Source organism: Carcharodon carcharias, chromosome X (genome assembly GCF_017639515.1).
Source record: "Carcharodon carcharias isolate sCarCar2 chromosome X, sCarCar2.pri, whole genome shotgun sequence".
NCBI classification, from domain to species: Eukaryota; Metazoa; Chordata; class Chondrichthyes; order Lamniformes; family Lamnidae; genus Carcharodon; species Carcharodon carcharias.
In genome coordinates this window covers 24,624,747-24,696,835 of record NC_054507.1, presented here as the reverse complement: position 1 = coordinate 24,696,835, position 72,089 = coordinate 24,624,747, and the positions used below count along the sequence as shown (strand labels likewise).

General features: G+C 41.7%; 2 protein-coding genes across 18 annotated transcripts in view; both read left to right on the top strand.

The window, feature by feature from the left end:
• Positions 1-5,915, top strand: part of naca (nascent polypeptide associated complex subunit alpha) — a 20,862-nt gene extending 14,947 nt beyond the window's left edge. For 15 of the 16 annotated variants that reach the window (XM_041180217.1, XM_041180215.1, XM_041180220.1 and 12 more), the window contains 6 exons: positions 111-196; positions 2,903-2,980; positions 3,558-3,704; positions 4,094-4,222; positions 5,451-5,573; positions 5,792-5,915. In XM_041180217.1, the coding sequence (XP_041036151.1) occupies positions 111-196; positions 2,903-2,980; positions 3,558-3,704; positions 4,094-4,222; positions 5,451-5,573; positions 5,792-5,806 (578 nt within the window). In that variant the 3' untranslated portion in view covers positions 5,807-5,915. The remainder of the gene's footprint in view (positions 1-110; positions 197-2,902; positions 2,981-3,557; positions 3,705-4,093; positions 4,223-5,450; positions 5,574-5,791) is intronic. The other variant, XM_041180229.1, reaches the window with a different exon arrangement.
• A 19,661-nt stretch (positions 5,916-25,576) lies between these two features.
• LOC121273265 (prostaglandin E synthase 3-like) lies at positions 25,577-55,208 on the top strand. 2 transcript variants are annotated; one of them, XM_041180298.1, is made up of 8 exons: positions 25,578-25,733; positions 44,726-44,839; positions 49,266-49,335; positions 49,916-50,014; positions 50,255-50,347; positions 51,429-51,491; positions 54,348-54,375; positions 54,456-55,208. In XM_041180298.1, coding segments are annotated over exons 1-8 (489 nt in total). In that variant the 5' UTR covers positions 25,578-25,731; the 3' UTR covers positions 54,476-55,208. The 2 variants fall into 2 exon arrangements, with proteins under 2 accessions (XP_041036233.1, XP_041036232.1); XM_041180299.1 differs by lacking the exon at positions 51,429-51,491 and having other exon boundaries at positions 25,577-25,733.
• Positions 55,209-72,089: the final 16,881 nt, after the last annotated feature.

The window sequence follows — 72,089 nt, the reverse complement described above, 5'->3', positions numbered from 1 at the left end:
TGTTCCTCACATTTTTCCAGACAAGTATCACGCTTTCTTTGAAACCCACTAAAGTGCCACAAACCTAGGAAATGTGCAGAGTTCTGTATTAAATATATGACGTTTTGTAGGGTCTGGGACAGAATCGGACAGCGATGAGTCGGTACCAGAACTGGAAGAACAGGATACAGCGCAGTCAGCGACACAGCAAGCTCAGGTGTGTCTGCAAATGTATGAATATAAACACCCTGTAACCCTGTTTCAAAAGGCAAAAAGTCTTTACTATATACAGTCCTATCTACTGTCCTCACTCCTCCAGTTTTCACATTTTTGTTTAGGTACATTTCCACAAACATTTTCCATGGGATGTGAGCATCACTGGCATTTGTTGCTCATCCCTAATTACCCTTGAGAAGGTGCTGATGAGCTGCTGCCTTGAACCACTGCAGTCCATCTGGCATAGGTTTTTGACCCAGTGATGCTGTAACAGTGATATATTTCCAAGTCAGGATGGTGAGTGGGTTGGAGGGGAACTTCCAGGTGGTGGCATTCCCATGTGTCTGCTGCCCTTGTCCTTCTAGATGGTAGGGGTCGTGGGTTTGGGAGGTACTGTTAAAGGATCTTTGAGTTACTATAGTGCATCTTTTAGTGATCATACACTGTTGCCACTGTGTGGCAGTGGTGGATGAGTTGTCAATCAAGTGGGCTCTTTGCCCTTGATTGTGTCAAGCTTCTTGAGTGTTGGAAGCACACTCATCCAGGAAAGTGCCGAGTATTCCATCTCGCTCCTGACTTGTGCTTTGTTGACGGTGGACAGGCTTTGGGGAGTTGGGAGGTGAGTTACTTGCCCAGAATTCCTTGCTTCTGACCTGCTCGTATAGTCACAGTATTTATATGGCTGATTTAATTCAGTTTCTGGTCAGTGGTGACCAAACCCCCCCCCTCCCCCCGCAAAAGGATGTTATGGGTGGCGGGGGAGGGGAGGCAGCGGTAACGGCATTGAATGTCACAGGGGGATGGTTGGATTCTCTTGCTGGAGGTGGACATCAGCCCAAACCAGAATGTTGTCCAGGTCTTGCTGCATGCATGAATGGATTGCTTCGTTATCTGAGGAGCCACTGCAATTGTTAGTGAACATCGCCACTTCTGACCTTATGTTGGAGGGAAGGCCATTGATGAAACAGCTGAAGATGGTTGAGCCTAGGACACTACCATAAGGAACTCCTGCACCGATGGTCTCCAGCAACCACAACCATCTTTCTTTGTGCTAGGTATGACTCTGACCAGTGGTGTGTTTCCCCCCACCTCCCCCATAAATTGCATCAGTTTTACTAGGGTTCCTTGATGGCACACTTGGTTAAATGCTACCTTGATGTCATGGGTAATCACTCTCTCCTTACCTCTTGTTCAGCTCTTTTGTTCATGTTTGGACCATTTTGGCATATGGATTTTGTGTTGCTGAACTAAATACAAGAGGAGGTCATGAATAATATATCTAATTCCACTCATGGTCATTTATTTGCCACTTGTTGCCGCACTCGTCCATTCGGCTCCAGTTATTTGCTTTCTCGTGACATTGCCTTCCTAACTGAAAGGGGATCTGCATGTGTATTGAGCAAAAACTGCTACGTAGTGTAATTTAAATGTTGAATCATTTTGTGTGAAGGGGCTGAAGTTACACACTGCACCTTTGCACTAACGTTTACTGCACTAATCCTTTCATGTATATTGCTGAATAATAAAGGTTGAAAGTTTTTTGAGACAATTGTGTAATTTTCTTTTTGTGAGTGGAATAAAAATTGAAGTTATTTTACCGCTTTCAAGAGGGGAAAGAGGTATGTGCTGAGGGTGTGATTGATATTGACTATGCCCAGCTGGCAAGGCTTCATGGCTTGGCATATCCTCTGCCTTTGTGCCTAGACACACCCAAGATCTGGTGTCAACCAATTGTGGCTTAGAAGTTTGAGCACAAATTGCGCGCATAACTGCAATATGTTCAAGTCTCCAAGCTTTCTTGCATCTGTCCATTGAATCCTCTGTCCGAATCTTTGCCCACAAAACTGACTACACCCCCTCGACTCTCATGATTATTGTACAATTGTGCCTATTTGTAGAGCGGTGGGGTGGGCCATCTTAGCATTGTGACCAGATTTTCGGGCACAGTAAGGAAATTGGGAGTAATCTATCCTTGCTGTAACCAGCTCTATTTTCTGTTTGCTTCGATCTATTGTTATGGCATAAGTTACATTATATACAAGACCTATTTAAAAATTGAAAAGCTTCCTCAGTTACTGGTTCTTGAAATGTTTTTGGTTAATGTTTGGAACATTTATTTAACTCCATGTTAAAAGTCCAATTAGTTATCTAAGTTGACATTTTAAACTCAACAAATAAATGTATACTGGCATGGGTTTTGCATTTCCTTGGGCCACAGCTATTCATGCTAATTTCTGATTCATGTCCATGTTAAATTCAAACATGGTCTAATCGAACCGGGAGGGTACTTTGTCTAATTTGCCACTGTCAAATTATGCCCCTGCTTTGGGTGCAAGTTCCTGCTTGCACCCATGGAGGCAACTTCAAGCTGCGTGTGTTTTGAATGTGGGCTGTTTGGCTGGAGACACGGACAGCACCATCATCCTGTTGATAGTGCGCTCTTTCTGGCACTAGATAACAACCAGGGATAGGAATTTTTATTGCTGCCTTAAATGAGAGCTAGCTTCACCGCTCAAGTCAAACTTGGGACCCTTGTGGTTTGTATGACCCCATACCAGTACATGTGCACTTAACCATAGCTATAGAGATGTCCTTGTGTGATATAATTAATAGAAACAGGTATGCTTAGATTGAAGTTAGTCTTGTGTGGAAAATTTCTTTACTGTATGTGACAATGATTTAATTACTTTTTCCCCTTGTTTCAAAGCTTGCAGCTGCAGCTGAAATAGATGAAGAGCCAGTCAGCAAAGCAAAACAGAGCAGAAGTGAAAAGAAGGCAAGGAAAGTGAGTAAATATTTCTTGCAGTTTATGCAAGCATAAAGATGTTCATGTTCTCTGCTTACTGGAAAGTTGACACCTGTCTGTACTATGTTTTGTGCAAGATATAATGGGTTTCTAGCAAGAAAGTAGTGGTTTCGCCATTATTTTTGGTTAATGCTTGGAGCATTTATTTAACCCCATGAGATTATTGTACGTCTATATTAGGATAGTTAGCTGGTGCACGGATTTTCTATTACAATTTCTTAAGAGTTCGTGATATTGGTTTGTTCACCAGTTGGGCTCTTGAACCGAGGCTGAGCTTCCCATAAGAAAGCCCAGAGTCAGCTTCTGTCTGTCCTGTAACCAGCCACTGCACAATGTTACTTTTAAATTTTCACTTTGTTTCTGGTGAGGAGTTGGGGAGCAAGAGTGTGATTCAGGTGTTCTGCTAAGCAGCTCCTCCAACTAAATTAAAACTCTTTGCAACCAGTGCTTTATCCAGACATGCAAGATTTTTTTAAAAACAATTGAACAATAACCTCATTAGGAAATGTGAAATTCTGGTGTAATTGGAACTTCCTTAAGTCCTTTTTTTTTGCAGGCGATGTCAAAGTTAGGGCTTCGCCAAGTTACTGGGGTAACCAGAGTCACGATAAGAAAATCTAAAAACATCTTGTTTGTCATCACAAAACCAGATGTCTACAAGAGCCCTGCATCAGATACCTACATTGTTTTTGGTGAAGCCAAGGTAAACTAACGTGAACGTCTGTAATATTGTGGCTTTTACTGAACTTCAAGTCTCTTTCCAGCAAAATGAATAGCAATGAAGGTCCTATAGTGAAGCTGAGATCTTATTGACGCTCATTGCAGACATGGCCAATTTCTCCCTTTTCCTTATACTGATGTTCAGAGATATCTGAAATAATCAGTGAAGCTACACTTTACATAGTTGGGCAGCCCTACAACAAACAGCTTTTTAGTGTTCTTTCCTCCCTTGATACACTCTTGAGTCTATTGATTTTCTAATTCTGCTCATCCTATCTAAGGCTGTTGCTTTTAAAGGGTGTTTTCTTGCAATGTCAAAGTGATGGTTTTTCTGCAATAAAAGTAACTTGATGTTTATGCATATCTGCCTAGATTGAAGATTTATCTCAGCAAGCTCAACTGGCTGCTGCAGAGAAATTCAAGGTACAGGGAGAATCTGTGGCCAATATCCAAGAAAACACACAGACTCCAACTGTACAGGAGGAGAGCGAAGAAGAGGAGGTATGTTTATCTGCTACTATTGTCATGAGTTTTCTGTTTAGACTACATGCTACTACCCATATCTGGTATCACTTCATTCTTGATCCAACCAAACAGATGTACATGCCAGCAACGATCACAGGTGCGCCTTGAACCAGGAACAGCAGGAGGCCATTGAACGCCTAGAGTCTGTCCAGTCATTCAATAGGATTGTGGCTGATCTGTATTTAACTCCCATTTACCTGCCTTGGTTCTGTAATTCTTAATTCCCCTACTTAACAATCTTATCAATCTCAGTTTTGAAATTTTATATTGACCCTCAACCTGAACAGCTTGTTTTTGGGCAAGGAGTGGAAACATGGGGTTTGTGGGGAAGAGTTCCAGATTTCCAGTTTCCTGCAGAAAATATACTTGATTTAACATCAGCCCTCACCCTGTCTTTCTTCTTCACCCTCCCTCCCTCTACTTGGAAGGATTGCAAGCATAATCTATGAAACCCCATATAATTTAACCCTTTAGTTCTGCTCACTGCACCCCTCATAGCTGGTATATTATTCCTGAGGCGAGGTGCTCCTAAACATTTGCTGCTTTAAATATCAAATAGCCTGGTTTTCATATTTTGGCAATTTTATCCTCTTCCCCCCCCCCCCCAAAGGCACATGGGTTCTTTGGCATTATCATCCTTTAAGTGACTGGCTGTCTGTTCATCTGTACTCCTTAACTGAGCATTGGCAGACTACGTGGAGGGCAACACAACTCAGTCTAATGCTGTCAAAAGTGGACAGTGATCGAAAATGTTTGGGCCCGGGCACAATTTGTCTAACTCAGCTGAGACAAAGCTAAAGCCTACCTGTTGTGCATGACCCACCAACATTAATAAATGATGTTGGCTATTGATGGGGGGTGGGGGAAAAAGAGACCCAATGGATGTTTTAAGCTGCAGTAAAGGAGCACGATTGCAGTTGAGAATTTTGAGCCGTGCATTGACAGATTAAATTTAGTTTGAATTGAAGCACCGAAACATAGTTTGTAAAGCTCCCACATATGTCCAGAAATCTTGTGTTATTTGCATATTTTTATTTGAAATAACTTGTGAATGCTGTGATGTGCTATTGTAAACATATTGTGCTATTTATAAAGGTGTAAATTTACCTTGTGCTTTCTCGTGGGAATGGTGTGCGGCCTGTTTGTCTAAACAGGAAAAAGAAAATTGGAGGAAATGGGAAATTATTATTTTTAATTTCTTTAGGTTGATGAAACTGGTGTGGAGGTCAAGGACATAGAATTAGTCATGTCCCAAGCCAATGTGTCTAGGGCTAAGGCTGTCCGAGCATTGAAAAATAACAACAACGATATTGTAAACGCTATCATGGTAAGTTCTGTTGTTTGCCTTTTTTTAATGTGTTCTGGGGGGGAAGAGAAAGTTGTAATAATTTGACTTTACTCCAATCCTGTCAGTATATTAATTTTACTGTTGGAATTGACAATCAAAAATAGCTGTTTCCAAATTTATTCTGCTATTGTAACTTTAAATGGTTGAATGTGAGGCTGATTATTGTATGATTTTTGATAACTCTTTTATTTTTGCAGGAGTTGACAATGTAAGCGTCGGAAAATGCAGGAGTGGGTACCAGTCCCATTGGTGCAGCTTCAGTACATTTGTACCATTTATATTGAAAAACTTCAAATAAAAATGTGGCTTGAAATAGTTAAATGTATTCAGACTGGTGTGTCTACTCCTTGTGAAAATTTAAGTACTGAAAAGTGTTCCTTTTGTAAGTAGGTGCAACATAAAGATTGGAATAAAGCTTGGGGTTTGCACTTCTGCAAACTGGTAGAGTCTGTAAATGTTTTGATGCAGGTAAAACATTGCATGACTGCAGCATTAAGATCATTTTCTGGTGTTATGACCATGTAATTCAAATGAAATTAACACTGGATACATGTATGTTAATTCTCATGGGACACTGACTGCAACCTTTAATGCAGATTTGTGCAATTTTAAGAATAGATTAATCAGGGCTTCTGGTTTTGATTACTTCACTCTGATGTCCTAAAGCTTAGTTCTTGTCATACATATTTCTTAATTTATCTGGGCATTGAGTTTATCTTGTTATAAAGGTAATGTAAGTATAAAACATGGAGTGAACAAGAGACTGTTTGTTTGCCATCTTCCAAAGCAAGAACTTGAAGATATATAGTGGAACTTGTCCTAGAGCAGCAACAATATTAACGAGTGGTGCTTGTGAAATGATTTTTACCGTTGCAATCTAGTTACTTGAGTATTATGTTGTCTTGTAGATTACTAACCTGTCTTCAGCCAATTCGATTCACTCCACGTGATATCAAGAAACGGCTCAAGGCACTGAATACTGCAAAGGCTATATGAGCCCTGACAATCCGGCAATAGTACTGAAGACTCGTGCTCCAGAACTTGCTGAGCCCCTAGCCAAGCTGTTCCAATACAGCTACAAAGCAGGCATCTACCTGGCTATATGGAAAATTACCCAGGGATGTCCTATACACAAAAAGCAGGACAAATCCAACCCAGCCAATTACCACCCCATCAGTCTACTCTCCATCAGTAAAGTGATGGAAGAGGCCATCAACAGTGCTATCAAGTGGCACTTGCTTAGCAATAACCTCCTCACTGACACTCAGTGTGGGTTCCGCCAGGGTCATTCAGCTCCTGACCTCATTACAGCTTTGGTTCAAACATGGACGAGAGAATTGAACTCCAGAGGTGAGCTGCCCTTGAGAAGGCAGCATTTGACCAAGTGTGGCATCAAGGAGCCTTAGCAAAACTGGAGTCAATGGGAACCAGGGAAAACTCTGCTGATTGGAGTCATACCTAGCACAAAGGAAGGTGGTTATGGTTGTTGGAGGTCAGTTATGTCTATTCCAGGATATCACTACAGGAGTTCCTCAGGGTAGTGTCCTAGGCCCAACCATCTTCAGCTGCTTCATCAGTGACCTTCCTCCCATCCAGGGTCAGAAGGTCAATAAGTGCTGGCCTAGCCAATGATGCCCACATCCCATGAATAAAAAAAATGCAGGCTTTCAAATGCTGTTTAAATAGATTAATTTCACCATCAGTGCAGGTACTGCATGATGTGCTTCATTTTTAGTGTATTGGAAAAGCCGAGTCTTGTCTAAATGAGCTTTTGGTTTCTGGATTGGGAACGGATAACTGTGTTGTCAAACCTATTGTCCTACCTGCTTTTGTCGAGTGCCAATTGTGCTCACTGCGATGATTCTATTATGAAAGCTAGGCAGTCAGAACCAAATGAGCCGTGCTGGCATTGCTGTAGTCAATTGATGACAGTTTGGACAACTTTGCCAACTATTATTGAGGAAAATTTGTAGGTACAAGTTTGTACTCTTGGTGAAAGTGTGGCATTCTCTAAAACCAGACAATTTTGTTTCTTGCATTAGTGTTGTTTAAATTTGCCAAATAAACAAAATGCTTATAGATTTCATTGGTTGCACATTCAGTGAAAAGATTCAAGTTACTGAACTGCACTTCACATCTCTAATACTGAGTTTTCAACATTACTGCACTGGCACAAAGAATATCTCGCAGCTCTCCATTCTTATGCGTTCTGTGGCAGTTGACTTGCAAGCATCAAGGAATGAAAAGAGATCCACGATTTTAACCAGTGCTGTGAAGTTTTCAGTCAAATATTGGTGTTGCTCCTTCACCTCCAATTCAGAGGTTCATGGTTTAAACCGCACTTCAAACTTGCAAAATCAATGCAAAAATCAAGGCTGACAGTACATTTATGAATGTTGCCTTGATGGGGAAGCTGATCTTCAGATGAGATGTTATCCTGAGGTTCCATCTGTTTGTTTAGGTGGCATAACGGCTTCTATCATTCCATTTGAAAAGGAGCAGGAAGCTCTTGGTATTTTGACCAATGCTTCTCCATTAACCAGTGGCTAAACAATTTCGCAGCCTGTTAACTTGTGCGCAAAATGGTTGCTTATACTGCATAACAATGACTACACTTCAAAAAGTAACTCATTATGTGTGAAGCACTTTGATGTTTGGGAGGTGCTCAAGTTCATTAACTGGCCGAAACATGGCTATAACTAGAACAGTCAGATTTGCATTCAACAGTATTGCACTAACACTGGATGCTATGAATAGGTCTAAAATGGAAGCTCAATATGGAGCTACCTGATTCAAAAGGTCCTTTAATTGGGGGGTTTAATCAATTTCATTACCTGTTTTTAAATTTTAAAAATTCATGCAGTTTAAGTATCTTTCTCTCCCAAATTGTGCGCTCTTTTTCTCCTTGCCTTGCGAAAAAAATAAACTGACCAGACTAGTTTGAAACGGGGGTTGATGACAACCAATTTACACTTGAGACTCCTCTCCACTTCCAATAATCCTGTACTTTAGTGTGAACCCTCTTGTATTGTAACCCTTAAACCTCCATGAGGCATGTCCAATAAAGGTTCTATTTGCGTTCATGCTGTTTTTATTTGCTGTTGTGCTTTTATTTTTTGTTGCTGTGAATGAGAGGTGAGTTTGAATAGATTCTAATACTGTCTACATCAGAAGTTATGGCAAATAACTTACATATGAAATGAGAATTTAGGTTTAGTTGCCTAAGATTTGGTTACTTTTGCATTAGACCATGTATCGTGGATCAATAATGCATTGGGCCTTGACCAAAGTTGTTTAGAATTGGCTGCTAGAAGGTAAACAGTGGGTTTAAGATTAATTTCCTGGGAAGATGTGACCGTAACAGAAATTAGCTCATGTTGGTTTGGATTAAGGGCAGTTAATAACAACTTAGTTCAATTCTTAACTCAATGATCAGCATTCCTCATCACTAGTCTTAAGAGTAGTGATAGAGATGCAACTTAAAATGTTAATCTTGAATTTTGCACTACTTTGTAATGGTTTTGGTGTCAAAAAACTTTTGAAAAGGAAACTCTTGATTTTTCAGTAACTCTGCTTTCTGTAAACCTTTGTTAATGGGTGTGGTTTCTATAGCCCCCTCCTCAAACCATTGTGCTGAGTTGTACAATCTGATCACAGCTGAAATGGTGTTGGTGCTACGTTATTTTCCCTTTGTCTAGAGGCAGATTCTGGACACACTATAAATTGACTCCTGTTGGAAGCTGTCTGGGTGTTAGATGAAGACATTTTTTAAAGCTGTGAATAACTCTTCTGCCACCCCATGGCTTAATAATATGAGGTAATGAAGAATGGCCACTTGGCACTTGTGGAGCTATCCACTGGCATGAATCACCAGCTTTAGGAGGGCAAGGGGTGTAACTAAATTTATATTTGAAAAATCCTATTCTGGATCATAGTTTGGAGTGAAAATACTGATTGCTTTTCGTTTAAAATTTACTTTGTGACAGAAAATGAAATGAGGTTTGGAATTGTTTCAGAAATGTGTAAATTTTTATTAATTTTATCAACACTGCTAGCTATGAAGGAGGGATGCTTTGGCTACTTGACTTAAACTAGCATATGAAACTGAGGGAGGCCAGTTGGTGTATATGGTTTGGACTTATGTAGAGGGGGGTGTAATTTCAAATTTTGCACATGAGCCAAAGCTTGGAAATGTGAACAGAGAAGGACTTCTAAAGATCAGGAGAATGGTGAAATGGGCAGATACATAGACAAAATTTAACATGCATGAAATCCATTTTTGGAAGGAGTGGTGATGAACAAAATGGTACCATTTTAAAGGTGGTTCAGGAATGGAGACCTAGAGGTTCACATACAAATCTTTGAAGGTGACAAGATAAAGCTGTTTTGAAGTATACAGGAACAGTGGTGTTATAAAAAGCATTGAATGCAAAAGCAAGGATGTTATGATATCAAGCGCCCATTTAGGCCTTAGTTGGAATATTGTATCCAGGCATTGGAGGAGGTATAGAGATTTACCAGAATGATGCCAGGAATGAGGAACTGAATTATGTGGAGAGATGAGAAAAGCTGCGATCATCCTTGAGGTAGAGAAATTCTCAAGCTAAACTGCATAAGCTCAAAATGCAAAGAAGTGATTTATAACTTACCTCAACAGTCCTGCAGCAAAATATCAAGCTAAACTGGCCTAGGCTTTTTAAACACAGGGTTGTCTTGTGCCTTTAAGTGAAAATAGTGAAGGTTCATGTGAAATGTTACTTTTTTTAAACATTTTTTAGAAATTAGAAATGTTATTGAGGAATGTGATTTGGTTCACCCTTCTATTGGTAGGTTCTGAGGATTGACTATTTTTATGTTAATATTTTGTTTTCCAGTCCCTTTCTTCATTTCTGATCTGTTCCTTTACTTTTTTGAAAAGGTTACTAAAGTAGTAAAACAGTGGAATGTTTATGGACGTTTATGTTGATTTCTAAAGTACCTCATGAGAAACCAAGTTGAAACTCTGAATTGAAGGCAAATCATTGACCTGTTAGGAAATTGTCTCCTGCCACTGAGTAGACAAACTGGGCAGATGCCCTAATAGGTAGGATGTGCCTAGTGCCCAGCAAGGATCTGTGGGCTTCAACTTACCTTCAGGCAGAGCACATGAAGATAAGATCCTTGGCTCATAGTCATTTCAGAATAATTGATCCTGTGTCACTCTTTTCATTTGCCAATAATCCAAGTTTCAAGCTCTGAAGTTTACTGATGACCCAGAGATAAGTGGCATTGCCAAGAGAATAGATGAAAGCTTAAAATTACAAAGATATGAAATGGAATGAATAAAACTCTGACAAATGGATTTCAATATAGGCAAATGTAAGGTAATCCACTTTGGGCCTAAAAGGATAGAACTGTACTTTCTAAATGGTGAAAAGCTGGGAACTGTGAAGGTCCAGGTGCTTAAATCATTAAAATGTTATGAACTGATATAGAAAATATAAACTAATGGAGTTATGGTCTTTATATTTAGAGAACTAGAATACAAGCAGATAGAAATTATGCTATAGTGATGCAAAGCTCTGGTTAGACCACACCTGGGGTACTGTGAGCAGTTCATCTGGTGCGATGCCCAGGATATGTTGACCTTGGAAAGTGTATCATAGATTTACTAGAATGAAACCTGGACACTCAGGGTTAAATTATGAGGTGAGATTGTACAAATTAGGGTTGTATTTCCTGGAACTGACAAGATTAGGAACAGAGAGGAACTATTGGTTAGGGAGTCTAGGATGAGGTGGAATGGTCTAAAAAAAAATTGGAGCCAGACCTTTCAAGATTGAACTTAACACTTTGTACATGCAAAGGATGGTAGAAGTTTGGAACACTCTTCAAGACAATTGATACTAGATTAGTTTGTTAAATTTATCAATTTCAGATTTTAAAATTGTCAAAAGTATTAAGACAACGTTGGGTACATGGAATTGGGTCACATGATTTAACTAAATGGTGGAACAGACTTGAAGGATTGAATAGCCTACTCATGTTTATGTGCTCCCAGGCCTGTTACTGTTCTCTCTGTAATTAGGTCACCAGGAGGTGTCAGTGACAGCCTGGTAATCTCACCTCCCTGACTTTTCTAGAAATTGACAGGAGAACTACAACCTTCACTTGATCAAGCTTGGATTAGGAATTGAGTGGAGTAAGACTTGAGCTTGCATTGCTCCCTCCAGAATGGAATTGAGTTACTGTTAGCGGGGAAAAGATTTGTTTTAATTCACATGATTTGAAAGGCCAGATAAAACCACAAGAGGTGCAAAATGCTATTGCTTTGCACAAAATTTTTAAAGGCATAATATTCAAATAGTATGGAAAAGCAAAAGTATCAGTTTTATCGGCATAAAAGTTTCCTATTTTGAGCTAGCTTTCCTTGAATTCAGCAACAGTATACTAAGAATTTGAAGAATTGTCAGTACTGGACTAATTGATATCAGGACTCAGCTCAAGCTGCTACAATTACCATAAATGTATCTGAACCAAGGTTATGACTTATGACAACTACCCAGTGAACTGCTGGCATCCAGTGAGGACATTATCGAGCTGTGATAATAGACACTTGGTGTTTAAGCATACAAAAAGATTTGCTGTTTGGGTCAATTGTTTTTGCTTGCTCTTAGGATGTGAGCATTGCTCACAAGGCCAGCATTTATTGACCATCCCTAATTGCCTTGGAGAAGATGGTGAGTCATGTTCTTGAACTGCTGCAGTCCATGTGTAGTTGCACCCAGAATGCTGCTTGGGAGGGAATTCCAGGTTTTTGATCTAGTGACAGTGCAGGAATGGTGATCTAGTTCCAAGTTGGGTTGATGTGAGACTTGGAGTGGAACTGGCAGGTAGTGGTGTTCCTATGCCTCTGCTGCCCTTGTTCTTCTATTTGATAGTTTCTTTCACGGGATGTAGGCATTGCTTGCAAGGTCACCATTTGTTACCCATTCCTTATTGCCCTTGAGAAGGAGAAGGTGGTGGTGAGCTGCTGCCTTGAACAGCTGCAGTCCATCTGGTGCAGGTATACCCTCAGTGCTTCTGGGAAGGGAGTTTCTGGATTTTGATCCCATGACAGTGGAGGAATGGCGATACAGTTTTGATTCCAAATGTAAATTGTGAGAAGCGGTGTTCTCACCACTGAATAACTATCCTTTATTCTTGCTCTGTTTTCTGTCTTGAAGCCAGCTAGCAATCCATTATATGTCCCTTGACTCTAAATTCTCTGACCTTATTCATTGGTCTACTATGGGGTGCATTTATTGAAGGTTGCTTGAAAACCCAGATAAATTACATCCACTGTATTACCATTGTATACTCTGCCAAAAAATTCAATAGAGTTCATCAAGCAAGATTTTTCCCTTTTTGTAATCTGTGCTGACTTATAATTATTTCCTAGATGTTAAGTCAGAGAGGTCGCCAGCACAGAAAAAGGCTCTTCAGCCCGTTAAGTCTGTGCTGGTCAAACAAGTACCTAACTATTCTAATCCCATTTTCCAGCATGAGGCCCATTGCCTTGTGCACTTGCAATGCCTTGGCATACATCCAAATACTTCTAAAATGTTATGAGGGTATCTGCCTCTACCACCCTTTCAGTCAGTGAATTCCAGATTTCCACCACCCTCTGGGTGAAAAATTTCTTCCTCACATCCTCTCTAAACCTCCTGCCCCTTTGCCTTAAATCTATGGCCCCTGGTTATTGATCCCTCCACCAAGGGGAAAAGTTCCTTCCTGTCTACCTTATCTTTGCCCCTCATAATTTTATACATCTCAATCATATCCCCCCCTCAATCTCCTCTGCTCCAGGGAAAATGACCCCAGTCTATCCAATCTGCCCTCATAACTAAAACTCTCCAGCCCAGGCAACATCCTGGTAAATCTCCTCTGCACTCCCTCTAGTGCAATCATTTCCTTCCTAGAATGCGGATTCCGGAACTGCACGCAATACTCTAGCTGTGGCCCAACCAGCGTTTTATACAGTTCCAGCATAACCTCCCTGCTCTTATATTCTGTGCCTCAGCTAATAAAGGCAAGTATCCCATATGCCTTCTTAACCATCTTATCTACCTGTCCCGCTACCTTAAGGGACCGATGGGTATGCACACCAAGGTCCCTCTGATCCTCGGTGCTTCTCAAGGTCCTAACATTCATTGTGTATTCCTGTGCTTTGTTTGTCCTGCCCCAGTACATCACCTCGCACTTGTCTGGATTAAATTCCATTTGCCATTGATCAGCCCGTCTATATCCTCCTGTAATCTAAGGCTATCCTCCTCACTATTTACCACCCCACCAATTTTTGTGTCATCTGCATATATATATATATATATATATATATATATATATATACCACAAACAGCAAGGGACCCAACACCGATCCCTGTGGAACCCCACTGGACACACGCTTCCAGTCACAAAAACACCCCTCGACCATCACCCTCTGCTTCATGCCACTCAGCCAATTCTGGATCCAATTTGCCAAATTACCTTGGATCCCATGGGCTCTTGCCTTCATTATCAGTCTCCTATGCGGGACCTTATCAAAAGCCTTGCTGAAGTCCAAGTAGACTGTCAAAAGCATTGCCCTCATCTACACACCCGGTCACCTCTTCGAAAAATGCAATCAAATTGGTCAGACATGACCTTCCCTTAACAAAACCATGCTGACTGTCCTTGATTAATCTCTGCCTCTCCAAGTGTAGATTAATTCTGTCCCTCAGAATTGCTTCCAATAGTTTCCCTACCACTGAAGTTAGACTGGCCTGGAGTTCCCTGGTTTATCCCTTCTTGAATAACAGTACCACATTGGCTGTCCTCCAGTCCTCTGGCACCTCTCTTGTGGCCAGAGAGGTATTGAAAATTATTGCCAGCGCCCCTGCTATCTCCTCCCTTACTTCACTCAACAGCCTGGGATACATTTCATTCAGGCCTGGAGATTTATCTACTTTTAAGCCTGCCAGACCACTTAGAACCTCCTCCCTTTCTATGCTAGTTTCTTTAATTATATCAGTCCTTCTGCCTGATTTCCATACCCAAGTCATCCCTCTCACTTGTGAACAACGACACAAAGTATTCATTTAGAACCCTACCTACGTGTTCCGGCTCTCCACACACATTACCACTATGGTCCTTAATGGGCCCTACTCTTTCCCTAGTGATCCCCTTACTCTTAATGTACTTGTAAAATAACTTTGGATTTTCCTTTATTCCTGGCAATGTTTTTTCATGCCCCTTTTTGCTCTCCTAATTTACATTTTAAGTTTCCCCCCTTCACATTCTATAATCCTCTAGGTCTTCTGTTTTGAGCTCTCCAGTATTTGCTATAAGCCTCCCTCTTTCTCTTTTATCCAATCCTGTATATCCCTCAACATCCAGGGTTCCCTGGATTTGTTGGTCCCACCCTTTGTCTTTACTGGAATATATTGGCTCTGTACTCTCCCTGTTTTCTTCTTGAATGAGTCCCACTACTCTAATGCAGGTTTACCTAAAAGTAGCTGCTCCAGTTCATTCTGGCCAAACCATATCTGATCTTATTAAAATCAGCCTTCCCCCAATTTAGAACTCTGATTTCTGGCCCATCCTTGTCCTTTTCCGTAACAATCTTGAATCTAATGGAGTTAGGATCACTATCTGCAAAATGCTCCCCCACTGATGCCTCAAGCACTTGCCTGGTTTCATTCCCTTAAATTAAGTCCAGGACCACCCCCTCTCTTGTAGCACCTTCTACCTACTGGCTTAAAAAGCTCTCCTGGATGCATTTTAAGAATTCTGTTCCCTCTAAACCTATCACACTATGACGAACCCAATTAATGTTGGGGAAGTTGAAACCCCCCACCATTACTATTTTTACACTTCTCTGAAATTTGCCTACATATCTGCTCTTCTATTTCTCTCTGACTGTTTGAGGTCCTATAGTACACTCCCAGCAATGTGATTGCTCTTTTTTTTTGTTTTTCAGTTCTACCCATATGGCTTCAATTGAGGAGCCTTCTAAGATTTCATCCCTCCTTACTGCTGTAATTGATTCCTTGATCAATATTGCGATACCCCCTCCTCTTTTACCTCCTTTCTGGTCTCGCCTGAAGACCCTATATCCAGAACTGTCAACTCACTTTTCAAACACAGAAAAATTGTTCTCGAGCATGATGCACCCTGGGGATTTCCTGACTACCTGCCTGACACCTTTCTTCTGACTGATGGTCACCCCTTGTCTCTCTGCCCTTCCGTAAGCTGTGGGGTGGCCACGTCTAAAAACATGCTATCCATGAAACACGGCCTCGTGAGTGCACCTCAGTGTCTCCAGCTGCTGCTCGAGCTCCGAAACTGAGCTCAAGTAACTGCAGCTGGTGGCACTTGCTGCGCATGTGGTCGGTCAGAGCGCAAGGAGCGTCTAGGACTTCCCACACGTTGCAGGCGGTACATAACACGGGACTGAGCTGCCCCGTCATGCCTCTAGTTGGAAAAATATACTTTATTCATAAAATATCAAAAAACATTACAAAATGTTTCTAAATGGCCATCACAAAAAGTGCAATCATATTCAACTTTTACACACGGATAACAAGGTGCTTCAATACAATCAATGAATATCTGTCATTTCAGACTGTCAGTGCAATGGGATTGGAGTTATCGATATACATCATGTTGCACTCCGAGCTGCTTCAATACAATTTTAATACATTTACTATTCACTACATACATTCATTGTGAGTTGTACAGCCTGAGGTGTCTATATAATTCCCAGCCCCTCAGTGCCCTATGGCAGAAAGGTCTTAGACAGCGACCTTTCCCCTTTGCGGCGGCTGCCCCAAGCTTTAGTGCGTCCCTCAGCACGTAGTCCTGCACTTTGGAATGTGCCAGTCTGCAACACTCGGTCGAGGACAACTCTTTGCACAGGAAGATCAACAAGTTTCGGGCAGACCAAAGAGCGTCTTTCACCGAGTTGATGATCCTCCAGCTGCAGTTGATGTTTGTCTCGGTTTGTGTCCCTGGGAACAGCCCGTAGAGCACAGAGTCCTGTGTCACAGCACTGCTCGGGATGAACGTCAACAGAAGCCACTGCATCTCTCTCCAGACCTTCTTTGCAAAGGCACAATCCACCAGGAGGTGAACAACGGTCTCTTCTCCACCACAGCCACCTCGAGGGCAACGTGCAGAGGGGGTGAGACTCCTGGCATATTCGAAGGAGCTGACAGGGAGGGTCTTTCTCACCACCAGCCAAGCTACATCTTGGTGCTTGGTGGAAAGTTCTGGCGATGAGGTATTCTGCCAAATGACTTCGACAGTCTGCTCGGGGAACCATCCCACAGGATCCACCCTATCCTCTTCCCTCAGGGCTTCTAGGACGTTACGTGCCGACCACTGCCTGATGGGCTTGTGGTCAAAGGTGTTACTCTGCATAAACATTTTGACAAGGGACAGGTAGTACGGCACAGTCCAACTACTTGGAGCGTTCCGGGTCAGCGTGGCCAGACCCATCCTTTGCAACACCGGGGATAGGTAGAACCTCAGCACATAGTGATATTTGGTGCTTGCATACCGAGGGTCTAAGCACTGCTTGCTGCAGCCCCCACACACAAAAGTGGCCATCAGGATGAGGGCGATGTTGGGCATGTTTTTCCCCCTTTATCTAGAGGCTTGTACATCGCATCCCTGCGAACATGATCCATTTTCAACTAACAGATAAAGTGAAAGATGGCTCGGGTGATCGCCATTGCGCAGGATTGAGGAATGAGTCAGACCCGTGCCACGTACAGCAACACCGAGTGCCTCACACCTGCTGACCAGGTTCTTACCCGCAATAGAGAGGGACTGTCGCTCCCGTATGCTCAGTTTTCTTTCCACCATAGCACTCGCTTCTTCCAGTTTCTAACGCATGCCCCGGTCCCTCCGAGCCATATCTCCAGCACTTTCAAGCCGTTTGACCTGATGATGTAGGGGACAAAGGATCGGTCAGCCCAGTTCCCAAAGAACATGGCCTCGCTCTTGCCATGATTTACCTTGGCTCCCGAGGTCAGTTCGAACTGGTTGTAGATGTGGATCAGTCTGCGCACCGACAGCAGATCCGAGCAGAAGACGGTGACATCATCCATGTACAGGGAGGCTTTGACCTGAGTGCCTCCACAGCCTGGGATCATCACTCCTCTTATGCCCGGATCCTTCTTGATGGACTCAGTAAAGGGTTCTGTGCAACACACTCAAACAAGATAGGGGAGAGAGGGCAGCTCTGCCTGACTTCATATTTAATTGGAAAGCTTTCTAGATTCCCAACCATTGATTGAAACTGCGCTACTGATAGTGTAGAGCAGTTGGATCCAGTTGCAGATTCCCTCCCCAAACCCTATTTTGGAGAGCATATCCACCACGTAGGTGTGTGATATTCTGTCAAAGGCCTTCTCCTGATCCAGGCTGATGAGGCAGGTGTCCACACCCCTGTCCTGTACATAGACAATCGTATCCCTGAGTAGCGCTCTTCCCAGACTGTTTCACCGCTATGCTAACTGCAGGACACTTTTCCTAGGACACTGTTCTTGGGCTATGAATGTCAAGGGGAGACGGTTAGATTCCCTCTTGGAGATGTGGTCATTGCCTGGCACTTATACGGCAAGAAACATTTGGACCTCATCAGCCCAAGTCTAAATGTTGTCCAAGTCTTGCCGCATATGGGCATGGACTATTTCAGTATCTGAAGAGTTGTGAATGGTATTGAATACTGCAATTATAGATTCATAGCTCAATTCTGGCTAAAAGTTCATAGGTGAAACAAAATCCATAAAACTCTCAACTATGGATGCTTAAATAGTAGACATCTCTTGCATGATGTTTGATACATTTTAAAGAACTAACCTGAATTCAACCAAACATATTTGAAAGCAACTCTTAATGTCTGATCTGATACCTTGGGCCAGGAATCTAGACTTTTTAAATATAGATAAATGTCTGCGATGTGTGTAGAATGAGGTGTGGTGGAGATGGGATTTTTTTTTTAATGATTAACTATAAAATCTTGCTGGCTAGCACCATCTACAAGGCACAAGTCAGGAATGTGACGGAATACTCTCCACTTGCCTGGATGAGTGCAGCTCCAATAACATTCAAGAAGCTTGACACCATCTAGGACAAAGCTCACCTGCACTGCACCCCTTCCACAAACATTCACTCTCTCCACCAGTGTGTACAATCTACAAGATGCATTGCAGGAATTCACCAAGCCTCCTGAGACATAACCTTCCAAACCCACGACCACTACCATCTAGAAGGACAAGGGCAGCAGCCACACGGGAACACCACCACCCGGAAGTTCCCTTCCAAGCCACTCACCATCCTAACTTGGCAATATATCACTGTTCCTTCACTGTTGCTGGGTCAAAATCCTGGCACTCCCTTCCTAACAGCACTGTGGGTGTACCTACACCACATGGATTGCAGTGGTTCAAGAAGGCAGCTCACCACCACCTTCTCAAGGGCAATTAGGAATAGACAATAACTGCTGGCCTAGCTAGCAATGCTCACATCCCCTAAATGAATTTCAAAAAAATTGTGAAGCACTTTAGGACATCTTAAAATTAAGATACGATATTTAAATACAAATCTTGCCTCTGGGTCTACAAGACAAATTCCGGGGAAGGGCTCAAAGTATCCATACTATAGCGGCCAATAGTTGGTCTATGAGTAGCGTTCGAGTGCGGGAGTGCATTCTGAGCAACTGTGTCAACACCTCTGCACAGCTCTGGAAGAGCCAGTTCCAACACCATCTTCAGTAAGAGGAGCAGGAAACGTTCCACATAGATTGCATATAATTAAATTGACATAGGGCATCTCTGTTAACTGAGGTCTCTGCTTATTAAATTAAGTTGTGGGTATTTCTATTTTTTAAACTATCACTTTCCCTCAAAAATAGGTGCAAGGTTTGTGATTTGGTGTGAGATTAGCTGCTGGAATAGTATAATGTGGCATTAAAAAACCTGGAAGGATTGAAAATGACGAACTGTTTAAAGCATTTTTTAATCGTACTCAAAATTTTTGCTGGTAGATTGTTGTCGAAAAAGGGAATTGTAAAAGTAGCTAAATTTATTTTTGGTCGTCAGCCTTTAATGTTTGCTGAGTCCATTTGCAATCAGTATGCTCAGATGGTGGTGGCTGTTTCATCTCACGTCAATGAGAGGGCTCTAAACCAATGAAGCACGCCGAACGAATGAAAAGGTTGGTTATGACATGAATAATACAAAATACTGCGGATGCTGGAATTTTGAAATAAACACAGCGAATGCTGAAAATACTCAGCAGGTGTGGAGAGAGAAACAAGAGTTAACGTTCCTGGTCTGACCTACTGAGTAGTTGCAGCATTCTCTGTTTTCATTATTCAGTATTACGCGATTCTTGTACGAAATTTCTTATGAGAGCGACAAATTACCTCCCGTGTAATAATATTACCAGTATTAAAGAAAAGTTGACAAGTACATTTTATTAAAAATCCTTGAAGTTGCATTGCAGCCGGAAAAGTCCGCACATTTATAGCTGATTTTACCAAACTATTTTGAAGCAATATAGTCCTGTTGTAAATAATGAATTCTAAACTCCCTTCACGTTCGGGAAGTACACGAGACTCGATCTCAAGCCCCTCATGCACTACTATCCAACCCACGCTGTCTTCAAAACAATCGAAGGCGATGCTTTAAAAAAAACTCTCAAAAACGGAATTTTATTTCTATATTGAAATATGCTCAAGGCGTACATAGCTTTCTCCTCCACACATGGCAACCGCTGACTTTCAAGACATGAAACAAGCTGAAGCCACAGTCACTGGTAGATTTTACCCAGGCATGACCTTGCGTTGTGGATTATGGTCACAGTGTTGGATCACCAGAGCGGTGTTGTCCAATAGAAAACGTTGACTAGCCATAGGTGGGGCTTACAGTGACGCCATTTTAGACACTTACACTAATTTTAGTAGAAAATGTCTTGCACTCAAATACCCTTCATGTGTATATTTACTCAACAAACATCTATCACCATTCAGTGTGAAACTTTTTGCAGTCTTTTTCACCTTTTGCTGCCACGAATTTACACAACACAGATTAGAAAGCTTCTAGGTTTTTGTAGTTAGTTACAAGCAGCACTTTGACTCAGGTGGATGTGGAAGATCCCATGACAACACAGTGAAGAAGAGCCAGGGAGTTAATCCTGTTCGGGCCAATATTTATCTGTCAATCAACATCATTAAAACATTATCCAGTCTTTATTACTTTGTTGGAGTTTGCTGTGCACAAAATTAGCTGCCCAGTATCCTAAAACATTGACTACACATCAAAAATACTTCATTGTCAAAGTGACTGCCCTTGACATCAAGGCAGCATTTGACTGAGTGCGGCATCAGGGAGTCCTTGCAAAACTGGAGTCAATGGGAATCAGGGAAAACTCCCCGCTGGTTGGAGTCATACCTAGCACAAAGGAAGATGGTTGTGGTTGTTGGAGGTCAGTCATCTCAATTCCAGGACATCACTGCAGGAGTTCCTCAGGTTAGTGTCCTCGGCCCAACCATCTTCAGCTGCTTCATCAATGACCTTCCTTCCATCGTAAGGTCAGAAGTGGGGATGTTTGCTGATGATTGCACAATGTATAGCACCATTCGCGATTCCTCAGATATTGAAGCAGTCCATGTCCAAGTGCAGCAAGACCTGGAAAATATCCAGGCTTGGTCTGACACGTGGCAAGTAACATTTGTGCCACACAAGTGCCAGATAATGACCATCTCCGACAAGAGAGAATTTAACCATTGCCCCTTGACATTTCAACGACATTACCATTGCTAAATCCCCCACTACCAACATCCTTAGGGGGTTACCAATGACCAGAAACTGAACTGGACCAGCCATGTAAACACTGGCTACAAGAGCAGGTCAGAGGCCAAGAATCCTGCAGCAAGTAGCTCACCTCCACCATCTAAAAGGCGCAAGTCAGGAGTGTGATGGAATACTCTCCACTTGCCTCTGCCAATGTACAGGGAACAGTAAAAAAGAGATGTTGACCTTAATTAGACACCCTGGGCAGCACACAGAACTTGGATCCCATGGAAAAATGGACCCTGAACTCAAAATTATATTGTCCTAAATAAATATGTGACCCACCCTGTTGGACATCACCGTCTAATCCCAGGAATTGAAGGCACTCGATAGACCGGTTCTCTGGAAAGGTCAACCAGGTCCTAAAGTAGATGAAATTTAATGCAAAGAAGTGTGAAGTGGTACATTCTGGTAGGAAAAACAAGACAAGGCAATGTAAAATAAAGAATACAATTCTAAAAGGAGTGTAGGAACAGAGAGACTTGGGGATGTATGTGCACAAATTGTTTATGGTGGCAGGGCAAGTTGAGAAAGTGGTTAATAAGGCATTAGGGATCCTGGGCAGTATAAACAGAGGTGTAGAGTACAAAACCAAAGAAGATAGGTTAACCTTTATAAAACTCTGGTTTGGCCTCAATGGTAGTACCGTGTCCAATTCTGGGCATCACATTATAGGAAGGATGTGAAGGCTTTGGAGAGAATACCAAAAAGATTTATAAGAACGGTTCCAGGGATAAGGAACTTCAGTTATGTGGATACACTGGAGAAGCTGAGGTTGTTCTTCTTGGAGAAGAGAAGATCTGATTAGAATTGTTCAAAATCATGAGGGGTCTAGACAGAGTAGATCGAAACGGTTCCCATTTGTGGAAGGATCGAGAACCAGAGGACATCAATTTGAAGTGATTGGTAAAAAAAACCAATGGCGATATGAGGAGAAACTTTATGCAGTGAGTGGTTAGGATCTGGAATCCTCTGCCTGACAGTGTTGTGAATGCAGATTCAGTTGGGGCTTTCAAAAGGGAATTGAATAAGCATCTGAAAAGAAAATGTTGCAGCGGTTCAAGAAGGCAGCTCACCACCACCTTCTCAATGGTAATTAGGGATGGGCAATAAATGCTGGCCTTGCCAGTGTCACCCACATCCCATGAATGAATAATTAAAAAAAAGTTGCAGGGTTATGGGGAAAAGGGTGCTGGAGTGGGACTAGCTGAGTTGTTCTTGCAGAGAGCTGCCATGGACATGATGGCCAAATGGCCTCCTCCTGTGCTGTAACCATTCTATGATTCTATAGATATTATCATGGATGGAGGAGTGTTTGGAGGGTGCAGGACGCAGGACATGGGCACTTCTATAAAAATCATATTTTGATTCAACCAGTTCCTACCAGCCACCTGCTTTATGGTACAAAGTGCTGGAAATACTCAGCAGGTCTGGCAGCATCTGTGGAGAGAGAAACAGTTAACATTGAGCTGAACATGAGTCTTCTTCAGAACGGGACAGTATACACGTGTTGGGTTTAATGCTGTTGAAAAGAGGAATGGGAGAAGAAGTTTGCTATCGGGTAGAATGCCGGAGAGATTAAATGACAAAGATGTCATGTAACAAAAGACAAAGGTTGTTGTAATGCAACAAAGCTTTTGTCTGGAGTGTGAATGGCAGAATAATGAAAAGCTCTGTCCAAAAGGAATAACATGAAAAACAAGATTCAGACTGGCACATGGCAAAAAAAACAGAAACAAAATGAGGAACAGAGTTCTTGGTCCGAAATTATTGAACTCAATTTTGAGTCCAGAAGGCTGTAAAGTGAAGATGGGGTGCTGTTCCTCAAGGTTGTGTTGGGCTTCGCTGGAAGACTGCAGCAGGCCGAGGACAGAAATGTGAGCGTCAGAGCAAGGTGGTGAACTAAAATGGCAAGCAACCAGAAGCTCAGGGTCATACTTGCGGACTTAGTGGAGGTGTTCAGCAAAGTGGTCACCCAAGCGTCTTTTAGATCATCTTGTTCCACATATCAATCAGTTACAGTTTGCCCATTAGTCAGTAGACAATGCTGTTCTGACCTTGGTCCATCTGATCCAACAGCACACAGATAGATTAGGCAACTATGCTCACACTGCCTTTGTTGATTTCTCTTCAGCTTTTAATACTATGCAACAAATCAATTTAATTGAAAAATCTTGATGCTAAGTTTACTCTCCTACTTTGGATCGGTAATTTCCTTCACAACAGGATCCAATGGGCGTTAGTTTCTGGGATTTACAATGAGCCCATGTTAATGAATACTGAATCTCCTCAGGGCTGTGTACAGTCACCTTTACTTTTCATCTTTTAGGAATGATTGTCGATCAGATTATGACAACATAATGATCCTGAAGTATGCTGATGATACATTACCTGTGGATCTCATAAGGAATGACAAAAGAAGCTATAGGAACTGAGTGAAGAAGTTCACAAAATGGTGCAATAACAATTCTCTTAAATTGAACAAAAACAAGATGAAAGAAATAGTCATCGACTTTAGGAAAAAGTCAGTTCATGACATTGTTCCTGTGAAGATTCACGATGTGGACACTGAAATGTTACTAACTACATGTATCTAGGTGTTAAAGCAGATGATAAGTTGAATTGGAGGGAACAATCATGTAACTCTTCTATACAGCTGTAGTTGAGAGTGGTATTGTTTTAGAAAGAAACAAGTCAGCAGATCTAAAGTTGTTGAACTCAATATGGAGTCCAGAAGGCTGAAGGCTGTCAAGACAAAAGATGAGGTGCTTTTCCTCGAGCTTGCATTGAGCTTCATTGGAACACCAGCAGGCCAAGGACAGAAAGGTCACAGTGGAAGCAAGGTAGAGAATTAAAATGACAAGCAACGGGAAGCTCAGGGTCACGCTTGCAGACTGAATGGAGGTGTTCCGCTTTGCGGTCACCTAGCCTACGTTTGGTCTCCCCAAAGTAGAGGAGACCACATCATGAACAGTGAACGCAGTATACTAAACTGAAAGAAGTATAAGTAAATTGTTTTACTTGGAAGGAGTGTTTGGGGCTATGGATGGTGAGAAGAGAGGAGAAAGGGCAGGTGTTGCATCTACTGAGCTTGCACAGTAAGGTGTCGTAGAGAAGGAAGTGGGTGTTCGGGATGACTGAGTGAACCAGTGTGTTGCATGGGGAGTGATCTTTTTGGAATGCTGAAAGGGGTGGGCAGAGGAACATGTGTTTGGTGGTGGAATCATGCTAAAGCTAGCAAAAATGATGGAGGATGATCTGTTGAATACAGAGGTTTGGTGGGATGAAAGATGAGAACGAGGGGAATCCTATCATGGTTCTGGGAGGAAGGGAAAGGGGTGAGAGCAGGAGTGCATGAAATGGATTGGCCACAGTGGATGGCTTTGTCAACTACACTGGGGTAATTCCTCTGTTAAGGACAAAAGACATCAGAAGTGCTAGTATGGAAGGTTGCATCATCAGAATGACTGATCTGTTAACTGTGTGGTATTATCAAATACATAAAACATAAATTTGTACATGGCAAGCAATGAACATAGAAAATAAAAGATTAAATTTTCATAACACCTGATCACACCTCACATACGATAAATTACTTTGAAGTGCAATGTCCACTATGTACAGTAACCACAGCAGCCATTTTGAGCACAAGAAGATCCCAACAGTAAGCAGATTAGTATTCAAAGTTGGTGATGCTGGGTCAGAGAAAAGTCGTAAATCTTCAAATAATACTATGGAGTCTTAAAAAGGCAGCCCCTTTGGCAATCCAGCAGTCCGTCAGTACAGCACTAAAGTGTCGACTCAGCTCAGATTGTGGCAGAATTTCGGGAGTGGAGCTAAAATGGACGCCGTTCATCATTGCAAAAATTGCGAAAACAAGAAATTTGGAGACGGGGTTTGAAATTAATTTGGAAAGAGTGGGGGGAAAAAAACATGTGCCAGAAGTGAACTGAACTGCTGTAAATATTTTCTCCTGACTCATTACCTTGGAACGTAAAAACGTGACTGAACGTATAAACAGACACGCGCAAGCTTGATTGACACCTTAGGGTAAGGGGAGGCAAGACTCTGGCCTGGCCCTGGCGTCGGAGGTGACCAATCAGCGCGACGCACGGACGCACGATTAACGCCGTAACCATAGCGAACAGCGTGCGCTGCGTCACTTTGTCTGGGCGAGGTGGAGAGGAGGGAAAAAAAAGCTATAACGCGGTTCTCCAGACGCCACTTGGTTTTGTGAGTTCCCGACAACCGAGTAGAGCTTTAACCACACAGCAACCATGTAAGTGATGGTTTAATAGTCGGCTCGAATAGCCAAGTGGCGCCTTATCCGCCGCACGGGTGAGGGGGGGCAAGCCAGGCGGTGGGAGTTAGGCGCCTTTTCGCCAGCCTAGGCCGCTGCAGCTAAAAAAAAAATCACTTAAATAGGATGGAGGGAGGGAAACCCCTTATTTTGGATTAAAATTGGCATGGAAGGTAAAATATTGAGACTTGCAACACTTTAAATTTTTAAACTTTTTCTAGCAGTCGAAATGCGCAATATGTTTGAGAATGCCAGCGAACGTCTATTCAATCCCAAATCCAGGAGGGTTTCTGTCGGCTGCATTTGCGGGCTACATCAGTTTGGAAGGGTATAAATAATCTGTCCAAATTTGACTGCGGTCGTTTAATTTTGTTTTTTCTGTGGGGGGGAGTGAACTCCTTTTTTTAATATTTAGGGAGGAGGAGAAGGAAAAACCCGCTCGGCTTCCTTACACGTGAGTGGAAGCACACGGCAGCCTTGCGAGACTGTCATGTTTCAGCGCAATTATTTCAACGATGAAAATTGAATTGTGTAGCTTTTTCGACAAAGAAACATATGTGTTTTTTTTCTCTCTCTCACCTGATCTTTTACCGAGTGAACCGGCAACACCGAATGAGGCGACGGGTTCGAAAATGATTGGAAGAAACTGCGGTTTCTAGAAATTTCTCTCTCGCTCTCTCCCTCCCGGTGCGTGCGCGCGCGCACGGGCACCCGCGCAGACATTTCGGACTCTCCTTGATGTTAATGTTTTATCGAATTTTCTTTTCTCTCCTCTTCATCGATTTTCTTTCTTTCCAAAGGTGGGTTTTTTTTCGCTGGCGGTCTTCCATTTGGCGGCAGGATTCAATGGGGGAAACTTTGGCTGTTGCGCAATGTTGTAGGAGCCGCCATTTAACGCAGCCTCGTAGGCTTTTCCTGACCCAGTGCATTCTTCGCTGCAAACACAATTTTTCTCTTTTGCATCGCTGTTGACTATGCAGTTGTTCAGAGCGTCTCTTGCTTCCATTGCAGAAATCTGCATGCTTGAGTTTTTCTCTCTACTGTGCGCACATGCTAGAAAATCCAGAAACTTCGAAGGACCACGAGATTTTTAAAGCTTCTCAGAAGACTGGGATGCTACATATTCTAGCTAGTTGCCGATGCTTTGGACCAGTAATTGTTACTGGTCAACGTGTTTGTAGCCCGGGATATCAAGAAGACTGTGAGAATTTGTTTTTCGCAGCATAAGTTTTACATTTATGCCTGTACTGACAGGGTGAGTCATGTGAAATGCTACATTGGGAACAATCCAGGCTTTGCTGAGGGTATAGAGAAGATAAACAAGAATGTTGCTGATTGCTGGCAATTGTATACCCCGAAATACTTAGAAGGGGAGATCAAGAAAACTAGGATTGTTTACACTAATAAGGGGGAGGGGGGAAAGGCAGTTCCAGGATCTTGTGAAGAGGAGGAAATCCTGATGAAAGTAACTGAATCTTGCCACAGACTAACTCGAGTCTGAAGTATCATTTCAAGTTCTTTACAGGGCCAAGAGGATATTGTCAGCAATTCACTCAGCAAGTGGCTTTTTTTTTTTACAAAGTAGCAGTCATGGGATATGATAGTATAAAACTTGAAAGTAATCAGATGGACATGTACATGGATGACTCCTTAAAAGTGTGAGATAAAAAATTGTTCTAACCTTGAGTAAAATCAACTGCACTGTTGAGTATGACACTATGGCAGAACACTATGCTTTTCTAGTTTGAATCTGTGTCCCCAAGTTCTTTAATGTTCCTGTTTTTTTTTTATACACTATCTTCCACACATCTAAAATCACTGCTTGGACTTCTCTTTGGTAGGCTGAGAAGTCCAAAATTGGAAGTATTTTTCTCATTAATGTGATTCTTAACGCTAGGACACACCATCTAAATTTTGTCTCTGCATTGGCTCTAGTGCTCAAATATTGCTCTCTTTTGGCAATCAAACCTGGATGTAATGCTGAGGGTGTCTCCTGAGCAAAGCACTATGCAGTTTGATTACTGCCATATCTGACTTTTATTCAATTGCTTTGGCTATGTAGTTCAATGTTGTATTGACTTTGATTTGCTGCTCTCCATTGGCTTGATGTGCTTATCCTAGTCTACTAAGGCTCCCCCAGTCTCTTTCAGCTTCATCTATGATATTTAACCACCAATCATGGAGTGTATTATCACCTATTCTTTTGTGTAGTGCTTGACATTTGCCTGTGTTAAATGTCATCAGTTATTCTGTCCATTGCAAATTTTCTCCTGATTAATTCTATAGTTTGAGCAACCTTTTTTATTCTGCTGTTCCTCTTCATTTGCTTTCATCTGCAAATTTAACCACCTTGCATTAAGTTTCTGTAATCCGGAGACATTCTTCTAAATTAGAAACTGTAATGGTATCAGCACCAAACCTTTGTAAGCCCTACCTCTGTACTGTCCCCACCCCATGATGTAAATTCCCTAATGTATGCTCACCATTGCCTACCTTTCAGCCAGTTTCTTCCATTCCAATGGTTTACTATGAATCTCGTAGCTTTTGAGTTTAATAGCCTTTCAGAAGTCGAGGTACCACTGGACAGGCACAGTCCACTTATCCTTGTTATTTCCTTGCAGTTGAGCTTGGGTCAATCTTTCTGAATTCATGCTGAGTGCTGTTAACTAGGTTATTGCAATACTAAATTCTCTGGTGGTACCCAGTGTGCTAATCCAAGCTTCTGTGTGCAGATACAGACACGGACTAACTGCAAAAAACATTTTTTATAAGATGGCTGCCGATTGAAGATTTAATGGCTTATTAGCTATTTATTTGTTCTCTGGGTGTGGGTGATCCCGGCTAGGCTGCTTTTGCTAAAAGCAAAATATTGCGGATGCTGGAAATCTGAAACAAAAACAAAAATTGCTGGAAAAACTCTTCAGGATGACAGCATCTGTGGAGAGGAAGACAGAGTTAACGTTTCTTTTGCTGGTGTGCTGAGCTGGATTATTGAATTTTATAAGAATACAGTGGCTAGTCTGATTTACACCTTAATTTTCACAAAATAAGACAGTGGAAAATCTGGTAGAGAGCTATACGCCTCCATGAATGGAAGTAAGGGGAGATATTGGGAAGGAGGACTCAAAAGTTTGCATTCTAAAGAAGTGTTATGGTGAGGATGAATGTGTGACTGCTTCATTTTGTGTGGTTGAATTATGCCTTGCTCGCTTAAGGTAAGGAAACTATTAATGAACAGTGGACGTATGATGATGCAATGGATGTATGAAGGAACTTTGCACCGGAAATTTGCAGATTTTTGATAGAGTAAAGCCAGTGTTTTGAAGATCTAGGGATGGGATTAACTGCATTGTATATGTCATTGTGAACTAACTTAGAACTCCCAGGTTGTTGCTTGTAGATTTCCATAGAGATTTCCTACACATCTCTAGAGTAAGTTCCTGTTTGGAGCTGATGTTAGCTAGAGAGAAAATTGTGCTGCAGCAGGTAAGACCTTTTATACTTTCTACCATAATGTGTGTGAAATAATTTATGTGCACATCTATGTGCAACATTTAATTTCCTTAAGTTGCAGCCAGAGGTTGGGGTATTGCCTTGACATAGTGAAATGAGGGCCCAAGGGGAGGCAAGAGCATAATGAAATGAAGGTTTGCACAGCAAGCTGAATATTACTTGTAGTTGACGTGGGGAACTTTAGTTCAAGTGAAAAGATTGAGCCAACTTCCTAGTCTTGATTTTTAGGGCATGTAGGTTGGTAATTGGAGCATGTCACATGGATTGGTTCTGTTCAGTGTTATGAGCCAGGACACACACCTTTGTGGCATACACCATACCATGGTTGGCTATGCCTGAACAATGACCCCTCTATCAGGTCATAGCCTGGAATGTTGGGGTGATATCTCCTCTCCGAGTACTTGTACAGTTGTCTAGCAAGAGGCTGAGCATTTGGCTCAGGTAAGTTTTTTGTTCAGTGCACTTGCTGTTTTTTCTGTCCTATTTTTCTGTGCAGCTCTTGTCATTTCTCAAAATGGTAGTTTCCTTAAGCCAAGTTTTCAGGATTTAACATGATCTTGAAGTTGATTTTCAATATGAACTTAAAAAATTAAAATGGCATTTGGTAATGTTTGGCCTCTTAGTTGAGAGATGATGATTAGGGACAGGTTGCAATTTGGCTTCCAGGGTCTACCATGTTACCTAGGTCTGAATTGGCATGACCTTGCTCAAATCCATGAGTCATTACCATTCATCTCATTTTGCTTTTTAATGTGTGATAGCATAGAAAGGTAGGAGCTTTCAAGGTGTTTCTTAAAGCTGAGCTGTCCAGGTGTTGTAGCCATAGAAGATATGATGGGATCACTTCTATAGTTTTATAATTTTCAGTTCCTGTTTGTACCATGTGCACTTCTGAAGATGACCAAAAGTTGAGCAGATTTTTGATTTTTTAAAAAAAACTTTTTTCATGGGATGTGGGTGGTGTTGGTCAGGCTAGCATTTTTATTGCCCTTGAAGGTGGTGGTGAACCACTGCAGCCTATGAGGTATAGGAACACCCACAGTGCTGTTAGGGAGTCCCAGGAATTTGAGCCAGCATCAGTGAAGGAATGGTGGTGATAGTTCCAAGTCAGGGGTGTGTGGCTTGGAGAGGAACCTGTAGGTGGTGGTCTTCCCATATACCTATTGCCCTTGTTTTTCTAGGTGGTAGAGGTGGGCTTGGAAGGTGCTGTCAAAGGAGCCTTGGTGAGTTGCTGCATCGCATCTTGTAGATGGTGCACACTGCCACTGTATCGGTGATGGAGGGAATGGATGTTGAAGGTGGTAGTTGGGGTGCCAATCAAGTGGGCTGCTTTGTTTTGGATGGTGTCGAATTTGTGTTTTTGGAGCTGCACTCATCCAGGCAAGTGGAATGTATTCCATCACACTCCTGACTTGTGCCTTTGTAGATGGTGGACAGGCTTTGGGGAGTCAGGAGGTGAGTTACTCCACAGAATTCTCAGCCTTTGACCTGCTCTTGTAGCTACAGTATATGGCTTGTTAAGTTTCTGGTCAGTGGTAACCCCCAGGATGTAGATGGGGGATTCAGTAATGGTAATGCCATTGAATCTCATGGGGAGATGGTTGGATTCTCTCTTGTTGAAGATGATCATTGACTGGCACTTGTGAATGTTACTTACCACTCACCCCAAGCCTGAATGTTGTCCAGGCCTTGCTGCAAATGGACACGGACTGCTTCAGTATCTGAGGATTTGCGAATGATGCTGAACATTGTGAAATCATCGGCGAACATCCCCACTTCTGACCTTATGATGGAAGGAAGGTCATTGATGAAGCAGCTGGAGATGGTTGGGCCTAGGACACCTGAAGAGCTCCTGCAGTGATGTCCTAGGACTGAGGTGATTGACCTCCAACAACCACAACCCTTTATGCTAGGTACAACTCCAACCAGCAGAGCATTTTCCCCCCAAGATTCCCATTGACTTCCATTTTATTCAGGCTCCTTAGAGTCAGAGGTCTACAGCACAGAAAAAGGCCCTTCGGTCCATCAAGCCTGCACCGGTCAAACAAGCACTTAACTATTCTAATCCTGTTTTCCAACACTAGGCCCATAGCCTTGTATGTCATGGCATTGCAAGTGCACATCCAAATACTACTTAAGTGCTTTGAGGGTTTCTGCCTCTACCACCCTTTCAGGCAGTGAGTTCCAGGTTCCCACCACCCTCTGGGTGAAAAAGTTCTTCCTCTCATCCTCTCTAAACCTCCTGCCCCTTACCTTAAACCAATGCCCTGTAGTTATTGATCCCTCCACCAAGGGGAAAAGTTCCTTCCTAACTACCCTATCTATGCCCCTCATAATTTTATGTGCCTCAATCATATTCCCCCCTCAATCTCCTCTGCTCCAGGGAAAATAACCCCAGTCTATCCAATCTCTCCTCATAACTAAAAGTCTCCAGCCCAGGCAATACCCTGGTAAATCTCCTCTGCACTCTCTAGTGCAATCACATCCTTCCTATAATGCGGATTCCAGAACCGCACACAATAATGTAGCCGTGGCCTAACCAGCGTTTTATACAATTCCAACATAACCTCCCTGCTCTTATATTCCATGTCTCAGCTAATAAAGGCAAGTATCTCATATGCCACCTTAACCACCTGTCCTGCTACCTTAAGGGACCAGTGGACAGGTCCCTCTGATCCTCGGTACTTCCCAAGGTCCTACCATTCATCGTGTAATCCTCTGCCTTGTTTGTCCTGCCCCAGTGCATCACCTCATACATGTCTGGATTAAATTCCATTTGGAACTGATCAGCCCGTCTATATCCTCCTGTAATTTAAGGCTACCCTCTTCACTATTTACCACCCCACCAATTTTCGTGTCATCCGTGAACTTACTGATCAACCCTCCTACATTCAAGTCTAAATCTTTTATATACCACAAACAGCAAGAGACCCAACACCAATCCCTGTGGAACCCCACTGGACACAGGCACCCAGTCACAGAAACACCCCTTGACCATCACCCTCTTGCTTCCTGCCACTCAGCCAATTCTGGATCCAATTTGCCAAATTACGTTGGATCCCATGGGCTCTTACCTTCGTTATCAGTCTCCCATGTGGGACCTTATCAAAAGCCTTGCTGAAGTACAAGTAGACTGTCAAAAGCATTGCCCTCATCTACACACCTAGTCACCTCTTCAGAAAATTAAATCAACTTGGTCAGACACGACCTTCCCTTAAAACCATGCTGATTGTCCTTGATTAATCCCTGCCTCTCCAAGTGTAGATTCATTCTGTCCCTCAGAATTGTTTCTGATAGTGTCCCCACCACTGAGGTTAGACTGACTGGCCTGTAGTTCCTTGGTTTATCCCTTCCTACCTTCTTGAATAACGGTACCACATTGGCTGTCCTCCAGTTCTCTGGCACCTCTCCTGTGGCCAAAGAGGTATTGAAAATTATTGCCAGCGCCCCTGCTATCTCCTTTGCCTCACTTAACAGCCTGGGATACATTTCATTCTGGCCTGGAGATTTATCTACTTTTAAGCCTGCCAGACCACTTAGAACCTCCTCCCTTTCTATGCTAATTTCTTTAATTATATCACAGTCTTTCTGCCTGATTTCTATACCCACGTTGTCCTCCTCACTTGTGAATTCTGACACAAAGTATTCATTTAGAACCTGACCTACATCTTCTAGCTCCCCACACAAATTACCACCATGGTCCTTAATGGGCTCTACTCTTTCCCCAGTTATCCTCTTACTCATAATGCACTTGTAAAATAACTTTGGATATTCCTTTATTTTACCTGCCAATGTTTTTTCATGCCCCCTTTTTGCTCTCCTAATTTCCTGTTTGTTCCCCCCCCCACCACACACACACACACACACACACACACACACACACACACACACACACACACACACACACACACACATTCTATACTACTCTAGGGCCTCTGCTGTTTTGAGCCCTTGGTATCTGCCATAAGCCTCCCTTTTTCTCTTTATCCAATCCTGTATATCTCTCGATATCCAGGGTTCCCTGGATTTGTTGGTCCCACCCTTTGTCTTTACTGGAATATATTGGCACTGTACTTTCCCTGTTTCCTTCTTGAATGAGTCCCACTGCTCTGATGCAGATTTACCTAAAAGTAGCTGCTCCAGTCCACTCTGGCCAAACCATATCTGATCTTATTAAAATCAGCCTTCCCCCAATTTAGAACTCTGATTTCTGTCCCATCCTTGTCCTTTTCCATAACAATCTTGAATCTAATGGAATTACGATCACCATCTACAAAATGCTCCCCAGCTGATACCTCTACCACTTACCTGGCTTCATTCCCTAAAATTAATTCCAGGACCACCCCCTCTCTTGTAGGACCTTCTACGTATTGGCTTAAAAGCTCTCCTGGATACATTTTAAGAATTCTGCTCCCTCTAAACCTATCACACTATGACGAACCCAATTAATGTTGAGGAAGTAGAAATCCCCCACCATTACTACCCTGTTATTTTTACACTTCTCTGAAAAATTGCCTACATATCTGCTCTTCTATTTTTTTCTGACTGTTTGGGGGCCAATAGTGCACTCCCAGCGATGTGATTGCTCCTTTTTTGTTTTTCAGTTACCCATATGCCTTCATTTGAGGAGCCTTCTAAGATATCAGCCCTCCTTACTGCTGTAATTGATTCCTTGATCAATATTGCGGTGCCTCCTTCCCGGTCTCGCCTGAAGACCCTACATCCTGGAATATTGAGCTGCCAATCCTGCTCCCCTCTCAACCATGTCTCTGTGACAGCAATGACATCATACTTCCGTGTGTTAATTTGTGCCAACTCATTTGCCTTATTCGTCAGACTCCTTGTATTAAAATAAAAACCATCCAACCGTGCCAAACTCCCTTATGTCTTAACTGGCCTATAATTTCTATGCCTTCCTGAGTTTCAGTTGCTCTTGCTTCTAATTTTGGATGTGCGCCTCCTCCAGCTGAACCTCCTCATGATTCCCCCCCCCCCCCCCAAGTTTGTTTAAACCCTCCCCAACAGCACGAGCAAGCCACCCTACAAGGATGTTGGTCCCATTCCGGTTCAGGTGCAACCCGTCCGCCTTGTCCTTGATGCCACACTCGGTCAGATGCTGCGTTGATGTCAACAGCAGTCACTGTCTCCTTGCCTCTGGAGTTCAACTCTTTAGCCTGTGTTTGGGCCATGGCTGTGATGACATTAAGAGCCGAGTGACCCTGGTGGAATCCAAACTGAGCATTGGTGAGCAGGTTATTGCTGAGAAAGTGCTGCTTGATAGCTCTGACGACACTTTCCATCACTTCACTGATGATTGAGAGGAGACTGGGGCAATAATTGACTGGGTTGGATTGTCATGGACATACCTGAGCAACTTTCCACATTGCTAGGTAGATGCCAGTGTTGTAGCTGCACTGGAATAGTTTGGCTAGGGGCACAGCTCGTTCTGGAGCACAAGTCTTCAGTACTATTGTTGAAATGTTGTCGTGGCCCATGGCCTTTGCAGTATCCAGTGCCTTCAGCCATTTCTTTATAGCGTGGAGTGAATTGAATTGGCTGAAGACTGGCATCTGTGATGCTGGGGACCTCCGGAAGGAGGCTGAGGTGGATCATCCACTCTGCATTCCTGTCTGAAGATGATGGCAAATACTTCAGCCTTGTCTTTTACACTGATATGCTGGGCTCTCCCAACATTGAGGATGGGGATATTTGTGGAGTCGTCTCCTCCAGTGAGTTGTTTTAGTTGTCCTCCACCATTCACTACTGGATGTGGCAGGACTGCCGAGCTTAGATCTGATCAGTTGGTTGTGGGGATCGCTTATGCTTCTGCTGTTTGACACACAAGTAGTCCTATGCTGTAGCTTCACACAGGTTGGCACCTCATTTTTAGGTATGCCTGGTGTTGCTCCTGCGCTCTTTCAGCCACGGTTGATCCTCTGGCTTGGTGGTAGAGTGGGGAATATGCTGGGCCATGAGGTTACAGATTATGGCTGTGTATGATTTGGCTACTGCTGATAGCCCACGCGCTCAAGTTGCTAGATGTGTTTGAAACCTGTTCAATTTAGCACAGTGGTGTTACCATACATGATGGAAGGTATCCTCGATGTGAAGTTGGAACTTCGTCCCCAGAAGGACTCTGCGGCTGTCACTCCTACCAGTACCATCGTGGCCATATGCATCTGCAATGGATAGATGGTGAGGGTGAGGTCAAGTATGTTTTCCCTCTTGGTTCCCTCACCACCTGCTGCAGACCCAGCTCTTTGGGGTCCAGCCAGCTCTTCAGTTTTGATGCTACTGAGTCACTCTTGGTCACATTCAAATGTCAAATGGGGGACATTTGAAGTCCCCCAACTAGAGTACATTCTGTGCTTTAGCCAACCTCAGTGCTTCCCAAGTGGTGGTCAACATGGAGGAGTACTGCTTCGTCAGCTGTGGGGAGGAGGAAGGGGTGTCTGCAGTATGTGGTAATCAGGAGGTTTCCTCGCCTACGTTTGCCCTGATGCCATGAGAGTTCATGTGGTTCAGAGTCGATGCTGAGGGCAAGTCACTTCTGATTGTATACCACTGTGCTGCCATCTCTGGTAGGTCTGTCCTGTTGGTGGGACAGGACATACCCAGGGATGATGGTGATGGTGTCTGGGACCTTGTCTGTAAGGTATGATTCCATGAGTGTGACTGTCAGGCTGTTTTGATTTGTCTTTGGGACAGCCCCCCAGAAGTTAGGACTTTGCAAGGTCGACAGACCTGGGTTTGCTGCTGTTGTTTCCGGTGCCTAGGTAAATTTGTGAACTAGATGGGTTTTACGACAATCTACAATGGTTTCGTGGTCATGGTTAGAGTTTTTCAATTTCAGATTTCTAATTCCACCAGCTGCAGTAGTGGGTTTTGAACCAGTGTGTGCAAAGCATTTGGCTGCGTGTCTGTATTGTTGGTCCAGTGCCATTACACTGCAACACTGTCATAATCCTTGATTCAGAGATGCCTAATGGGCTTTCCTGGTAGGTAAATTGTTGGACTAAACCCTATGTTAATGAACAGTGATGATCTAATTCAAGATGCACACCCAACCTCTGTTTGTTCAGGCAGATGGGCAGGCTGTAGTTCTTGCGGGTGGTGGTGACGACCTGGGGTCTTCTAACTTAGACCAAAGAAGTGCCCATGATCAGTGAATTGTTTAATTTGGTCCCTACTTGCAGTCTCTAACTTTCCATTTATCCCGACCACCCTGGTTCAGCGGGATAGGTGCCATGTATGTGCTTTGTTTGAGTTTTTTCCTGATGGAGAAAACATCAGAAAGTACCCCAACTCAACTTGTTCCATCAGTATACAGTATTTGATATATTTTTCTGGGCAACTAAACTCTGCCAAGAGTTTCCAAAATCCCTTTCTGCTTGATGTCAAAGACCTGTGACACATTGAAGACCATGAACAGGTTTTATTTGCATCATGATGCTTGGATTGAAATCTATGCAGGTTCTTGGAGAGCACTGAGATGTGCTGGGCCAGCAGTACATGGTGAGAATCTTTGCTGCAACAGGAATCTGAGACAGCAAGTACAGTATGATGCTCCGTTCAAGAGGGTGTTAAGATTCTATGGCATTTTGAGCAGGAGGCAAGGCTTCAATCTCAACCAACACCAAAAAATTTGGTGAATCATCTCATTGTTATTTGGATTCTGGTGTGTGCAAAAATGCCTCGTGTTTGTCTACATTTCAGTGATTATTGTGTAAAGCATTTTGGAGCAGCTAGGAGATGTGATGGCACTGGACAAATATGGATTTTTTTTCTCTTTACAATGTGACAGTATGCACCTTTCAGACATGGAGGAGGAATCACCTTTTTCACATACTTTAAGTGGCTCTGATTAATTGGCTCTGGCTCATTCTTGAGTGCAAAGAGCATCCCCCCACCACCACCACCGAAGATCTAGAAAATGGTGTTACACTAATATCTGTAATCTTCCACAAGATATTGTTAGCTAAATAGATTATGATACTCGCACCCTCGAGGAGGCTGCATGTGTTTGCACCTGTCTGAATGATATCTCGTTAGCAAGGAAAACTATCAAATAAAATTGATACCATGCCTTCGAACAACAGGAGTGTGCGGGTGGATATGAGCTACTTCACTCTGTGACCATCAACTGAGAAATCTGTATATTCAGTAGTTAAGTGGTGCTTAGCAATTGTCAAGTAATGTACAAGACTGGAGAGGGGGAAAAAATCAGGTTGTGTGCATACATATTTTTCAGAAATATTGGGTGAACATTTGTTCCCAGATTTAATGAGGTCAACCACTCTTATTCTAACAAGCAATAGTTGGGTGTTTGAGTCTTATGCAGTTTTTCAATGCTGCACTTATGCACCCAGTTTAGTTGCCTGGGTTACAAAGTTCCAGGTTCAAGTTTCACTCCAGGGCTTGAGCACAAAAATCTGGACTGATGCTTAGTACAGCACTGAGGAAATGCTGCACTGTTGGAGGTGTTGTCTTTTGGCCGAATAGTTAAACCCGGTGCCCAGCTGCCTGCTTAGGGGGAGGGGGAAGTGGAGAAGAGATGTAAAAGATCCCACAATACTGTTTTGAAAAACAGCAGGGGAGTTATCCCTGGTATCCTGGCCAATATTTCTCTTATCAGCATCAGAAAAACATGATCACATTGCTGTTTGTGGGAGTTTGCTGTGCTCAAATAGGCTGCTGCATTTCCTGCGTTAGCAACGGTGATTGCATTTCAAAAGTATTTTGTTGGCTGTGAAGTGCTGTGAGACTTCTGGTTGTGGAAGGTGCTATACAGATACAAGTCCTTTTTTTCTTTATTTCTTGGTGCCAAACTGGCAGCTTAAAAGTTGCTGCTTGAAGTTTATTCTAGTCTGTATGTAGCCATGTCGGGGACTGCTAGAGATGTTGGACAGTCATTCTGGTCTCTACAACACTGCCCCCTAGTGTTGTGTGTAAGCCTGTGTGCATATTTGTTTAATAGAAGTGATTTACTGTAGGAATAGGCTGTCCACAATGTTAATATGATTTTTTACAATATTGAGAGCTGGTTTTGTGGAAACCGTTCATGAGTGTAAATATAGTGAGCAGGCTGCTGAATTTGTGATCAGTGTGCAGCCCCTTGGTGTCTCAGGTAGAAGGTGTTTGTGCTAAGTATAATTGCTTTCTATCAATAAGATGTGACATTAGAGTTTTTGCCAATATGCTGCTCTTATAGGGTATTTCACCCTGTATTGGATATGTGATTTCTGAACCCAGTTGTCAAGCTCTGCAAAATGCAGCAAGTTATAATCAATGGGTAAAAGCAAAAAACTGCGGATGCTGGAAATCCAAAACAAAAACAAAAATACCTGGAAAAACTCAGCAGGTCTGGCAGCATCTGTGGAGAGGAGCACAGTTAACGTTTCGAGTCCAAATGACCCTTCAACCGAGCTAAGTAAAAATAGAATAGAGGTGAAATATAAGCTAGTTTAAGGGGGGGTGGGACAAGTAGAGCTGGATAGAGGGCCAGTGATAGATGGAGGTAACCAAAAGATGTCACAGACAAAAGGACAAAGAGGTGTTGAAGGTGGTGATGTTATCTGAGGAATGTGCTAATTAAGGGTAGAAAGCAAGATACAGATAGCCCTAGTGGGGGTGGGGTGAAGGAATCAAAAAGGCTGAAAGGTAGAGATAAAACAATGGATGGAAATACATTTAAAATAATGGAAGTAGGTGGGAAAAGAAAAATTTATATGGGTACCTGGTACATACATGAAAGGCTTTTTTAAGTGTTATGAAATAAAATTCCACTCATTTCCTTAGCCAAGGGAGGCAGATAACTTTCCAGTTCTGTTCTGTACACAAATCTGTCTTCCCCTCTCAGCAGAGAAGCATCTACCCTCTTATTGTAACTAGTGGTGGAGGTAGGGGGAAGGAGACATTGACTTTGCATCACTGAAACAGACCATTCAGCCTATCTGGTCTTATCAATGTTTGTGCTCTACACTAGCTTCACCTAACTCTATTGGCATACCCCTCCAATCCTTTCTCTACTCTCCTGTAAAAGCCTCTGTGCTATTTGCCTCAACCACTAGCTGATAGCGTGTTGCACATTCTTATCACTCCTTGGGTAGTGAAGTCTCTCCTGATTTCCCCCATTGGATTTATTGATAATACCTTTTTAGTTAATATATGTAATATAGAATCTCCTGGTTTTGGTCTACCTCACAAATGGCAACATTTTCACCATGTCTATTTTTTAAAATGCCTCTATTAGTTCTCCCCTCAACATCCTCTTTTTCAAGCAGTGGTCCTCAAAAGTGTGATGCATGAGGGTTCTCCAGGTGCACCACTGGCTGGTCCAAAATGCAAGTCACTGACGAGCACCATGACGACCGAGGCCATGCGATGGTCAGAATCCTTATCCCCACCACTCTAGTGATGTCACACAACCAAGACCGGCTCCCATTAGCGGCATGAATTTGTCACGAGCAACAATGTTTTATATAAGCAAACTTTGTTACACTTGATTTTATTTAATATAGATGGAAGATAAAAAAAAATTGGAAAATTGTGACTTTATAACATTTTAGAAATGTTTCTGGTAAATGTTCTCTTAATACATGAAAAGGTCTATACTTTTTCTGGCATGATTTGAATACAATTGAGTTCAAATTTATTACAATTAGTGCAAAAGCAGCAAAATATTTATAGTTTCCATTAATTCTGACCCAGTTTCCATTCTGACCCAATTTCTGTGGCAAGTGAAAGTGGGCGGGGTTGAACAGGCAAGTGGTCTATACCATCTTTTGCCCAGTTATGTGGTCCGAAGTTTGAGAACAACTGTTCTGGCTCCAGTTAATTTTGTCTTTTCTCAAGGTTATAACTGGTATTATAATTATATAATTCTGGTATTGTCTTTCTGAATCTATTTTTGCACCTTCTCCATTGCCTCCACGCCACTTTATCATATGGAGACTAGATCTGTGTACGCTATTCCCAAGTGGGGTCTAACCAAGTTTCAATGCATAACTTCTCTGCTTTTCAATTTTATCCACTAGAAATTGAACCCCAGTGCTTGGTTTGTATTTTTGGTGGCTTTATTAACCACCTTCATTACTTTAGTTGTCTGTATGTGTGCCCCAGATTCCTTTGCTGCTCCACCCTATTTAGTCTTATTATACAAGCAGAATGTGGCATCCTTATTCTTCCTACCAAAATGCACTACCTTGCACTTACTGAAAATCTCGTCAATTAAACACCAATTCTGCACACTTAATGTTGTCTTGTATTCTCTATCAACTACACCTGCCTGCCCCCCAAAAAAACTTGGTGTCATCTGCAAATTTAGAAATTGAATTTCCAGTGTCCGAATAATTAGATATAAATTGAGCAGTAGTAGTCATAGTACTGATTCCTGTAAAACACCATTTCCGCCTTCTCTCACTTCTGTTAGCCTGAGTAGCTGCTCTTGACCCCTCTTGTTTTTCTATTTGGCAGTCATCTTGCTATCAAGTCTGCGACCTGTCCTGACTCCACAATCTTAAGCATGAGTCTGCGAAGTGTTACTTTTATCAAAAGCCTATTGAAAATCCAAATGTACTAACTGCCCTTGCCCATGTCTATTACATCTTTGAGTAAAGATTTCCACTACTGTCAGGCTAACTGGTCTGCGGTTCCCTAAATTTGCTCAATTTCCCCTTTTTTTAAATATCGGAATGATATTAGTTGTCCACTGGTCCTCTGGCTCTCTTCTCTTTCTAATTAATTTTTGTATATGTAATACCTCCACTATTTCTTTGACTAATATGCATGGACCAGGGCTTTTATCTTTTAAATAACCATTCAGTATGCCATTTTGCTGTCGTCTGTGACAGTTAATCGGGTGAAGATTTCTGTATAGCTATAAGAAATTGGTCACTTCAAATTTAAAATGACCACAATGATACCTTGTCTGAAACTTAAGGCTACGCCTATCCTGTGCAAACTGACCCTCAAAGCTCAGACAAATCAATTTCAACTGCGCTTGTATTTATTTGCTAGTTTGTCTTTGATTTTCATGCTTAAGAGTTGGTTTTAGTGCTGTTGCCTCAGTAGTGACAGTCTAAATCAGAGCATCAAGTTCTGTTCGTATCATAGTCCCTTGATGTATGGAGGCACAATGATGTGCATCTGTGCAGCTTGTGAAGGTGAAAGGCTAAGGCACTCTGCTTCAGTGTTAATACTGTGAACGCAATTTCTAATAAAACCTGTATGGAGAGCAGCAAACGGGTGCTTGCTCTTTTCTCCTTCTCTCTTTTTCCCCCCCCCCCCCCCCCCCCCCTCAATATACAAGATGCAAACAGTAGAAGTGTTGACCTGGACTACTGTCCTGCAATTCCTGGTGCCTGGAGGTGAAGTGGAGAAAATGGCCTAGAGCCAGGCTTCTCTTTGAAAGCAACTTTGACCTAAACAGAGCTATTGAATTACTATGATCACAGCACACACAAATGAAGCCAGTTGTGTGCTGCATTTCAGTCTCTCTCTTCCTCGCCCCCATTTCTTCTCCTCTTGGCCTGAAGATAGTATTTCATAGAAGTCATGGAAAAATTCTGCTACTTTATTTCTGTGCTTCACCTGAGCGTAAATGCTGAAGATAGAATAGTATGGCAACAAGCCAAGTCATTGTACTTGAGCCTCATCTTTTGAGTGTATATTTCAGTTGGAGTCAATGGGCAGTGATTGGAAGTGGGAATGTTGGTTGAGAGAAATTAATTCTGCACAGGGAATAAATTGGAGACTTTTTAGCTTGACACAACTGAGCTCTCTGATTTGAGTGGTGGATTTTCGCAAGACCATTCTCTCAATTGAAAAATGTTATTTATTGTAAACTTTCACCACCCATGATATCCTCAGTCAATAAGGACTGACTGTGTCTCTGGAGATTAAGGATGATCAAAATGAACAATTTTTACTGATGTTGAGTTACATGTATGCACTTGTTGCATTTGTTGGTTTTACTTTCACTGCAATAAAACGTGTGCATGGGCAAATCCACAATGCAAGATAACTCTCTTGTTTTTTCACTTATCAATGACTTAACACTCTACACTGTATTTTCTGATTGAGAGTCCTGAATTAATGTAGACTCTGTTAATCTGGGTGTTACTAAACTTGAGCACTTTCCTGCCATGGGAGTAACCTGAGAGATGCTATGCAGAGGATATTGTGCATCAGTTTCTGCCATCTGGTTGTTCCTCAAATGTTCCTTTCACCACAAAAATGTGACTCTCATTAATTTTGTGCTGCTTCAAAGGAACCCCTCTGGTTCCTTTTTATAAGCCAGTCATTTCTGTCCTTTTATTTCACCAAATACATTGGTGTCTTGCTCAGGCACCCATTCCACCAATGGCTGACATTTGAATGTCTAGGTGGCCGTTGTACGCAAGTGAGCTTTAACAGTCAAGTGTCAGACCATTCGATGGCTATAATGCATTCAGCTTGATGCAGATTTTTGTTATAAATACATTTCATGCAAAAATCTCATCTGTTTTGTGAAGTTTTTGTACATTTTTTTTGTCACCGGTTAGTGATTAAGTGGAGAGACTCTGCTTCTGAATGGGGTTCATCTAGGTACTAAAACACAACCATTGAGGGAGCTTCCAAATATGGAATGGATGCTAGAAATTTAATTTTTTTTCAATGTTTGGAGTGGAGTGGGGAGCATCTGTGGTGAGAGAAACAGCATATTCTAGTGCTTGTCTCATTTTTCTATGACAACTCACCATGGGGCCTTTGTTTTCTCTTTTCCAACCCCACCCATTTAAAAAAAATATATATGAATAAATCCCAAACAGCTTGGTCAAATGGCCTTCCTTTTTCTAAACTCCTGTAACAGCTTTAGTTCCATGCAGGTGTCCTTGGCCTACTGTGACTTTATGCAGGCTAAAAATAAAGTAGAAAATGGGAATTGGCTCCATGACTTAGTGACTATAAGTATTATTTGAAACTCTATTGAAGACTCTTGAGGGAAATTGTTTATTTCTAAAGAAGGCCAAGGATTAGTGTTGAGGATTGAACCAGCATTGGGGGTGGAGAATTCTAACTTAGCCTGGGCTCCATATACTTAACAGCTAGATGTCACAGCTGCACTCCAGATCAGAAACTGAGAAATTGTGAGATTGCCAGTGAATACAGAAAATGTTAGCTTTGTGCCCTAACCACCTCAAAATTGTGGGATTAAGTGGTGCCAAGCGTTGATGCAAGAAAAACTGAAGGATAATTGACCAGCAGAGCCCCATATCATACAAGAACCAGTTACATAGGCTGAAACTTTCGGCACTTGTCCCTCTTGGAATAGTGTGGAGTAGGATTCTATGGAAATGAGAAAATGAAAAATTTTCATGATTTATTTGCTTATTTTTGCCATTTGGTTTTCCCATATGCAATTCAGTGTTCCACATCATGTATCCCCATTAACTTTACTTACCAGTAATGTAATGCCAAAACTGTAGTGATGGTTGGCTTCTGCAGTTTGTCTTGCCATTATCTTTTACCTTTCTGTTCTGCGCCCATCGCCCCATATGTAACAGCTATTTTCTTTTGCTTTTATGCAATCCTGCATTTTGTGCAGGATGTTAGTACATCATCTCAGGCATGGGGCCTAGGTGCTGTATACAAGCAAAAGAGAATTTACGCAATGTGCTTAAATGATATGGTTAATTTCTATAGGGGTATTTGCAATGGGTTATGAAGCTGCATTTGGATCTCTGGTTCTGATTACTTAGCTCTGAGGATCCCAAGCATTTTTATGCGTGCGCCCCTCCTGCAGAACTTCATGTCCTATTCAAATGTGCTCCCTTTTTTTCCTAAGGAACAATTATGGTGTGATACATTTTAAAAATCCTATTGATTTTAAAAGCTGTGGGGAAATTGAGTCGTTCAAAATGTTCACCCTGCCATCAGTCATGTAGAGGTTTGTGTGCCTCATGACTGACTGTTTCAAGATCTTTGCTTTTCATGTGGCATTTGGAAGATGCCACAAAAATGTCTTTAATTTTAATTGATGCAACATCACATAACCAGGGAGTGCATTATGGGGTGATCTCAGCACAGCAGAAATGTTTGAATCCTTGCTGATGTCTAGAATCAGACATTGGGTTTCCTGTGAGCTGCAGCAGCTCTGGCAGCTGGATTCAAAGCCTGTTTCTAGAAATTAGCAACGATTCAAATTTCTGCTGTGCTGAGATCAATCCATAATGAATCCCTTGGGTATGAGGCCATGTTGGTGGATCTTGTTCATTTACTCTGTTCTTTCCCCCACCTCCTGGCCCAAAGTTTGGGAACCTCTGACCTAATGTAAATTGTTTTTCAATGGCAGCAGAACCCAGAGACTGAATTGCACTAAAGTCACTCTATTGGAATGTTTTGCATGCGGCTTTGAGAACTTGTAGCCTTTTTTCACACAAACTTTGTGATTGTTTTCACTCCCATAATGCTTTTAGGCAGCCAGCTTCTGCAAAGTGGTATGACCGAAGAGACTACGTCTTTGTTGAATTTTGTGTAGAAGACAGTAAGGATGTTGAAATAAATTTTGAAAAAGAGAAGTTTACATTCAGGTACGTAGTAGATATTCAATCCCATTTATGTCAAAATGTCTGTCATAAGCTTAGGGACAGCTTTATTTCACATCTTAAATGTGTTTGAAAATAATCTGGGCTCTAGTCTAGTGAAACCATTTCTCATTAGCACTGTTCACAAATCTTAGAGTTTTACAGTTGTATTTTATTCTAGTAATTGAAAGTGCTGACCTCGGCAAATCTCTTGTATTTCTGAGCCTTGGTCACAAAAACTGTCAGTGTAACCTCTGCACTGGATTTTTACAGTATTTTATTGCAGAAGTTCACAGAATTTTGTTTAAGCTTTTTCATTTTAGAACATTAACTGTAAAGACTTGTGGCCAGCAAAAAGATTGAATTATCACTTCTCCATCGTGAAAGAATGCCATGGCATTGCGCAAGAAACTTATTCAGTCAGCACCAATGTATTTTGCGTGTTTCTTTCTCTCTCTCGCTCCTCCTCATCTGTTTTCCTTTTTTGTCTTCCCATTGCTACATACTATTGCTTGGCTAAGTGGGCATACCGGCATATTCTTATACTGGCTGCCAAGGGGTATGCATTTTGTAGTCTAGGAAACTTTCCCTTTAAATATTTTCTGTGTGGATGCACCTGACCATCATTCTGTATAGCTTGAGACAAGCAAAGCACAGTGGAGAATCTGAATCTGCATCCTGCTGCTCTATATAAAAAGCGCAAAATTGGACCATCAATGCTGTAACACCAGGACAAACTAACACACGAAAGTAATATACTGACCAAAATTCCTTTCTCAAGTTCCTGGGGAAAGGCTGAAACATTGTTGCAAACTGGAATCATTGTAGTTTGGGAATTTGGCATGGCATGTGATGCTGCCACAGGGGCTATGCAAACAGGAAAAGTATGTCCACCTTGTGTTTTCTCATTAAATGTTGCCTGTGCTGATTTTCTGATACAGAATTTGAGATTACTTGAGCTGAACACCACGGTTCAGTAACATTTATTAATGAGCTTTGGATGGGAAATTTTGTGCTTCTTGTGTTTTAAATGATTTTTGAAATGTGTGTAGAAGCGTGAAATTTTAGAACCTTGAACATTGCCACAGCATGGAAGTGTGTGTTAATTATCAGAAGCAGTCAATTTAGTTTATGCTTCTAAGATACAGTTATCTTCTACCTCGCATAGCAGCTGATCGGGCTTCCATGCCTTTCTGCCAATGCTACTTTTGAGTTGGTTTTCGAGGAATTGTACAAGTGCAGGACGGTCAACACTTGCCTTCCTCTTGAGAAAATGCCTGTTCACTCTGTGTCTACTTCCATCAGTCAGCAGGCAATGACCTTCTCAAGGGAGCTGATAGCATCCAAATAAAAGTGAATTTGAGTAATACTGTTATTACCACAGTATGATTCAGAAGAATAATTGAGCCTTTACTCTGGACATGCAATTCTGTTAAAACCATGAGGCTTGAAGAGGATTGCCATTGAATCATATACTAATTAAACTATGTTTCTTAGCAAACAGTTGTGACGGTTTAATCACTTTCCATTTTAAAACTAGTGCATGCTGTATATTTCTAGATGGGAGGGTAACTGTTCCGCAATAAGTACCTGTGGATGGCGAAGTTATCCTGCTTGTCAAGTTGTCTCCAATAAAGATTACCAATTTGTCTGACCAAGCTGCTGACCCATTCTATAGTTTAACAGGTCTTTGGAGCCCTCTGGTATCTTATTCAAATGATCATGGACGGTGCATATTGGGTGACTATAGCTGTGGAGAGCATTCGGACCGAGCCTCATTGTGTCCTGCCCTTGTATCAGCAGTAGTTACCAAATAATTAGGGCAGGATCTGAAGTCTCTCTTCCCTTCCCCCAGCCTGGGGGTGATGCTAGTTATGCATCGATGGTTGCCATGTTTATCAACCTACTTAACATGAGTAGGGAGTTTACTGTTGATTTTCAGAAGCATTTACATGTTAGTTACTCTAGAGGCTATAGTAAATAGGGAGCTAGTTATTTTTGCTTCTCCTTCCCCTATTTTACTGTTCTGTTCTCATTTCTGCCTATCCCCCATCCCTGTCCCCAAAAAGTGCTTTGTGCAGCTGTTGCACAGAAATAATGTGTACTGAGTGAGCTTGCAACATCTGAGACTGCACTGCTGCTCTGAAAACATTGTCATCAAGGACAATATGTCCAGAAATCAACATTTGTCCTAACTTTAACCTGCAATTAAGTTTCTGGTGTGCACTGCACTGCAAGTTAGGAAAGTGGCAGCACATGTTTGATTCAGTGAGCTCCTGAAGATAGAGGTCTGATCAGTAAGTATAATGGGGCATATTTAAAATGGTGGTATATACCTAGTGCTGCATATGAATGTGAAGCAACATCTTTGCGCAAAAGCTGGCAAATTTTTCCCACTCCCACATGCTGAAGCCAATTGCAGCTGCTATCCTGACTCTCATCAGCTAACGGCACAGAATGGGAATCAAACCCAGAGTCTTAAATGTTTGTATATTTTGTTTATAAATTGAGCTGAGGGGAATTGCACAGATTTTAACTTTGATATTGTCACCTGCATATTCTAGTTTCATTTTGAGACCAAAGTGAGAGAGGATTTGCTCAAGTTTGAGTCTCATTCTCCCTTTTTAGAATTTAAAGAGATAGAACATGGTCTCAATTTCTGGAGGTTTCCTTTTGTTTTAATCTCTTGTCCACCATTTTGGATATATTTTTTCTGTTTCCTCCTGCACATAAGCATTTGTGAAAGGGGAGATTTTCACCATGCATTATTCCTTACGAGGCCTAGGGAGTTTCTCCCAGGCTCCTAGGTGAGGTTTGGTGCTGCAGACTTTTTTTTTGCTGGGCTTTAAATGCAATGGGTTTACTTTGGTGTTGCAGTTGGCTATATGAGCCCTTTACATGAGCCAGCAGAATTAGCACAATATATAAATGTAGTTCATAACTGTTGAGCTCTTTTGAGAACCAGTGAGGTGTCTTTTTCTCAATTTTGTTGGAAATTGCTTCATTTCAAATAATAACCATAACCTACATGTGGTAATGGAATTCTGCAGGTTTAAATATAGATTAAACAAAAAGGCAATGTAAAAATGAAAAAAAAAAACAATGAATGCACTCAGACTTTTTTCACCCTTGTCTTAAAAGTCAGAATTCTTTTTCTGGTCTTCAGTTCTTTCCTGATGAAGGTTTAATAGTTCAGTTGGTAAGTGCACTGCTCGGTGTGGTATTGAATCATATAAGCAATGAAGCTCTTTGAGGTTCAATCCCTGGCCTCTGTTGAGTTGGCTGATTTCCACCTGGAGGATTGAGAACACCACAGTTGACCTAACTGTCCTTGGGCTAGGATGGGGAAAAACCACTAAAGCTTCATTGCAGTGGCTGCCCAATGACCACTGTTGACCAGTCCAGCCATGTGTTGAAGATTGGGCTCGGCTGTTATCTCCTCACTTCTGTTCTCCTAAATAAGGATAGAGTTAAAAAAAAACAAATACTAAAATAAACATGCTGAAGGCTCTCAATTGATGCTGCCTTGCCTGAGTGTGGTAATCATTTATTTTTCTGGTGTACACCTTTTCCTGGCACTGAAAGATATTGCTTTGGGGTGGGGGGCTGCAGGGATTTGGAAAAGTAAATACACATCAAACTACCATGGGGTAGTTAAAGTGTAAAGCTCATATAAACAGTAGACCAAATGCAGCATAATAAAATGCAGAAGGAAGAAGTTATGAGATGACAAGCAAGTCAAATGAAGGATGCATGAAAACTAGAAAAGTGAAGCAGGCTGCATTAGCAAGTAGGTTGACACCAAAGATGCAAACCATCCTGCCATTGGGGGAGGGGGGAGAGATTATTTTGCTGGAAGTTTTAGCATATCCATTCTACCATATCAGTACCTATTGCCCATGAGAAAATATGGGCTGTAGTTAGGGTCTGACACCTTTTAAAGTCAATATTAAGAGCAGAGGGTTGCTTGTGCCCAGTAGAAAGATGAACTGCTGTTCCTCAAGACTTGTGTTCATCTTCATTAACAGTATAGAAGGCCAGTGACATGTCATTGGGAATGGGGCAACAAATGGAATTGGCCAGTAAGTGCACTTGCAAATAGAACAGAGTTCTTGTGCACTTTTTGAATTCTGATTTAATGGTTATATCTGGAAGAACCAACTGTGATGCAAATTTACTTTTAGCTAAGTGGTCACGCTCTTAAGGCCACACCTATAAAATTTGTTTCATATTCTGATATATGGACCGTCACAGAACTATTGTTTTTGGGATATGAGCCAGAAAATATGGAATGTTTTAAATTTTATTATCTTGTACAAACATTAACTTAATAGTACTTAGCATTTTTAATCTATTGTTTGGCTCTTCTGTATTGTGTTTGAGAACAGGATATTAAAATTCATTTTTGTATGGCTTGTCTCTTTCCATGTAGCTGTCTTGGAGGAGCTGAGAACGTAAAACATTTTAATGAAGTTAACCTTTATAATGCAATTGACCCAAGTGTAAGTATTGGTGATCTCGTGAATAAATGAGCCAAACAAGTAATATTCTTTTTGTTTTTCTATCCCAGTACCAATTCTTAGCCAAAAGAGCATGTTGATTGCCCACTCCCAACCTCTGCCAGTGCAGTTGTTCAGTTTGCCACCAAGAAGGCAACAATAGTTCACTTTTGTTTCATAAATGTTGTATTTAAATGTCTTTTTTGAAAGGATTGCAGTTTTTGGGGCATAATCTTGCTTTAATTGAATAAATTGTACGTAGTTGGGGCTGAATTTTTGAGTGGATTGTGATGTTTTCCTCCCCCTTGCCCTGGAGAGATGAACCTCTTAGGCGATCTGCTCCTGGACATCTGCCCTTGTTACTCCTGAGCTTTTAGGAGGTGTGCTAAGGTTGTTGACTGGACAGTTTACCTCCTGTTGTGGCCTTGGAGAAATATCACCCAAGAACAATGCAGCTAGAGTCAAACTTTTTTTTTTAAACTAACCTACTTAAATTTGGTAGGATAGAAATGGTTGTTGCACATGAGTATAATTAAACAGATCTGTTTAATTTGAATGTATATTTTCTCAATACATTCTGTAGGATTCCAAACACAAGAGGACAGACAGATCTGTTTTGTGCTATTTACGAAAAGGGGAATCTGGTCAAGCATGGCCACGGTTAACCAAAGAAAAAGCGAAGGTAACAGATCATTGCAGTATTTAAGTTTAAAAACCGTGCTGGGAAAGATCAGGTCTGGCAACATTTGTGGAAAGAGAGTTAATGATTCAACTGGAATATGACTTTGTTTCTCTACACAGATGGTGCCAGACCTGAGTATTTCCACTTAGTATCCACAATATTTTGCATTTATCTTTGCAGTATTTGTCCTTTAATATCCCATATCACTTGCTTTCAATTACTGACTGATCACTTGTACAGTTAAACTGGCTCAAAGTGGATTTCAATAACTGGAGAGACTGGGATGATGATCCAGAAGAAGAAGATCTGTCCAGCTTTGAAAAGTTCTCACAGGTAGGAATATATATATTTTTTGGAATTAGGAGCCAATTCTTACTCCACTTGAATATGCACAACATCAAAAAGGGTAGCTGTGACATTTGTTGAGTGTTGAGCATTGAACATCATTATATCACAACTTTTGGAAAATGGGTGGCCCTTACCTGAGGAGGAAACTTGATCTGGGTAGGAAAATCCTGGAAAATGTTGAACTGTATTCCAGTATCTTGTTAAACCATCCTAGCTTGCACTGAATCCTATGCTTCACTTCCTGCTGAGTTTGGGTTCTCCTGTCTATGCTGCCACTTGTCTTCCTGTGTGCTTAACGCCCAGAGCATGCAACTACAAGTAACATCTAACCCATACAAGAAAAAGTGTCATCTGCATACAATATCATCTGCATACAATAATGTGGTAAGCACTAGTTATCCACTCTTATCACCACTTGCAGTGAGCAAAACTAACTAATGTTCCTTACACAATGGCACTGGATATGAATTGTGGTATCTTGAATTTGCTGGGATCAGCAAGGAAGGTACAAAACTTTCCTATGAGAGAGATATTAAAAATATTTTGTGCCATTAGCCATAAGTTGAGTAAAACCATTTTTTTTAAAACCTCAACTTGAACTGGTGTCAGTGACAAACTGTTTTTCCCTTGGAAAATGATTTGTATTGAGTAAGCTTCTGTGGCTGCTACTGTCCTCCAGTACCATAAACAAGTGTGGCTATTCATGTGTGGGCACAGTGTCAGGAGGCTATGGGATTGTGGGGTGTATGGCAGGTGTGACTGACCTAGTTTGTTGTCACTCCACCCCATAAATGCTCTTTCTAATGGGATCACTGGAGAGTGGTGAAGACGACAAATCCTTGTTAGTACTCCCTCCACCCCTTTTTCCTCATTCCTCAAGGATTAGGATGCCCCAATCATGGTCAGTTTAGCACTGGCTAGGGATTTAACTGGGACCACCTGGTCTATAACTCAGCACCAACCCAATGTCTCACTTGTCCCTATTTAAGGTGCATTATCAGTACTGCAATAGAATTAAATAACTTTTATTTAAAAAAAACTTACTTAAAAAAAAAAACTTCTTTAGATGATGAACAATATGGGAGGAGATGATGATGGAGACATCCCAGACGTAGATGGAATGGATGATGTAAGTATGAAAATACACAATTCAATAAGCCAGCGTTTTCAGTAATAATTAATTGTTAAATGGAAATGTGATTGTGAGACAGCTGAGTAACACAGTTATAACTAGATTCTGAAGAGTTCAAGTCCCTGTTTCAACTGCCATTCAAATTTTGTTGCTTTCTATTGATCAGTTTTGTGCATTGCATGTGGTAACATGGCTAAATTGCTTTTGAATGCATAGACCTCTCTCTGAGCCTGCCCCATTACTTGACGTCTTATAGATAAGTCCATGAACCAGACCATCCTAGTTTTGGAGGGGAGTAAAAATGACACTTTAAAGGGGGCATCCAAGCAAGCATAAGTAGCATTTGTGGGGGCATTGCCCTGTCCACATTCCCAGTGTTACTTATGCTCACTTTTTTTCTTCCTTTTATATAAGGAAACTCAATTTCCTTAATATTGTGAAAGTTGGCAAGTTTCATTCTTCAAACCTAACCAGCTCAAAGCAGAAATTTAAAGGAGTTGATTGGAAAAATGGCATGGATAATTGGAATGTGATTTTTGGCAGTTCTATTGTGAGCACTTCTTTTTGTCTTTGTGCCCCAGGCTCTCAATCTTAGAATTGAGTCAGTGAGAGACTTGGATCTGTGTTGCCACATTATTGGGTGTTTGGCAGAGGGTTTGTTCTCAAAAAAATTTCACCTTGGAAATGACTATTTCTGATTTTACAGGTGTGACTCCTAGTACCTTGGCCATTCTCATGTGTGACTCTCCCTCCCTCTGACTCTGGACTCTTGTGCATCCCCTTTCTTTCAACCCACCGTTGGCTGTGACTAATATCTGCTCTAGCTTGTCCATTTATCCCCTTGCATCTATATGAAGTGTTGTGGGACCTTTTTCTATGTAAAAGTTCCTGCATAAATGCAAGGGTGTTTTTAGTGTCAGCAAACTATACAATTGTAGGTGCTTGTTAACAATTGAGCCTTTCCCAATAAATGTACACTAATGCATTTCCTAGCGATCTTTGCTTTTTGTCCCCATCTAAACAAGTGGCGTGCTTATAGCTAAATATAACATTGGGATGGAAGTTGACTTTCCCCAGAATCTGTTATGCTGAAGATTCTTGTGATGCATGAAAAGAATTGCTTTCCACAAGGTCAGGAAGGTGCAAGAACAGCTGCAATACTCAACTGGTATAATATAGGCATAAAACCAATTCAGTACAAGATGTATATCTAGGGAAAGGGAAAATGTGGGCAATAAAATAATAGAACAGCACACCCCTCTTGCTATAGACAAATTTAATGGTTAGAGGTGAAGCATGTATAAGGTATAAAACAAAAATAAAAATACCTGGAAAAACTCAGCAGGTCTGGCAGCATCTGTGGAGAGGAACACAGTTAACGTTTCGAGTCTGTATGACTCTTCAACAGAACTAAGTAAAAATAGAAAAGAGGTGAAATATAGGCTGGTTTTGGGGTGGGGGTAGAGCTGAATAAAGGGCCAGTGATAGGTGGAGACAGCCAAAAGATGTCATAGACAAAAGGACAAAGAGGTGTTGAAGGTGGTGATATTATCTCAGGAATGTGCTAATTAAGGGTAGAAAGCAGGACAAGCAAGGTACATATAGCCCTAGTGGGGTGAAGGGATTGAAATAGGCTGAAAAGTAGAGATCAAACAATGGATGGAAATACATTTAAAAATAATGGAAATAGGTGGGAAAAGAAAAATCTATGTAAGTTATTGGAAAAAAGGGGGTGGATCGGAAAAGGGGTGGGGATGGAGGAGAGAGCTCATGATCTAAAATTGTTGAACTCAATATTCAGTCCAGAAGGCTGTAAAGTGCCTAGTCAGAAGATGAGGTGCTGCTCTTCCAGTTTGCGTTGAGCTTCACTGGAACAATGCAGCAAGCCAGGAATGGACATGTGGGCATGAGAGCAGGGTGGAGTGTTGAAATGGCAAGCGACAGGGAGGTCTAGGTGATGCTTGCGGACAGACCAAAGATGTTCTGCAAAGCGGTCACCCAGTTTGCGTTTGGTGCCTCCAATGTAGAGGAAACCGCATTGGGAGCAATGAATGCAGTAGACTAAGTTGAGGGAAGTGCAAGTGAAATGCTGCTTCACTTGAAAGGAGTGTTTGGGCCCTTGGACGGTGAGGAGAGGGGAAGTAAAGGGGCAGGTGTTGCACCTTCTGCGGTTGCATGGGAAGGTACTGTGGGAGGGGGTTGAGGTGTAGGGGGTGATGGAGGAGTGGACCAGGGTGTCCTGGAGGGGATGATCCCTGCGGAATGCTGCCGTGGGGGGGTGGCATCATGGTGGAGTTGGTGGAAATGGCGGAGGATGATCCTTTGAATGGGGAGTCTGGTGGGGTGATAAGTGAGGACAAGGAGGACCCTATCATGGTTCCCATACATGAGGCATATTGATCTAGGTCTGTTCTACTGACTTGCAAGTAAGGCATAGTGACCACTCCAGATTCTTTTAATTTTGCATTTTTAACTTGAGGTCTGTTGGGCTTGTATGTTGCCTTGTGACAATGTGGTGACTACTGGAAAGGAATATTTGACTAAAATTGTATTAAGTTGGTGTAGCCAACAAATTTGATTAAGTAGGGCATGTGAGGTTAAGCCTACAATTTTTTTCTCTCCCTCAACTAAGTAAATTTTCAATTTGGACTGTCTTGCTGTGGAATGTCCAGGTACTATTCTACAATGTGGTGTAATTCAAATGTTTTGCCACTGTGGTTCCTCTTGTCATAATGCCTAGAGATATGCTGGTGTTGAGTTGTGCTATTTGCTCATCTTCAGTGAATTAATCTCATATATATGCCAGTATATTTATTAACCTGTTTTAATTATTGCTTCCTTATTGCTCTTTAGGATGGGTCGCAGGACAGCGATGATGAGAGTAAGTAAAATTTTGGCTGCTTTAAGTGATAAGTTTTAAGTTTTTACTGTTACTCAGTGTTTTACCTCTCTCTTTTTCAGAAATGCCTGATCTAGAGTAAATGAATTGGGAGAAAAAGGCTTCAGGGAATTGGAAGAAAAGCATTCATTAAAATGTTAATTTTTAACAAAACAATTATAAGTTGATAGCTGTTGAGGGCAGTGGTGCATCTTTCAATCCACTTTCAACCTGTTTAAAGGCTTTTCTAGGGGTCGATGCATACCAGAGTATTGGACAAAATTGCTTACCAGTACAGTACAATATAACCTGCCATTATGTACAGATTCCAATTTGCCAGGACTTGCAAAAAATTTTAATTTTAAGTTATTTATAGTGATTTGAGTTTGTATTGACTAGTACTAAACCTTGCAGTCAGAAGTTCCCATTCAGTCTAGTACTGAATGCCTTCAGTATCAATAAAGCCACCTTAGCTAATTCTGCAGCAGTTAGGATGCTGAGGTTTTAATGTTTTCAAAGTGGCTTCATCCCTAATAATTGGTTAAAACTCTGTTAATGGTATCAGTTGACCCTTGAGCTTCTACATCTGTTAGTATGAAGAGTGATAAAGCTGTACATTGTCGCTTGTGGATCTTAAGTGGCTGTACATTTAGATGACCAAGTGTATTTGCACTGTCTTGAGTATGAATGCAAGTTTGAAGAAAATGTTAATACACTATCTTTAGGATGTATTTTGTGAAGTCTGCTCAGTACAAGCTGAACCTCAATTTATGTCAAATGCAATGGAATTTTTTTTAAGCCTACAATATCTTTCTAATAAACTGTTAACACTTAAACATGCTGTCTGTGTGTGTTTTTTTTTCAAAAATAGGCAAAAGCATAGGACCTGTATGGATGTGAAGAATCTTTCCTTGAAGAGATTGTCGAATAAAATAGATCGGATTACTTTTTCAGTAGTATGCATCTCAGCAATTCCTGTGTTGATGTCATCTCTTTCCCCTTTTTTAAACCGCTTGCCCCCAAACAAATCCAGAAGGCTTTTCTATGGGCTTTTAGACAGTATAGCACTTGGCTAGCAATTCCCAGCTGAAGTAAACTACACACGAGTTAATATGGACATAACGCTTTTACAATTACTTTTTCTGAATTTGGATCTAGTTTGTACAGACTAAAACCCTTACTTATTAAAGCATAATTACCCAAAGGGTCTTTGTCACTGACTGTTTTGGGCTGGTACAAAATTTATTTTAACATTTTTCAGTCCCATCCAAGCTAACTGCTTCAGTAGCTCTTCTTAGATTAAACAGTCAGACACAGGCACAGTGCCAAACATTTGATTTTCAACCATCTGTTTAATGTCTTTAGCTGTATCCTTCATGCAGAAATCTTCATTTGAAATATACCAAAACTTCTATTTGTGCAGCAAATTAATGTAGAAAATGTTCCAAGGTGCCTCAGGAAAAATGGAACAGGTGCAGAGCCGTTGGAGGAGGATTAGGAGAAGTTACTAGCAAGCTTGGCCAAGGAGATGGTTTTTGAGGAGGCTTTTAAAGGTTGGAGGGTGGCTGGTGGGAAGGTGAGTGGGGTTTGAGGAAGGGGGTACCAGGGCCTAGATGGTTGAAGATACTGTTGCCAATAGTAGAGGCTGGAATGCATAAGAGGTCAGAGTTGGAAGAATTACAAGTTCTTTGGATTGTTTTGGAGATGGGAGAGGTAAGGCTGTGAAGATATTTAAACAGTTGAGCATTTAAAATTTTGGGGGTGTAATAGCCAATTGAGATCAGCAAGCACAGGAGTGATGGTTGGGCATTCAAGATTGACTTATCTGATCCAGAGGAAGTTTGTGTCCAGTGAATTATGAAAAATACAATATAAATCCTGATCTTGCTACATCCTGTACAAAATGTACTTTTTAAAAATATGGTGCCAAATCTTGTATGAAAAAACTTTTACACACTGTTCCAGGAGCATCCTTTTTTTTTTTGAAGGTACAATGTTAATTAAGATTTTGAGACAAACTCAACTTATGTTCTTGATCATTTGTTGAGCTGGTGAAACTTTAGAGCTAAGCACTGAACATTTTTTTGTTTAATAAAATCAATTTCCTGCCGATGCTGGAAATCTGAAACAAGAACAAAATGCTAGAAAAACTCAGCAGATCTAACAGCATCTGTGAAGAGAAAAAGAAGTTAACGCTTTGAGTCCTAATGACTCAAGTCATAAGGACTTGAAATGTTAACTTAGTTTTTTTTCTCCATTTTTCCTTTAATCCTTGACAAGCTGCTGTCTGGGTTCTCATTTTTTAAAAAAATGAATTGTACAAACTCATTGACATTTATTAATATGAAGTGCGTTTCACAGTTGGATGCATTCCTGAAAACTCATAGGCCATCCAGCTTGGTTGTTGAATCCAGCCTGCTTTCTAATCCTGCTTATGGAGCTGTCTTTTGATCTAGCCTGCAGATGGCAACAGATGATTTATGGTTTATGGGAATTTTTTAAAAAAAAATACAGGATGCTGAGTTTACTGTGAAAAATAATGCACCAGATTAACATCCAAATTAACTGCTCTTTGTTTGGAACCTTTGCTATCCATTAATACTACAAGGTTCAATTTGAGGAAACTGAAGATAACAATTTTGGGTATATTCACTGTGAGCATGTAGAGGAAAAGCACTATTCACTTTGCACCTATGCTAAAGTTAAACAGATGGCGCGCACATTCTAATCTGCTACTCCAGAAGGTTAAGTGATTGTGCCCGTACTCAGATTTGTTGTATCATGTACAATCTGTAACATGTTACCTAGTTTTAGATCCTGAGGAAAGGCTTTTGGTTTTGCCTTTGAATCTTTGGCGTGGGGAGGGAGGGGGGCGATGGAAGAAATGTTTTCTGAATTTCTCTTTCCAGTCCCCTCCCCTATATCTTACTGGCTATTCTTCATGGAAGTCTATACAGTGAATTTGGAAGAATATTAGATATGGAGCCATGTTCACTGTTAAAGGCACTTCCATCAGGGATCACTGGAAAGGAACTAGATTTCCGCCCCCCCCGCCTAAGGATGCATTGTCCCACTGCACTGTTGACTGATGTAAATTGCAGATTGTGGATCGGATCCGCTTAACCTATTTTTTTTCAGCCTTTGACAATCAAATGCTATAGATGGGCCTTGTCAATTACAGCTTCAGCCTGGCTAGATCATTTATGAATAGTCAATTACACCCTATATTGCTTTTTGTTCCTATGTGTAATTTTATATTACTTGAATACATCATTGGATAAGTTTTTAAATTGGGGCTGAGGTAGCTGCTGCGATAGTAGGATTCAAGTAGAGTAAGCCTGTCTGTCTCACTCCAGTACCATAATTTTGAAATCTAGAAGATGTATCTGTGGTAGGCCTTCTGAATAAAAATGTAATCAAAATATGTGAAATCGGAGCGAGGAAAGCAAGCTTCACGATGTAATGTTAATAATTTGCAACCAGGTACCAATAATTGTTCAATCAGCTTCCGTGTAATCAATGCTCTGTTAAATGATCCACAATGCAGGGTTTAGTTAGTCTCGTACCGCGCGGTGCATAATTAATTACTTAAATAATGTATGCAACAGCTAAATGAAAAGTTTCAGCTCCAGAATCCGTAACATGGGTTGCTACCTTCTTTCTGAGAGCGAGTGACAATTGTAACATTGAACTAGAGTAGTCGGGGCGTGTTGAATATTAATACTGAAACCTTTTCTCAACGCCAGTACCAGGCCCTTACAATGAGTTCCTCGTCGGTGTTTTAAGAGTGTTCTATGTTGAAGTCTGGAACTTCCAAAATAAATTAAGTTGGTTAGTTCACAGTAATGGGCTGGCTGACTCGTACTGTTATCGTTTCACTTGTATTTTAATTCTCTGTCTCGCGATGATTCTATTTTTGTTTGGCTGGGTGTGTTTAATGTTAAACTTATCGGCTCTTTGGATATGCACTTAGAGACGATTTAATTTTGTATTTTTTAACTACCGCAACATAAAGAAATTGCTGTTTAATTGTACTTTATTATCCCTGCACGCTTTCGATACTAATTTATCCTCCCTGCCAGTCCCTTGGCACGGACAAGTAAACCGTGAGCCAATCCGGTGTCACATCGTTGGGAGGTGGGGCTTTCGTGTCCATTTGAGCCAGTCAGCGAGGGATTAGCACAAAGACGGTTTACGTTATCCCGTATCACCAACAGCCAATCAGCTATTAGGAGGGTCAGGAGCGCGAGAGTTGTTGGCCTTTGTGTCGACGGCGCTGAGTTGGAGAGATGGCTTTTGCTCGTGAAGGATACTTTTTTATTATTGATGTAGGTACTGAGAGTTAAAGTAATTCCCGGGAGGGCTAATAATTTGACTGACTAACCGCGACCTATGCGACTCTCAAGTTATCCACATTCCCTCTCCTGCAGCTTTCCTTGAATATAATTCCAAATAAACCAGACGCCCAACGGTACCTCGCCCATTTGGGCCTTGTGTGTGATAGGCACCTAGGCGGTGGTGTTTGAAGGCAGTTTGGCTGCAGAGGGCATCGTAGCTGAGTCCACTACACTCCGCTAAGCGTCACTGCTCGAGTGAAAAACCATATCCACTGATGCAGAAATAAAAACAGAAAATGCTGGAAACTTTCGGCAGGTCTGGTAGCATCTGTGGAGGGAAACGGTTAACATATGTTGATGACCTGAAGCCATTTTCAACACAACTGATCCCCAGTTTTTTAACAACAGCCTGTATTCATATAACATCCTTAATGTAATAAAATGTCCCAAGGCACCTCAGAAGAGTTATGAAGCAAAAAAGCTTGGTCAAAGAGGTAGGTTATGACTATCACTAAAGGAAAATACTAGGAAAACTAATGGGACTAAAGGCTGCCAAATCCTCTGCATTCTAAGGTCTTAAAACAAGTGTCTGCAAAGATGGTGGATGTTATTAGTTGTAATCTTCCAAAATTCCCTAGATTTGCAAAAGGTCCTAGCACATTGCAAAACCGCAAATGTAACACCCCTATTCAAGAAAGGAGGGAGACGGGAAGCAGGAAATTATAGACAAGTTAGCTTAATATCTAATTGGGAAAATGCTGGAATCCATTATGAAGGAAGTAGTTGCAGGGCATTTAGAAAACCATGATACAAACAGGCAGAATCAACGTGTCTTTGTGAAAGGGAAATCGTGTTTGAAAAAAAGAGTTCTTTTGAGGATGTAACAAGCAGAGTGGAATTTGCTGACGATACAAAGATAGGTAGGAAAGCAAGTTGTGAGGAGGACACAGAAAGCCTACAAAGATTTATAGATAGAATCACAGAATTGTTACAGTGCACATGGAGGCTATTTGGCCCAGGGAATCTGCACCAGCTCTCCAAATGAGCAATTCACCTAGTGCCATCCCCCCTCCTTTACCGCATAACCTTGTCTAATAATAGTCTAATTTCCCTTTAGAACGCCTCAACTGAACCTGTCTCCACCACACTCTCAGGCAGTGCATTCCAGACCGCAATAACTTGCTGCGTGAAAAAGTTTTCCGTCATGTTGCTTTTGATTCCATTACCAATTACTTTAAATCTGTGCCCCCTTGTTCTCAATCCTTTCATGAGTGGGAAGTTTCTTCCTATCTACACTGTCCAGACGCCTCATGATTTTGAATATTTCTATCAAATCTCCTCTCAGCCTTCTTTTCTCCAATCTATCTTCATAACTGAAGTTTCTCATCCCTGGAACCATTCTCGTGAATCTTTTCTGCACACTCTAATGCCTTTGCATCTTAAAGTATGGAGCCCAATACTCCAGCTGAGGCCAAACTAGTGCCTTATACAAGTTCAACATCACCTCCTTGTTCCTGCACCCTATGCCCCTATTAATAAAGCCTAGGATATTCTATGCTTTATTAAACACTCTCAATCTGCCCTGCCACCTTCAATGATTTATGCACATACATACCCAGGTCCCTCTGCTCCTATTTAGAATTGTACCTTTATATTGTCTCTCCCATGTTCTTCCTACCAAAATGAATCACTTCACATTTCTTTACATTGAACTTCATCTACCACTTGTTCATCCATTCCACCAACTTGTCTATGCCCTTCTGAAATTCTACACTATCCTCCTCACAATTCACAATACTTCCAAGTTTTGTATCAGCAGCAAACTTTGAAATTGTGCCCTGTACACCAAGGCCTAGGTCATTAATATATATGAGGAAAGGCAAGGGTTCCCGACACTGACCGCTGGGAGACTTCACTACAAACATTCCTCCACCACAAAAGAACATCTGTTAACCACTAATCCCTTTTATTCCATGAGCTATAACTGTTCACAAGTCTATTGCAGCACTGTATCGAATGCCTTTTGGAAGCCCATATACACCACAATAACACCATTGCCCTCATCATCCTCTGTTACCTCTTCAAAAACCTCCAAGTTAGTTAAACACAAATTTCCCTTAAGAAATCCATGCTGGCTTTCCTTAATTGACCTATATTTATCCATGTGATTGTTAATTTTGTCCTGGATTATTGTTTCTAGAAGTTTCCCCACTACCATTGGGTTTATTTGTACACACTTTGAATAAGGGTGCAATGTTTGCAATTCTCCAGTCCTCTGGCACCTTCCCTGAGTGTAAGGAAGACTGAAAAACTATGGCCAGTTCCTCTGCAATTTCCATTCTAACTTCCCTCTATGCTTGGAGGCATCTTGTCTAGTCCTGGTATCTTAACAACTTTTAAGTACCGATAGCCTATTCAATACCTACTTATTAATTTTAAACCCTTCTAGTGTCTGAATTATCTCCTCTTTTACCATGGCCTGGGTAGTATCTTGTTCCTTGGTAAAGACAGGTATAAAGTATTAATACCTCAGCTATTCCCTCTGCCTCCATGCGTAAATCCCCTTTTGGGTCCCTAATTGGCCCTACCCCTCCTTTTACCAACCATTTACTATTTATATGCCTATCGAAGACTGGGATTCCCTTTTATATTGTCTGCCTGTCATTTTTCATACTTCCTCTTTGCCTCTCTCATTTGCTTTTTCACATCCCCTCTGAACTTTCTATATTCAGCTTGGTTCTCAGTTGTATTTTCTACCTGACATCTGTCATAAGCAACATTTTCTTCTTTATCTTAATCTCTGTCTCTTTTCTCATCCAGGGAGCTCTGGATTTTTTTGCCCTACCATTCCCTTTCAGGGGACTATACCTTGATAGTGCCCAAACTATCTCTTCTTTGAAAGTAGCCCATTGTTCAGCTCCTGTTTTTCCTGCCAACCTTTGATTCCAGTTTATTCAGCCCAGACCTGTTCTTACCCCATTAAAATTGGCTTTCCCCCAGTTAATTATTCTTACTCTGGATTGTTCTTTGCTCTTTTCCACAGTCAGCCTAAGCCTTGCAATACAATGATTACTGCCCCCTAAATATTCTACTATGACATTTGATCCACTTGGCCCACCTCATTCCCAAGAACCAGGCCCAGCAATGCCTCCTTTCTTGTTGAACTAGATGCATACTGCTGTAGAAGATTCTCCTGAACATACTCTAGGAACTCTTTCCCCTCTCTGCACTACTACTATCCTAGCCTATATTTGTATAAAGTCCCCCATTATAAGTACTCTATAATTTTTGCACCACTCTGTAATTTTCTTTCAGATTTATTCCTCATCATCCATCCTACTAGTTGGTGGCCCATAGACGACACACAGCAATGTAATTTTTTGTTCCTTAGCTCTAGCCAAATAGAGGATGTTCCAGAGGGATCAAAGACAGAATCTTTCTCCAGCACTGCAATGCTCTCAATTACATCTGCCACCCGTCCTCCTTTTCTTCCTGCCCTATCTTTCCAGAATACCTTGTATCCAGGAATATTTAATACCCAGTCCTGCCCTTCTTTGAGCCAGGTCTCTTATAGCCACAGCATTGTGTTTCCACATGGCAATCTGTGCCTGTAACTCACCAACCTTATTTTCCACACTCCGCACATTCACATACATGCTCACTAACTCTGATTTAGACTTTATTACTTTCTCCCTCACTCTGACCCCAAATATTAACTTACTATTCCTCATTTTAGCACTATGTATCTCTCCCAGTATTCTGTGCACCTTGGTATTCCTCTCTGATATTACCTCCTGGTTCCCACACCCCTGCCAAGTTAGTTTAAACCCTCTCCAATAGCACTAGCAAATTGCTCCGCAAGGAAAACAGTCCCGGCTCTATTTAGGTACAATCTGTCCGGCCAGCACAGTTTCCATCTCCCCCAGAGCTGGTCCCAATGTACCAAGAATCTAAAGCTCTCCCTCCTGCATCATCTTTCCAGTCATGCATTTGTCTGATTTATCCTCCTATTTTGTACTCACTTGCATGTGGCACTGGGAGTAATCTGGAGATGACTACTTTTAAGGTCCTGCTTGCTAATTTCCTACCTGCTTGCTAATTTCCTACCTATCTCCCTAAATTCTGACTGCAGGACCACATCACTCTTTCTGCTTATGTTGTTTGTACTGATGTGGATCATGACTGTTGGCTGTTCATTCTTCCCCATCAGGGTGCTCTGCAGTTGCTCAGTGACATCATTGACCCTGGTGCCAGGGAGGCAACACACCTTCCTGGATTCACATCTGTCATCAGAAAATGACCTTGGGTCAGATATGACACCTAGGTTGCAAACAGTATGCTTTAGCCCCAGACAATTGCCAGCGAGAGGGGTGGAATCGGTAGCTAGCAACAGAGTTTGTAGAGGGTACCAAAGACAATGCCTTCAGTCATCTTAATATTTAAGGTGAAGATGAGGTTTTTGTGAATAAATAATTTTAGAAAGAGTCTTTATAAGTCACATTTTTGCCTAGCCTACTATAAAATTAGGAGAAATTCCTTATATTCAACTTCCATATTCTCAATTTTTTGGGTGTAAATATTCTGTTTTTCCTTTTCTTAAGTTTTAATTTTGTTTAAAAATGTATAAGGCATACGTCTTGCAATATTTGTTACCCCGAAGTGTTCAGTGTTGTGTGATGCCAAACAAGCAATTTTAGGTGCTATTGAGATCAAACTGTATACCAATATTTTTTCTCTATTTCAAAATATATTTTTGGGATGTGAACACATTGAAAAAAGACTGAAATAACAATTGCTTGATCTGTTTTTACTCCGGTTTCTTCTCAAGAGCAATTAGGGAAGGGCAATAAATATTAGCCTTGTCAGTGATGGTACATCCCATGAGTGAATGATTCAAAAAAAAGAGAAATTACTGAACTTTAGACTGCTGACAATTCTGTGGAGATTCCTGTCTCTCTGGACTGACTGACTTTATTAGTTTTCAGTTTATACACTATGAAACTCAAAATATTCAGTGGTAAAGCTGAAGAATTGACCCGTCGGGAAAGGCATAAATACTAAGGACACAATTTAAATAAAAAGAAACACAACTTTTTCCCCAGTCTCTCTCATTCTCAGAAAATGCTGGAAAAAATCAGCAGGTGTGACAGCAGCTGTGGAGAGGGAAAAAACAAAGTCAACATTTCGAGTCCTTATGACCCTTCTTCAGAGCTGAAGAGAAGTGGAAATGTGATGAAATTTTATACTGTTTAAGGGGGTGGGGCAGGTGGAGCTGGATAGAAGGTCAGTGATAGGTGGGGACAAATGAGGGATTGACAAAAAGATGTCATGAACAAGAGGATAAAGGGATGGTTAATGGTAGTGGTTAGTGCTAAAAAAAGGTGCTAATAGTGTCGTAAAGGTAAGAAAGTAGAATGTGATTATAGTAGAACAAGGATGGCATTGTGTGAAAGAACAACATGAAACAAGCAACAGATGGTCCTGTAGGGGATGGGGTGGGAGGGGGGAATGGATAGAAAAGGGGATAAAACTACGGATAAATGAATAAAAACAAAACAAGTGGATTAAAAAATGAATGTAGAAGGGGGTGAGGATGGAGGAGAGAGTTCATGGTCTGAAGTTGTTGAACTCAGTGTTAAGTCCAGAAGGCTGTAAGGTGCCTAGTTGGAAGATGAGGTGCTGTTCCTCCAGTTTGCGTTGGGCTTCACTGGAACATTGTAACAGGCCAAGGACAGACATGTGGGAACGAGAGCAGGATGGGGTGTTAAAATGGCAAGCGACTGGAAGGTCTGGGTCATTCTTGCGGACAGACTGGAGGTGTTCTGCAAAGTGGTCACCCAGTCTGCATTTGGTCTCCCCGATGTAGAAACCACCACATTGGGAGCAGCAGATGCAGTAGTATCCTTGTTCTGCTATAATCACATTTTGCTTTCTTATCTTTACGCCACTATTAGCACTTTTTTAGCACTAACCACTACCATTAACAATCCCTTTATCCTCTTGTTCATGACATCTTTGTCAATCCCTCCTTTGTCCCCACCTATCGCTGGCCTTCTATCCAGCTCCACCTGCCCTACCCCCCCTTAAACAGTATAAATTTCATCACATTTCCACTTCTCTTCAGCTCCGAAGAAGGGCCATAAGGACTCGAAGCGTTAACTCTGTTTTTTTCTCTCTCGCTATCAGATCTGTTGAGTTTTTCCAGCATTTTCTGTTTTTGTTTCAGATTTCCAGCATCCGCAATATTTTACTTTTATCTCTCTCATTCTCCCTTTGTTCAAATATTAATTTTACTTTTTGATTGTTCTTTCTCCTGGCTATTAGCATACAAATTTTGGAAAAACTGGGCTTTCATTGCCTTAAAACAGCTTTGAAGAAGATTTTACATATCATACAGCAGCAATTTCCATTTGCTCCTCAAATTTGCACAATGCTCCTGAGGTAGGGGAACATCTCAGGGCATTGAATGATAAGAAAGAGGGCACCAAGCAAAACAAGTGGGAGATTACGAGGAGTTCAAAAAAACCTTGATCTCTACCTGAATATAGTCAACAATGGAGCATCCACAGCCCTCTGGGTAGAGAATTCCAAAGATTCACAACCCTTTGAATGAAGAAATTTGATTATTCAGTCACCCAAATGCGAATTTTTGTTTTTTGTGTGAATTATGTGTTTATCAAGATGAGGGATATTAAAGCTGCAATTGGTAAGTGCAAGTAGCAGACTACATGTGCCTCCCCAATTACTTGTCTATGGCCCTTAGCAAAACCCAAGGACAGCTTAAAAATGGTAAACCTTAGTGGACCACGCAGTGAGTTGTAAATTCTGTTGAAAAGAGGGTAGGATCTTTTTATTTATTCATGTTAAAGACCAAATGGGTACCAGCTGTCAACATCAAACTTCCAGGGCAGGTTCAGCACAGGGTTAGACACAGAGTAAAGCTCCCTCTACACTGTCCCCATCAAACACTCCCAGGACAGGTAAAACATGGGGTTAGATACGGAGTAAAGCTCCCTCTACACTGTCTCCATCAAACACTCCCAGGACAGGTTCAGCATGGGTAAGATACAGAGTAAAGGCCCCTCCACACTGTCTCCATCGAACACTCCCAGGACAGTAACTCCCAGTCACTCACCATCCTGACTTGGAAATATATTGGCATTCCTTCGCTGTCGCTGGGTCAAAATCCTGGAACTCCCTTCCCAACAGCATCATGGATGCACCTACACCGCATGGACTGCAGCAGTTCAAGGAGGCAGCTCACCACCACCTTCTCAAGGGCAACCAAGGATGGGCAATAAATGCTGGCCCAGCCAGCGAAGCCCACATACTGTGAGTGAATTAAAAAAGGTAAAGCATGAGGTTAGACACAGAGTAAAGCTCCCTCTACACTGCCCCCCCATCAAACACTCCCAGGACAGGTACAGCACGGGGTTAGATACAGAGTAAAGCTCCCTCTACACTGTCCCCATCAAACATTCCCAGGACAGGTACAGCACGGGGTTAGATACAGAGTAAATCTCCCTCTACACTGTCCCCATCAAACACTCCCAGGACAGGTACAGCATGGGGTTAGATACAGAGTAAACCTCCCTCTACACTGTCCCCATCAAACACTCCCAGGACAGGTACAGCATGGTGTTAGATACAGAGTGAAGCTCCCTCTACACCGTCCCCATCAAACACTCCCAGGACAGGTACAGCATGGGGTTAGATACAGAGTAAATCTCCCTCTACACTGTCCCCATCAAACACTCCCAGGACAGGTACAGCACGGGGTTAGATACAGAGTAATGCTCCCTCTACACCGTCCCCATCAAACACTCCCAGGACAGGTACAGCACGGGGTTAGATACAGAGTAAATCTCCCTCTACACTGTCCCCATCAAACACTCCCAGGACAGGTACAGCACGGGATTAGATACAGAGTAAATCTCCCTCTACACTGTCGCCATCAAACACTCCCAGGACAGGTACAGCACGGGGTTAGATACAGAGTAAATCTCCCTCTACACTGTCCCCATCAAACATTCCCAGGACAGGTACAGCACGGGGTTAGGTACAGAATAAAGCTCTCTCTACACTGTCCCCATCAAACACTCCCCGGACAGGTACAGCACGGGGTTAGATACAGAGTAAAGCTCCCTCTACACCGTCCCCATCAAACACTCCCAGGACAGGTACAGCACGGGGTTAAATACAGAGTAAAGCTCACTCTACACTGTCCCCATCAAACACTCCCAGGACAGGTACAGCACGGGATTAGATACAGAGTAAAGCTCCCTCTACACCGTCCCCATCAACACTCCCAGGACAGGTACAGCACGGGGTTAGATACAGAGTAAAGCTCCCTCTACACCGTCCCCATCAAACACTCCCAGGACAGGTACAGCACGGGGTTAGATACAGAGTAAAGCTCCCTCTACACTGTCCCCATCAAACACTCCCAGGACAGGTACAGCACGGGGTTAGATACAGAGTAAAGCTCCCTCTACACTGTCCCCATCAAACACTCCCAGGACAGGTACAACATGGGGTTGGATACAGAGTAAATTTCCCTCTATGCTGTCCCCATCAAATACTTCCAATAAAGTTCTACATTGCCCTAATAACCCTTCTTATATGTGCAACATGTTTTTCCATTTTCCACAACACCATTCTGTGACATCACTCAGTGAAATGAAAACCAGTGCCAAATTAGTGACAGTTTTTGCTGAGGCCCAATGTTCATTAGGAACTGACTAAGGCTGTCCAAACTCTTCACACGTTACCTTGACAGCAAACAGACAGATTCTGCTGCACTGGAGTCTAGAAATAAACAAGAGGACGCAGATTTCGTAACTACATTTATCCCCCCCACTGTCGTCACTTTCACAGAGTGGTCCCCATAGTCTTAGGGTGGCAAATATCTTCAGTCAAGGTTGAGGAATATAGGCAGAATTCCCCAGAAAAGAAACCTTCAATCCAGCATGACATTCCATTGGAACTGTTTCGAATATTGGGTGACTGTATGGAAGGATGGACAGTCATGGCAGCTCTCAGAACACCTAGCAGTAATGTAAAGGGGACTCAAGTTGAACTCACATATTAACTAAAATACACTTTTCTATTTTTGCAGGGAAGAGCTTAATCTGATGGAGGACGTTCTAAAATAAAATGTCAGTACCAAATAAAAAACCTGTCTGGATGTCTGCTATTGTGGCTCAGTGCCAAAATGCACCTTCCAGACTGTGTGCCTTAGGAGAGCCTCAAGTATTGTGGATACATTGGTGTACCAAGGGATAGCTTGCTTGTATTGAATACCTCATGGCAGCTTAGAAAAACCTTGAAGCATAAAAGTTCAGGTCTGTGGTTACCTAAACTGTTGTGCTCATGGTGGATTGGCTCTTCAGTTGGAATGCCATAAGATGGCACAACTCAGTGGCCATCTCCCTGGCCAACTGCCAGCCTCTCAGTCCTATTACAGGACTCATTTATTTTCCCAATTTCAGTTGCGTTGAAGGGTCCACACTTGGCATTTTAACCTGTCTTTATTCTTTCCAGATGCTGACAGACCTGTATGTTTCCAGAATTTTTTGTTTTAGACTTGCATTCTCTTTATGTCTTAGTTGGCCTGAACAAGCTTGATAACAAGTTTCTGCTGCTATCTCAATTTTCAGGTTTCTCTGTCAGATTATTTTTCATAGGCCAAAAAGCAGAGGGAATGAATGTCACATTGAGTTGCCTTGCACAATGTTCTTCTCTCCATTCCATGTGGTGACCCCTCAGGATATTCTGATGATAATGGGAAATCACTATGAGATAGTATTTTTATTAATATGTGCTTTGTCCATTCAATTTTAGTTCGAACGCTAAACACTGGATAACTAATAATTCCGATAAAAGGTCACAACCTGAAATGTTAACTCTGTTTATCTCTCCACAGATGCTGCCAGACCTGTTGCATATTTCCAGCATTTTCTGTTTTTATTTTAGATTTCCAGCATCCACAAAGTTTTGCTTTCGGACTAGATGACTGTAGTTTGGCTTTTGCCTTATAGACCTAATTTTCTTCTCCTCTTCCCCCGGAGTAGGAGCCGCAACTCTATTTTCACGCAGCCTAGTCCTTCAGGATTGTTCCAGGAGTAAATAGTTTTGTAAACTAGCATTGCATTTTATAACGTCGTGCAGAGCTCAGACTTTGGGACAGGGAATTTTGGCTGCACGCGAAGAATGATAATTTGCTCAAGTGGCTTTTCTTTGTGTGAGTCTAGATACAACGAATATTTTACCATATGGGGCATCAGCCTGTTGTCCTCACCTGCTGTTGACACAGGATAATGGCAAACTATTGCTGTGGCCCAAGGATTACAGTGGTAACCAGAAGTAATGTATGTGTTAACAATTTATCACCACAGCATGTTTTTATAAGAGTTATGTCAACAATGAGATATGATGTACTATTCCTAATCTTAAATTATAAGATATTTCAGTACTCCCTAGAACAGCCTGATCTGATCATGTGCAAAGTTCTATTTTTAAAGGTTATGGTATGATTATTTTTGATATTAAATCATTGTATATTAAATAGGAAATGTTTTTTCTGTTAACTTTATACACTTTGTTCCCACCTCCCTCTCTTGATTGTAAAGATCCTTGCTGGCATATGGTTCCACAGGGATCGGCTGGGTGTGTCGCCCAGTTTTTTACCTTAATTAGTGAGCCTAGAGAGTGAGCTTCAGGGCGGTATTCAACTGAGAGAGCTGCATCAGAGCTATTCCTGATCTTGTCCTGAACTGGAACCTGTTTCGCCCCTCCTTATCTCTGGAACCTGCTTCAGCCCTCCAAGTCTTCAAGAGCTTCATGTTCCTCCAACTTTAGCCGATTGTGCATCTGCCATTTCCTTCACCCACCATTGGCGGCAGTGTGTTCAGCCATTCTCGGCCTTGAGTTCTGGAATTCCCTCCTTAATTCTCCAGTTATCTCTGCTCCGTTGTAATTTCTTAAAACCTGCCTCTTTGGCCAAGCTTTTGGTGTCCCCTGCCCTGTACCTCCTTCTTTGGCTTGATATCAGTGTTTGCCTGATTATGCTCCTTTGTGCAGCAGCACAGGATGTTTCACTATGTTGAAGGTGCTATATAAGTTGTTGTTGCAAGAGCCCACTTTCCAGCATGGATAATGAACAGAAGCAGCAATCCTGGCTGATTTACATGGGGTACTGACGCCACTTTTATCATATACTATCACCACACTGGCTTAGATCAGCCTACTCAGCACAGATCCAAGATTGAACCTGGCATTTTCCTAATCTATAAAGCTCAATGTCAGGCAATGCAGTATATCAGGGGTGTTCAAGCACTAAGAAGTGTCTATTTGGCCTGCTCAGTGATATGGTGGGTTGGTGTGGAGAGAGACATTTGTGCTTTTGGTTTCCCTATAGTGAGGATTGGGCGAGTGCCTCAGGTCACTCTTGGGTATCTTCTGGTGACCAGTTAGAACATGATGTAAGGTGGGATCAAGGAACAAATCGCCTGGCTGCCCTCTCAGCAAGACAACAATGTGTAATGAGACAACCCAAAAGGAGAGAATTTTTAAAATTAAATGGAACAAAAGAAGCCTTGTCTGGGTTATCTGAAATAGGAAAAAAGTTGAATTAAATTAATCTTCAAATCTCTGAACCACTGGAGGTTTAATTTTGGCTGTGTGCTATTCTTAGTGCACTGGTGAACAGACACATTCAATTCCTGTGTGAATTATTTTAATACGGTCATTAACCTGGTTAAAATAGGAGCCAAATTATCACTTATTTTTGATGCTATAGCTTCTTGCTACCAATATACGCAAGTCATCACTCCTACTGTTGATGCTGCAGAATCCCAAGTTGATGACCATCTCACTTGTAAATTTAGCTTCCTCAGAAAAAAACAGTTCAGACCAGTATTCTTATTTTCCAGTTTTTGCTGGTGTTCCATTTTAAGTTATACAAGACCAGTTCAGACCAGTATCCTCATTTCCCAGTTTTTACTGTTTCTTTGTTCTTAGCATCTCCTATGTGGGCCTCCCCAACTCAATATTTAAATGTATTTATGTAGAACAGTGTATGATGTAGGCTACATACATACATATGAACATACTAATTAGGAGCAGGAGTAGGCCATTCGGCCCCTCGAGGCTGCTCTGCCATTTGATAAGATCATGGCTGATCTGATTGTGGCCTCAGCTCTACTTTCCTGTCTACCCACGTTAATCTTTGGCTCCCTTGTTAATCAAGAATTTATTTAATTCAGCCTTAAAAATATTCAACGACCCTGCCTCCATTGCTTTCTGGGGAAAATAATTCCATATAGTAACAACCCTCTGAGAGAAAAGATTTCTCCTCATCTCCATTTTAAATGGGAAACCTCTTATTTTTAAACTGTATCCCCTAGTTGTAGTATCTCCCACAAGGGGAAACATTCTCTTGGCACCCTGTCAAGTCCCATCAGGATCTTACATGTTTCAATAATATCACCTTTCATTCTTCTAAACTCCAATGGATACAGGTCCAACTTGTCCAACCTTTCCTCATAAGATAACCCCTTCATCCCAAGAATCAGTTGAGTGAACCCTCTCTGAACTGCTTCTAATGCAATTAGATCCTTTCTTAAAGAAGGACACCAAAACTGTACACAGTATTCCAGATGTGGTCTCACCAACTGTAACAAATCTCCCCTACTTTTATAGACATTGCTGGAAAATCTCAGCAGGTCTAACAGCATCTGTGGAGAGTAAAACAGAGTTAACGTTTCGAGTCCATATGACTCTTCTTCAGAGCTAAAGAGAAGTAAAAATGTGATGAAATTTATACTGATTAAGTGGGTTGGAGCAGATGAAGCTGGATAGAAGACCAGCAATAGGTGAAGGCAATGGAGAGATTGACAAAGATTTCATGAACAAAAGGACAGTGGAGTGTTAATGGTAATAGTAAGGGCTAAAGGAGGTGCTGATAGTGGCATTAAGGTAAGAAAGCAGAATGTGATAATAGCAGAACAAGGGTAAGCACTCTGAAAAGAACAACATGAACAGGTAACAAATGGCCCGGTGGGGTGGGGGAGGTTGTGGGGGAGAGGGGTTGGGGTGGGGGGAAGAATCGAAAATAGGATAAAAGGTGGGGATAAAACAATAAATGAATAAAAATGAAAATAACAATATATGGATAGAAAATAATTGGATAAAAATTTAAAAATAAAAATGAATATTGAAAAATGGGGTGAGGATAGAGGAGAGAGTTCATGGTCTGAAGTTGTTGAACTCAATGGGCAGGATCTTCCAGTCGGCAGGCGGGGGCGGGGCCTGCTCGCCAACACATAAAATGACACAGGATGATGTCGGGTGGAACTCCCAACGTCACCCCGCATCATT

What these genes read in the sequence shown, in the direction of transcription:
- LOC121273265 (XM_041180298.1), top strand. An exon ending in GCTTTGAAAAGTTCTCACAG is followed by an intron (nt 50,348 to 51,428) that starts GTAGGAATATAT and finishes AAACTTCTTTAG; the next exon opens with ATGATGAACAATATGGGAGG. An exon ending in ACGTAGATGGAATGGATGAT is followed by an intron (nt 51,492 to 54,347) that starts GTAAGTATGAAA and finishes ATTGCTCTTTAG; the next exon opens with GATGGGTCGCAGGACAGCGA.